At 37.2% G+C, this 72,089-nt stretch overlaps 1 protein-coding gene across 1 annotated transcript; it reads right to left on the bottom strand.

Moving 5' to 3' along the window:
• Positions 1–14,472: 14,472 nt before the first annotated feature.
• Lipi (lipase I) lies at positions 14,473–60,630 on the bottom strand. The gene is made up of 13 exons (XM_075953235.1): positions 60,334–60,630; positions 58,321–58,429; positions 55,966–56,067; positions 50,313–50,402; positions 49,184–49,351; positions 46,594–46,701; positions 44,985–45,096; positions 40,324–40,500; positions 31,267–31,334; positions 21,790–22,017; positions 19,938–20,126; positions 19,701–19,762; positions 14,473–14,703 (listed from the first exon to the last, which is right to left on the bottom strand). Exons 1-13 carry the CDS (start codon positions 60,628–60,630, stop codon positions 14,473–14,475), a joined length of 1,941 nt encoding a protein of 646 aa, XP_075809350.1.
• Between the last annotated feature and the right edge of the window lie 11,459 nt (positions 60,631–72,089).

A 72,089-nucleotide genomic window follows, 5' to 3' on the forward strand; every position in this document is an offset into this window, starting at 1 on the left:
TTATTTCATGCGCTAAAGAGATGGTTCAGCAGCTACGAGGCTGACATCTCTTGCAGAGGACCTTCCCAGAACCCATATTGGTGCCTCATAAGCACCTGTAATTCCAGCTCCAGGCTATCTGATGCTCTCTTCTGTTCTCCTCATGCACCTACACACCTACACACATACCAACATGTAGAAAAACATGTATATACATAATAAAAATGAATAATAATAAAACCGTTTTAAAATGATACTTCAGGAATCTTTTATTTTTAATTAAACATCTTTACATATTTTCATCCCACATCTCCTCTCTCCAAGCCATTTCATGACCTGTGATCCCACCTCTTCTCCCATTCAAATTCATGGCTTCTTTTCCTTATTTTTACATATGTGTATGGATGTATATTTAGAAACAGCTTGCGGTGTTCATTTAGTGTTGCTTATATGTATATGTTTTTACCTTCCAATCTCCCACAGAACAGCTCTTGAAGTTCTGAGCACTAAATGACTTTTCTAACCTAAAGTTCTTCTACAATCCTCCCTAAAACAATAGCCTCAGTTCTGCCACAGAAACTATCCACATCCCTTACACTACTTAGCTTCCTAATGCTGTGATAATACATCTCAGCCAAAGGAAGTTTGGGGAGGATTAAGTTTATTTCAGTTTATGCCGTGAAAGGAAGTCAGCAAAAGGGATCGAAGATATGAGCTCCACAGTAAGAAGTGAAGGAGGGGCCATAGAGAAAAGCCACTTAGTTGATTGCTTGCTTTGGCTTTGTGTGTTCTTCCTACACAATCCAGAGCCAATCACAGGGAGCGGGATCCTCCCATTTTTATATCAATCATGAATCAAGGAAGTGCCCCAAGGGATACCTAAAGGCCAGCCTGATGAAATAGTTGAAGTTCCTTCTTTACAAATGACTCTAGTTGTATCACGTTGACAAAAACAAAACAAACACTATCCAGACTATCTTCCCTTCTCCACTTTATACCAAGAATGTTCCCTCTATGTTGAAACATAGTTTGTTGAAGTATATGAGTGCTTTTCATGTTGTAAGGGCTCACAGTTAAATAGCTATATTCACATTTTGGAAATTATTGAAATTACTAGACTGGGAGCTCGTGAAATGGAATTCAGAACATTTTGCATCATAAGATGGCCATGGTGACAAGCAGTCAACAGAAAACCATCCTGGTGTAGAGACATAAACAACATAGGAGACAAAGACCTGTAAAGTTTTCACTCCAACATTGTCTACAACATCCTTCTGTATTTTCCATTAAGGGAACATTCATATGACCTAGCAACTAACTAAGAAGAGAGCAGCCTCAAGAATGATTTATGTGTTTGTTTTTGCTAACAATATAACCTGGATTAAAGGCCAGATAATCTCTATCTAAGAAAAGAAAGACTGTGGAAGAAGCCAGAAAATCTGTAGTTCCCCAATAACATTTATCTGAAGATGTCTGTGATGCTGAAATCTGAATCCTGCATTTCTCCAAAGAACAGGTGTCAATGTCAAAGAGGTAAGTTTGGTCGATCTTTGTGCATATCTGCTTCCAGATTCTCATCCTAAGTACTCTTGAAATAACCATTTACTAGGCCTTCCTTACATGCTCAGAATCAGTACAAGCCTCATTGTCAGGACATTGTGGCATATGCCATTTGTTTCTTCATTAAACATGGGATAGTCACACAACTTCAGGGTTCTGACCTATCCTGCTCTCTCTATAACTCTCAAAATTACATTCTTCCTATGTCATTCCTAGAAGACTTTTCAATGTACTACATTAATCTGACTCATGGGCTTATTTATACAATTAAAATCTACCACTATTTCCCCCACATTAAGTTGAAATTATTTATGTGAAGTCATGTTTGAAGGCTTTAGTCTTAATATCAGAGAGCTAACTGTTCCACATAGCTTATTCTTAAAAGCTATTTATATTAAATTCTGTCTAAACTTAGATGAAATTCCTTTTTTTTACTGTTAAAACTATTTAACAGATCTCATAATGTGCTGTAGGCTACAATCTGTCAAAATTTCTCATTGTCTTAACTTGAAATGTAGAATGTAGCTTTACTTTTCCTAATGTGGGGCCTATTTTTATGTCAACTTAACACAGACTAGAGGCATAGGAAAGGAGGGAACCTTGATTGAGAAAAATGCTTTTATATGATCCTAAGATCAGGCTATAATGAAACATTTAGGGAATTTTCTTAATTACTGATTGATGTAGGTTGGTCCAGCTTATGTGGATGTGGTCACCCCTGGGCTGGTGGTCCTGGGTTTTGTAAGAAAGCAGGCTGAGAAAACCAGAAGGAGCAAGTCACTAAGCAGCATACCTCCATGACCTCTGCATCACTTCCTGCCTCTAGGTTCCTTCCCTATTTGAGTTCCTGTCCTGACCTCCTTTAGTTATGAGTACTGACATGGAGGTGCAAGTCAAATAAACCATTTCCTTCCCAAGTTACTTTGATCATGGTGTTTCATCATAGCATTAAAAATCCTAAGACACCTAATTTGACAAAATTGTGGTTTATTGTGAAGGTGGGAAAGGGTATATTTATTTCAGCATTAGACTAGGAAATTTTAAGATGCATAGAATTTAATAAGTGACTGTGTACTTCAGGTATGGAAACTGTACTGTCTATAGGTGCGTTAACACTGTAGAGAAAATAAATGGATCATTTCTCCAGCATTGTTTCTGTGATGTGTGAAGGAAGGTAAGTGTGCTTGTGGTCTGACTTACAAATATTTGCTCTGGTATCAATAATGAAGACTCTCACAGAATGCTAACACAGTTATCCAGGACTTTTCTTATTGCCATAACATACTACCTGGTAAAAGCAATGCTTGTTCTGGCTCACAGTTCAAGGGTATAATCCATCAAGTTCAAGAAATCTTGGTACCAGGAGCTTGAAGCAGCTGTTTGCATTGTAATCAGTCAAAAAGCACAAAGCAATGATGCCTAAGTTCTGAGCTCACTTTCGTCTTTATATTAGTCTAGGAGCCCAGCCCATGAAATGGTGTTGTCAGGAATTAAGATGCATCTTTCCTCCCTAGTTAACCATATCTATATAATTCCTCACAGACATAGCCAAGTCTTATTTGCTTGATGATTCTAGCTAATTTGATTATCACTATCAAAATTCATATCTTATAAGCATAAACTGTCTGAAATGTTGAGATTTGAAGAAGTTCATTTGTTGTGTAGAAGTTTTGTGTTTTTCTTTTTCTTCTATCAAGTCTGTCCTGCGGATTGAACTCACAACATTAGACTTGGCAGCAAGTAGCAAGTATCTTTACTCACTTAGCCATCTTACTAGGTCTGGTATTTTTTAGTGGAATAAGGAATAACAGCCTTGCCATCTACAGATTCACAATCCTGCGTCAGCCTTTAATACAGGGTTATAGGTATCTGTTATCACACTGTGCTGAACACACTAGTTCTTTTTTTAAAAATTTATTTATTCATTAAAGATTTCTGTCTCTTTCCCGCCACCGCCTCCCATTTCCCTCCCCCTCCCCCAATCAAGTCCCCCTCCCTCCTCAGCCCGAAGAGCAATCAGGGTTCCCTGACCTGTGGAAAGCCCAAGGAACCCCCACCTTCATCCAGTTCTAGTAAGGTGAGCATCCAAAATGCCTAGACTCCTACAAAGCCAGTACGTGCAGTAGGATCAGAAACCCATTGCCATTGTTCTTGAGTTCTCAGTAGTCCTCATTGCAGAAGGAGACGGAGCACGAGCAAGGAACTCAGGACCACAAGGGGTGCACCCACACACTGAGACAATGGGGATGTTCTATTGGGAACTCACCAAGGCCAGCTGGCCTGGGTCTGAAAAAGCCTGGGATAAAACCGGACTCGCTGAACATAGCGGACAATGAGCACACTAGTTCTTTAATTCACTATTTCTCTGACCTTGGCTACCTCCTCTTCAGATCATGTGTTATAAATATGCTTTCAACTTACCCACTCAGAATCATTTCCCAGAGGGGTTCTCCACTTAACGTTGGATAAACCATAGCATGTTGTAAAGATGTGTCACAGATTCAGAGTATTTGACTGACTGTGCTAAGAAAATTGCATCAGTCAATGCCATTGTATAATGACTTCTATTATGTTTTGTTAAATTATAATGCAATCATGTCCTTTCTTACCCCTTCCTCCCTCCAAATTCTCCCATACACCCTCATGTTCTCTCTCAAATTTATATCCTCTTTTCTTTCATTGCTTTGTGTGTGGGGGGGGTGTGGTCAGAGTGTGTGTGTGTGTGTGTATTCCTAGACCTATAAGTATAACCTGCTTAGGTCATTTAATATTCTCTGTATGTATATGATGACAGATATGATTACTAATTTGGGATAGGTAATTGGGGCATTTTCCCTGGAGAAGACTATTCACCAGCTCTCAATAATACCCAGTTACATGTAGGTTTTTGTTTGTTTGTTTGCTGTTGTTTTTAAGATTGAGTTCCCACAAACCTTCCACCTTTCAGGTTAGCATGTCCATTGGTGTCTTCATTATTCAGATCTTGATTAGCCAGCTGTGTTGATGAGAATTCATGGGTGTGGCTTATCTGTCATTTCTAGGAACATAGTCTCAAAGCAAATTTTCTCTTTCCCCTTCTTTTATAATCTTTCTGGCCCCTCTTATTCAATGATCTTTAAGAAGTTTCTCTGAATAGGGGTGAGAACTACAGCTATCTGTGGGTATGAGGATAAATATTTAGAATGTAGTTAGGAATTACTATTAATGCAACTTTTAAAGCTTCTTGGATTACAAGATTACAGACCTTTTTGCTATAGATATTTTTAAATTAAGTTAAGGGGAGTTTATTGTACAGAGTCATAGTGTTGTGTCACTAACTGCCCTCTGAGAGCAAAGTCATAGCAGCAATGAATATAAATCCATGGTGTGGATTACTCAGCTATGAATTCCATCTCCTATTAGGCTTTAAGAAAGGTATAAACTTGAGAAATTTTTATATAGATTGCATTCCAGATAGCCTTCACAGAACATTTCCTAATATTCAAATGTCATAGTTATGAAACCATAAAAAATCAAAATAGGAACAGCCTCCATCAATTGAACCCTGTAAGCTACAAGGCCCACTCCACCCCCAAACCCACCAATCCTTTGCGACCTCAGAGGAACTCTGAGCCACAGGCTGCAGCTGCACTCAGTGAGCCAAGAGGTGAGTGATCAGCAAGCCAGCTGCACACCCCATTCTCGAGGCCCTCAGTACAGGGTAAAACCCTGGGCCCGTACCCCACCTGCCGTACCTTCTCTAGCCAACCAGCAAACTTCCTGCAGGTAGACTGCACCAACACCCCTCCCCATCGATCAGACCCTGTAAGCTCAAGGCCCACTCTGAAGCCAAGCCCACCCATCCCCTGAAACCACAGAGGAACTCTGAACCATAGGCTGCTACTGCACACAGCAGAACAAGAGCCTGCAGCTGCACACAGAGGATCAAGAGGCTGCAACTATACACAGTAGACCAAGAGAGCTGGCCAAGGGAGATCACAGCGGCTCCATGATACACAGAGAGTGACTGCACAGAGTAGACTAAGTGCAGTCCCTAAAACACTGACAGCAACCACAAGGATTGGGTCGGGAGGTAAAGGCCTGCAACAGTTAGAGGAAGAGATGGGGAGGCACCAATGCAAACGTTCATTCAATAACCTAAAAAGCAACATGGTAAGACCACAAACCAGTGGTCATACAACAGGAAGAACTGATCATGTTAGCCCAAAAGAAGCAGAGGAAAATGATCTTATATATAACTTTTAAAGATGATAGAGACCATTAAAGAGGAAATGAAAAGTTCCCTTAAAGAAATGGAAGAAAAGACAAACAAAAATATTGGAAGAAATCAAAAATCTCTTAAAGGAATTCAAGAAAACAAAGAAAAAGCAAAGAAACAGATCAAGAAAAGAGTTCAAGACTTGAAAACTGAAATAGATGCAATAAAGAAAACACAGACTGAGGGAATTTGGGAAAGGGAAAATCTGAGCAAACGAACAGGAACTACCGATGCAAGCATAACCAACAGAATACAAGAGATGGAAGAGAGAATCTCAGGGCTTGAAAGTCAGAGGGTCCTGGACAGATGTGCTGCAGACACTAAGAGACAGGCCATAGTCTGCACCTGCCACCCAAAAGGTGGTCAGTCATCTAACCTGTTGCTATCCCTAACAAAGATCAGAATATTGTTCTGCTCCTTTTTTTTAATTTGAAGGATGCCTGAAAAAAGATGCTAATCCATCCTACATGACAGAGCTGGCATACAGAGCAAGAAGACAAGATAGAGCATGCATAGGTAGATATGGATGTGACCACAACCATTCACCTGGAAACCTAGGAAACAGAATGTTAATAAATTTACCCTCGGGTTATGTTTTTGTATAAAGTTGTTTGGAGAATAAACACAGAGATAGTTTCAGGGTGTGAACTCAGGATTTCATGAGAGATCACTAAAAATCTCCCTCCCAGTAAAGCCATGTGAGTTGTCTCAATTTTTCCCATGCCTCCCCTCTGGTCCTGGAAAAATAATTTAGAGTCTGGGCTGGCACCAGACCATGATACTTTGTTACTGAGAATGAGATCAATTTTAGAAAAGGTTCCATGAAATGCTGAGAAGAAGGTATATTCTTTTGTGTTTGGGTGGAATTTTCTATAGATATCTGTTAACTCCATTACAGTCATGACATCTGTTAGTTCTCTTATTTCTCTGTTAAGTTTCTGTCTAGTTGACCTGTCCATTGGGGAGAGTGGTGTGTTAAAGTCTCCTACCATTAATGTGGGTGGGTTGATGGTGAATGGGGGTGACAAGAAGGTAGAGAGAATGGGAGGAGGGGAAGGAGTGGGAACTGAGAATTTTATGTAAAATAAAAAAGATAGTTTGTTTTCTTTCTTTAAAAAAAGAAAAAATGGAATAAAATACTATGGGTGTAGAAGTCATTAAAATAGAAAAGTTTGTGATTGTGACATTATGGAATAAGTAGCAAGTATGATTCTACCCAATAAAGTCAGAATTATCACACAGATAATAGAAGATATTGTTAAATCTCTGTACCAATAAAAACAAAGCATTTTTTTCTCTTATTGACAGAATTAATGCTTACTAAGGGAAGATGATGCATACGTCTGTAAGAATCTTCCTTCAAAATTTAAAAAACATATGTGATTAAAGAAGGTTAAATATCTTTGGTGAAGGAAGTGGAAAAGAAAATAAAAGATAAAACAGGATGAATATTAGATAATAATTAAATGGCTACATAAATTAACCTTATGTTAATAATGTATCAAGTTCATTTAACAGCATTCACGTACAGAACCAATAAACTATTAATAAAACCTTGATAGATTATTTGGATAACAATTTCATGCTTTAAGCTTTCATACCAGTTATTTCATCATACACATTACAACAAATTTTTTAACATATATGAACTGTATTGCTGTACAGAAAGGAAACAGAGTTGTATAGATAGTAGGGGACCCTGTTACCAAGATAAGTAGGGTTACAGTTGAGATTTGACATTTTAGTCTCGTAAATCAACGTAAATAACATCATGTAGAGAAACACTAAAATATTATTTGTAAAGGTTGTCCTTCGGGTAATGTCCTAGGTAACTTTAAGTGCCAAATTAAAACAGTATACAATCACCACCTGAGAATGAAATCTATATGGTTTTTCCAAGTCATATTACCCTATGGGCATGTCTGTGGGGGACTGTATTGATTGTTAATAGATGAGCCCTGCCCATTGTGAGAGTCACTATTACCTTGGCAGGTGGACATGAGTTATATAGGAAAAGTAACTAAGCACTGGCCTCTGAATTGTAAATGAGCAGCATTCTCCTTGGTTCCTCCTACACTTTTGCTTCATTGGTGTTGTAGCGAACAAGCCTGCTTTAAAATGCTGAGCTTCCTTCTCTCAATAATGAACATGTAAATGGAAATAAACCCTCCCATCTCCTAATTTTCTTTTTGTCAGAATATTTTATTATAACAACAGTGATTAAAACAGAAGAGGTAAATTATCTGTACTTACAACTAGCAGCTGTGTGATCTTGGGAAAGTTCAGTTGCTTCTATCTGTCTCAATTTGATCAAGTTTTGCCTCTCTTGGACTAGTGAGAATTCTACTAGCTTCTGCTTGTAGAAAACAAATACCCGACTCTTGTTCAAAATTGCCCATCATGTACCATTTTCTTCATCTTGACAAGCCTACAGCAAGATGGAAATCAATGTCAATATGGATAAATGCTCACAAGGCAATGGGAGGAAATATAAAACCATATAAACAACTTCATTTTACTGGAAAGGTATTTGAAAGCTATGTTAAATTGAGAAGGGGAAAGAAAGTCTCTAAGGGCATGGTGAATCAGTGACTGGAAGCCAACGAGGCTTGTCTGGAATATTATCTTGGAGACTCTGAGACTTAAGAAAAGTTTTGACCGTGGGATGAAGATGATTGAATACTGTTGTGGGAGAGACATTTTCTGAAGTCAGCAGAGACAAGAGAGACAAACGTGGTAAGGGAATATGGTATTAAGTAAAGACGATGATGTCTTTAAGTGGTTCCATGGGGGTTATACATGTGAGGTGTGTAAAATGTAAATCACCATGATGACTATGGCATCATTATTGCCTGACTGATGTGCATCTGTGAACTGACTATCAAGGTCAATTTTCCCAACCAGTGAATAGCATTAAACTCCAGTCAGTGGTATCACAAATGCCTGTCTACAGCTGGATAAGGATCTGTTGTTCTTGCATGATGTTGCCTATCTATTTAGGAACAATTATTTGTTTGTTTAATTTTTGCTTCGAATTACACAAACATGAAATGTTATATCTTAATCATTTAAGCATACTACTCAGTATTATTAAATATTCATAATATTTTACAACAACATCTGCCATTCATATCTATTATTATTTTTGTCGTTAAAACAATGGAACCATATCCCTTACATAATGACTTTCGGTCTTTCTCTTCCATACCTCCAGTCCTCATGACTAAGCATCTCTACTGGAATTATTCAGAGTTAAATGTAATGTTGAAGATGTTAAGTACTTAAATTATCATGAGCAGGTTGAGCATGTGAGCATTAACACACAAGCCTTTTTGAAATTCTCAGACCACTTTATGATGTAACTGTTTATGTCCACTTTATAGCACTCCACAGCTACTAGTACAAAAATCTTCTTTTTGAAAGAGTGAGATATCTAGCCTTGTTTATTTGACTCTATCTTTGTAGGGCAGCATCAGCTTTCCCACAATTCCATTTAAGCACATGTTCTCTTTACAACCTTCCCTTCTTCATGACAGTTTCCTATCTGCCTTAGGAGCATTGACTTTCGTTACTGGTCCCTGTCACCCACTATATTTCCAATGTTACCCTTTGATTTCATTAAGAGCTCCTTCGTGTTCAAGCATGTATAAGATCCATATGTTGTCCGACAACTACGTTCCGCAGGATTTTATATCCTGTGTCAGTTCTGCTTTCTTTGATTTTGCCTATAATTAAAATCTCATACCACTTTCTCCTCAATGTATCAAATTTTCATTTATTCAAATCCTTTAGGGAGCCCTCTGAGTTGCACTGCTACAATATCCATATGTCAGTAGGCCCTGTGTCAAATTTATGTACAGAAATTAAAGAAATGTGTCCTTGACCTTTAACAGGAACAAAGGTCCAGCCTAGGAGAGATAAGAGAATGATCTGCAGTGACGCATTTAATGGATCCAATGGAATTTAAGGAAAGATATTTTAAACATCTATATTTAGCATACTTGCCATACAATTTACACAATACCATGCCATGAACAATTTATACAATCTCATGACCAGTAGCTTAAATTACTGTAAAGTATATTGTTCGTGTTTTATAAAATTGAAAAAGCTATTTTATTTTAAATTATACTCTCTCTTTTAAAAAAGCTATAATTAAGGGATTTTTTTCTAGGGTATGCCACTAGGATGTTAGTTCTAATTTCACCATCTACCCTGTGAAAGCGTTTTAATTGTACACCCCAGTTACATTAATAGGTGGGAGTCTTGACAAAGATCCTGAGAATACAGCTCTAAGAAGTAGTACATAAATAAGAAAACTTAAAAATATCATTCATCAAGAAGTATGAGTTATTCTGGCCTACATATTCACTTGTACAGTCCAATTCATTCTACTTCTTGTAGATAATACACCACTTAATGATAAGCACTTATTTAACAGATTTGCAAGAACAATATAAGGTAAAACATGCTGAAAATGAAAACATGTGGACATTAATAATTGGAAATACCAGTTTGGAACAGGGTTTTGAACAATTTCATACTCTAAAAAGTTCCCAATATTATTTTTAGGAAGTCACTGGACCACAAGTACATTGTTTTACTACAAATACAAATAATTTATCCACTCTCAACTAATTTAAGTCCTTAAAAATTTTTTAAATTGCTTTTTTCCTTGCAATAATGTGCACACATCTGTAATCTTTCTTCCATGGCAGATTCAGAAATTGCTGCCTAGCAAAGCTGTTTAGAAGCTGACATTGGGAAATTTCCTTACAAAAGCATTTCTGCATAAGATCCTAATTCCGTGTGTTAGTTTGTTATTTGCATCTTCAGTCTCCATCTCATTTCCTGCCTGGGCATCACATGTCATGTCCTGCAGCATTGTGTATCTCTGGGAATCCTTCGCTATGAAGACATTTCTGCCAGATTCACTTCCTTCAGATATTTCTGTAAACCCATCTATTAGACAATTCTTAAAGGCTGTAGATGTTACTATTTTTAAGTCATCTTCTTTGAAAGCTATTTTAAACTTAATTATGCTAATGAGAGCATGTCACATTTCCACAAATACACCAGATATAATAACACATTGAGTCCAATCACACAGGACTGATCAGATAACATGTACTATAGCTATGATCTGGTCAGCAAGAGACTCCCTCCATGATAATGGGATGTAAGATGAGAAAAGAGCTAATATTTTCCTTTTGCCTAATGATATCACAGCCATCATAATTTTCTAGTAAAGTTGTTACATGACTGTGGCTTTTGTGTAAACAAGTATATCAAGAAGTGCTATAGGAAATTCAGTGTACATAATTATGAATAGTATAATAACTCGACAATGAGAATGAGTAAGCATATTTTCCTCGTGTATGCAGTTAGCATAGAAAGCTTCACTCTTTGTGTGTGTGCTCATTCCATACATGTTCTGAAAGCTCACTGCAAAACAGCCTCAGGCCACGCTCTCAGCATCCAGCATGCCTTAGGGGGTGGTGTCTTTGCTAATGCTGTTCCATTACAGTTGTTCCGGTGGCACTAAGTGGAGACAGAAGGGAGAATCTCTTGTTGTTGGTTGTGACTCTCTGTGGGCCTAGGCTTGTTGCGGGAGGTCCTTCCGCTCCTCCAGCCAATAGCCGCTGAGATACCAGCCCATTGGGGCGTGGTCTCTCTCCCTTTAAAAAAGCGGCTACTTCCCTTCTTGCTCTCTTTGCTTCCTGCTCTGGTTCTGGCGACTAGACTTCTTCCTGATTGCGCTGAGGGCTGTTGTCTGGGATGGTTATCTGTAAGTTTTTTAAATAAATACCACCCTATTAATCATAATTCCAAACTGGTGTGACATTGTGACTTACGCCTTCATAGGCTAACACCTGCTACGGCTTCATCTTTTAAAACATACAGTAAAAAGCTAATAGAATTAGATACAACAAAAATCTTTTCTACTATTAGTCAAAGCTTTTGCATCTTAGATTAAACGTTATTACAGGAGTCAAAAGTTGTAAATGATGGTCTATTCTTTATATGCTATGGTTGGAGTCTTAGAATAAATACTTTGAAAATATGCTTTATATAAAAATACGTTATTCTGACTTTTGGAACTTGGAGAAAGAAAACTACAAGGTTTTCATAATTAAGTCACAGTAGGTACCGAGGGCATGCTGTGCTGTATTTCATGTGTCTCAGCAATTGCCCACATGACATCCTGACACTCTTCTACTCAGTGAACTAGAGAAAAGCATTTGTAACAGTCATGAGTAAAATGATTAATTAGCCACGTTAAAAGCATTGGCTGCATTTTGATAGCTACAATACAGGATTTACAAGTCTGTATTGTCTTAATTATCAAAACATTAATTCTTACAAAAAAAAATAATCCAAACCTGCTAACATTCTAAACTCGAATTAGGTTTAAAGTCAAGACTGATTTTTATGGGATTTCTATTTTCTGTTTGGAGATATTATATTTTACACATTTTTAAACAAAGAACTCACATTATTTAAAATGTTACATAAATACAACAGAGCAATCCAAGATCAATATATTATTGAGGGAAAAAACTTTAGTTATAAATGTAATGCAGCCTAAGGAAACAACATTTATAAAATGTATAATCAGGGTCATAATATCATAGGTACATGATATTTATAAAGTCTATTCAGGGACAGTAATGTCCCCCTTTTTCCTCCTGTCTGACTCACCCAGAGAAACCTCTCCAGCCAGGTCTGTACTTGGTATGAACTCTGCAAGCATGTCATTTCCACGTCTAACAAGTTTTTCTTCTGTAGCATTTTTTTGTTGGAATATGATCAGGCACCTATCTGCCTGCTCTTTGTTAAGTAGTTAGCAACTATTTTCAGAAGGGGCGCTATCTGGGTTTCTAAGATAGAAGATAAGAAATACTACGCTAAGGTGTGCAGTACACTACACCGTGGGAGTTTGGGTAGCATCTGTGATGTTTGAACAAAGGCAAAATTGTCAAAAGCTGTTTCTCAGAACATGGCTTGTTATTAGGCAAAATAATACAAAATTTCAAAGCTGTTATGAAGAACCATATTCTTCATACATATAATACTTACTGTTTAGAAGACAATCTCCTCTATGATTGGTATAGGCACTTTAACTGTTCAGAAAGTATGCTACCCAAAGTCAAGCAGCCAGTAAATCGAGGTTTACTGTCCTCTGATTCAAACAGAATTAAAGCTTTCACTGCTAAATGATAGAGCCACATGCTACAATAGAAGAGGCAAACTTTATTAAGTCATTCAAGCATAGTAATTTCATTAGCCACTCAGGTCATCTATACACTTACCTTCATTAGTCCTTCTTTGAGGGTAAAATGAAATATTTGATTGAAATTGCAAATAAACAAATTAGTCTGAGTATTTATTGGAGGTACTTTGACCTCCCGAGAACTATTTGGAGATTCCATTAGCTATTTGGTTCTACAATATAGCTAATCATAGATGACAATAAAAAGGTCACTATAAAGTCTAAGCCAATGGCAGCATGATTAGGGATTTCTGTTAACCCAGAGTACATAGTTAGCTCACAAGGTGAAAGAGGAAACAAAAGCACTTTAGCAGTTAGTAAAAAACAAATTGAAGATAACTTTAAAACTATTGTTCTTCTTTTGCTATTAAAAATCAATGAAATCTGCAATTAGGAAACATTATGGAAAGGTTAAAAATGAGAACACATGCAGTCTATCTACAGGATACCTAAACCATTTAGGTTAATGAAATGCCAGCGAAGTCATATTAATTAGCAAGTTCCCAGGACTCCAGCCTTTATTTTATAAACGCCAGGGTATAGAGCACAGGGCTCCATGTGCTGCTGTGCCCCGTACAGATTGCCACATGGCACTTACCTCATTCATTCTTTTGTCCATTGTCTGAGCAGTGACCTGCATCTTATGGAATGGTATATATTTCTGAAAACCCTTCACAGGCAGAAGTGTCAACTAATCCATGGCATTAAGAATTCAGAGAAATAGTAGAACAGTGTATGGAAAAAGTAATTTTTGAATTTTCAAAATATTGGTATACAGCTTGCTACAGGATGGCAGATATATGTCCTCGTTTCTCTCTTTGTTGTCATTTTCTAGCCAAACATTTTTTCATAGAAGAGTGAGACTTTTGATCATTGAAATGTAATTTAAAGTGAATTTGAAAAAAGAAAAACATCGTGTATGACAGAGCATACTTGATATGGATAGGAATACAAGTGAAAATGAATGCAGTTTACATTTTTTAAAAATGATAAAACCAGGATAGCAATAATTTATACTGTGAACTTATCTGCCTACTCAGAGAAAAATACGAAAAACTGAAATTACCAACAAGACTTGGTTAATCTCTCATCCTGCAATCAGCTAAAATGGTATCCACCTACAGTATCTAGGTCAATTTCAATGTTTCAAATGAGTAGATACAGTTGACTAGCTGAGCGTAGGTTTCACGTGCATCCTGAGCTATGAGGATAATTAAGAATTCATTCCTTGGTCCTAAATTTTACAGACAGATCGAGAATTTGTAAAATGTCTCCAAATGTAAAGATATTTTTCTTAAGTTTATGAACATATTTTCACTCATAAACTGGAATAGTAGTTCAAATTCATTTATTTTAAATACCATAAAATCCACTATGAACTCATAAAAAGTAAAAATAATATTTAGTAGTAACTGCAAGTTGGGAAGCAGAAAAGTCGGTGTCTGAGGTGTGATGGAATATTTACTCCTTTAAAGAAAACTTCTTGAACAGGTTTCAGTTTGCCTGGTGTAGCTTTCACCTGATGACACTGCACAATGCACACCGCACACTTCACACTGGGTGAAATGAGAAGTCTCCCAATAGGCCAGAACTCCTTACAAAAGTCAGAGCTGACAGTGGACGGAACTAGAGTCTGAGGAATAAGACAGAATCCAACATGAGTGAACGTTACGAGGGGAATGACTCAGGGTGAAGAGCAAAGATCTGAAGGTAAGCTCCATCGGGAAATAAGTGAAGTCTCTAAAATGCCTCTGCATAAGAGGTTCCACATATCCAAGCAGGAATCAGGTCATTTGCTTCCGTGAGAACACTGCCACCATTCAAAACTGTCTTCTAGTCACAATCAGTTGATAGCTTTAAATGTACACTTTTTTTAACTTAATGTTGAGCTGCTTTCAAATATCTATAAAACTTTCATGCACTATGAACATATCTAATAAAAATCTTACTTTAGGGCAAGCAAGGTGGATCAGTGGGTAAGGGTATTGCTGTTAAATACTATGACATGAGTTCAAGCCCCACAGGGAGGGAGAGGAAACCAACTCCCACAAGTTGTCCTCTGACCTCTGCAATCACACACACACACACACACACACACACACACACATAGGTAAAGATTTCAAAATACTCATATTTGCTTATAATCAAAGCTATGTGTTATACTGGCTTGAATAAGCCAAAGACAGACTGTGTCTCCAGACTCCTGCACCTTGCAGTATGGCACCCTTCATTCCCAGGACGGTTTCTTTTTCTCGCTACTTTAAGAAACTTTCATGTTTACATATTCTTTAATTGTTGAAATAAATCCCGAGGAGCTCTCTTGGAGGAATTTTAAGTGGGAATTCCCTTCTCATTTGGCTTCCCCTAACCCACCCCTCCTACCCCACTGCTGAAGATGTATTCCTGTCAGACGAATTAGGTTAATGGTGAGCAGAGGCATGCAATCAGAGACCAGTCTGAGCCAAGGTTCTGGGGAATGCTTTTAGTTCTGTAGTTTATACTGTATCAGCTAAAAATTCAGAGTCAAGTTTCAGCAGAAGAGGTATGTAATCTCTAAATGCTAATGATAACGTGTCTCTCTTAGAGGCTCAAACCTCTAAGACATTGTGAAGACACAATGAACTAAGGGGGTCCTAATGAACACGTTACTGTATTTGATGTGAATAAAGAATTACCTTTGCAATGTGATGAGCTTTGTTAAATAAAATGATGATAAAAATATCCAAAATTAGATGTAATTATTCTATGTAACACAGACACTATCAGAGAAATGCTATGAATGTGTATACTTAGCTGATTTAAAAATAAACATTTTAAAATAAACTCAGGAGAGTCCAGGCAAGTTCCAAAACATTGTAGGCTATTAGCATTACCTTTGGTTGCCTTGCAGAATTTTAAAGTAAGTCCCTATCTTAGAAGATATCACACACTTCAGACATGGACTTGGAGGACTCTATTTGGACATGACCTGAAAGCCTCCTCTCTGAGAATTAGCTCTCATACAGAGTATTGGAAGTTGCTGTGCAAATTGCCAAGGGAGAGAAGCAATAAATAATCCTAACCAGCTATGCTGTCTACAAATCGCAGCAATGACCAGTGCAGCAAGATATTCTCAAGGGTGCAACGATGGCCATTGCATCTTGGTAGTAAGCAATGACTACCTAAGTGGACTGAAGGCCCACTGGGGGTGAGGTAATTAGTTCACACCTGTTACTCTAAACATAGCCAACTATTCATGACAGATGAGGCTGTAAAACCTAGAGGAGAACCCACTCTGTGAAACTAGTACAATTATTAACTGCATTTATAATATTTTTTTAAACCCACAGCTAAATGTGATCCTTCTTCTCATCATAGAAACTTCATTTTGCAGCAGATAGAGATTGTAGAAAGCCATGGCTGATCAAAATTCAGACAGCTGACTGCAGGGTGCCCAGACCCAACTGACATATTTATAACATAACTCCTACACATAAGACTCGGGTGAAATTGCAAAAGAGGGTGCAGATGTCTACAAGATATCCTCTCCTATATAAGACACAGAAGCTAAACTATAAAATCTATAACATGAACAATGACAGTAGTATTGGACATGCTAATGTAAGTGGGGAAATTGGTGTAAGAAGTTCTTATGTTTGTGTGTCGCTTTCATTGGTTGAATAAAAAGAGACTTCCTTGGCCTTTTGATATGGCAGAAACTTAGGTAGGTGGGAAAAAGAGAACTGAATGCTGGGAGGAAGAAAGCAGGGTCAGGGATTGCCGCCATGGAGCCAGCCACCAGGTCAGACATGTTGAATCTTTCCCGGTAAGCCACGACTTCGTGGTTCTACACAGATTATTAGAAATGGGTTGAAATGGACTGAATCAAGATGTGAGAGTTAGCCAATAAGAGGCTAGAGCTAATGGCCAGGCAGTGATTCAATTAATACAATTTCTGTGTGGTTATTTCGGGGATTAAGCTAGCCAGGCTGTGAGATACGGCCCGTGCTCCTCTTACTACAGGAAATCCTACAAGCCCTACATATTGTTATCTCATAGGCATAGTCACATTCAAGCTTCTGACCTTTCATTGTAAGTTCACAACAGAGAGAGTTGGGGTTTTAAAAGTTCACCTTTTTTTCAATATTGCACCCCACATTCAGTTTCTTCACTCTTAGTATTTTTCTATATGAAAGTCAATCTTGACTACAGACTTAACCCATAGTTACTATATGTACACAGATGCCAGTTTGACAAACCAACATTGATTGTGCTTTCCTGTAATAGAGTAGAACCAGAACAGTAGCAGTGGCCAACGTTCTACCAACTGAATAACATCTACAGCTGTCTTCCTCTTTATAAAGAGTACAAGGTGATGTTTACCCATCCAGGTATAAAAGGAAATGTAGTCCCAGCACTTTGGTTATATTATTCTACAAACTCCCAACTACTTTCATGGCTTAATACCAAATCTGGTGATGACAACACAGGGATAAGGATGCCTAGTCACAGATAAATGGCCCAGTTTTCAGATGAGTAGCACTCAATTGTTTGAAACTACGAATGGCTTTCAAAACTACTCAGTTCAGAAATACTTCTTTTAGAGGATGCTTTTTTTTAATTCTTCATCTACAATCTCAAAACTTTATGTAATTATTTTCAATCCTGAAATAATAGTTAGCAATACATAAATATATAAGAATATATATTATATGAACAGCTATTATTATGCCCTTAGGGCTCTAATCAATTCAATTTTCTAATTAGAATTCAGAATAGCCTACAGTGACCAGTCTTTAATTATTTCTTTCAGAACCATTTTCTGCTATCATGCTGACACACTATCCAAGTCTACTGCTAATTTATGCTTTAGCCTTCTTTCAGATCTTGCAGTGTGGAGGAATTTAATGGGGTTCTCCCTGGCATAATATCACTTAATGAAGCCCCCAAAAATACATGACAATGTTTATATTTTAGAATGGAAACGATCACGACTATGATTATTCATCTTCAGGAGGGAAAATGTGGGTTTTGCTCTCAATAGTTTAGTAAATTCAAATCTACCTTAGATGGAAATTAGCTATCTCTGTGATACCAGTCTCAACAGCAAAGAACACAATCTGCTAATTGTTTAGTTTTTGGTCAATGGCTCTGGTGTTTCATATCAGCAAGTAAACTGATAAAGGCAAGGCTTACTTCCCTCCTCTAGTTACAAGACTGAGAATCGTCATGAGGTGCCAACAATCAGACACCAAGTGTCGTCCGATTTGCTTTTTACTTCTGCCATAAACATCATCACCAAAAGCAGCTTCCATAGAAAGGGTTTATTACAACATACACCAAATGGCCCATCATGAAGGGAAATTAGGGAGGGAACTCAAGGGTAGGAACTGAAGCATAGGTTGTTGAGAAATGCACCTCTGGTTTGCTCTCCTGGCACACATTCAGTGGCCTTTTTTGTACCACCCCAGACCACCTGCCCAGAACCCAAACCATCCACAGTAGGCCTGTCCCTCCCACAGAAACCATCAATTAAGAAAGCACCCCAGCAGATTTTGCCCCCAGCCCAATCTGATGGTGGCATGATCTCAACTAAGGTTCTTCTCCAATTACCCAAGTTTGTGTCAAGTTGAAAATAAGTCAATAAAAAGATGAATATGGCCAATACATTTGCAAGACATATGCAATAGCCATTGGGTGGCAGAATGAAATTATCAATGCAGGCTCTTTCATCCTGTTTTCCAGCATTGATCCAAATTCCTGGAGCTAAAGACAGATAATTCAACACAGACATTAGTAATCAATGAGATGCAACAAGTTTTAACATCCAAGACAGACAAACTATTGTTTCTGATTATTAGTTTATACAAAGTGCAGTTATGGACCCCACAATCACGGGTTTCTTTGATTATACCAGATCAACAATATATCTAGATGGCTGCAGGTCCACAGGGCTATAATGATACCCATCTCTCAGTCTGGGACCACAAAGACTTTCGCTAGAATACTTGCATCAGGTCAATCATTTCTTCTTCACAAACTGGGATGGGAAACTTCACCCATAAAAACCTTGATTTTCACGTGCATTCTGCAAAACACTAGCTGGAAGATATGTGCTATTCCCCATACCCGGCATCCCTTGGGCTCACTGAGAAATAAGGACAGGCATTAACCCTCAGTTTCTATTTTGGTTGCTGCTCTATGGTATTATTTCCTCATCTACCACCTGAGAGAATCAAAGAAAGGGACAACTTTATTTGCACAGATTTCTAAAGTGAATTAATTTGATATAAGTTTTACAACTCTAATACCTTGGAAAATATTGGGTTTATTATTTGAAACTTAGATAACCAAAACCAGAAGAACGCAGGCATGCATCTCAGGCAATGAGCAGTGAGTTGAATGGAAATAGTCAGCTGCTCACCAGACTATCAGCTCAGAAATATGAAAATAGCCGGAGGAGGATGCTTCCTTACCAGAAGACCGAACTGATTTCGAAATTGAAAGTTTAGAGAAACGGATCATGTGTCTAGAAAAGGGTTAGGTCCAGGATTACAGATGGAATAAGTCTGTCAGAAAAGACAGAGGAGACCCTCCTAGATGCTTTCTGCCTAGCCCTGTGCGGCAACCCTAACTCTAATTAGTGATTACGGCAGTAGGAGGGTGAGGCAAGACGGCTACCATGAGACCAGGCTGCACTCCAGTGTGGGATCCTGTTGGAAACAAAACAGAGCAATCAAACAAAACCACTGCTGCCTTGCAATGGCAACACCTGGAGGCCCCTGGCGCTGTGAAATGCTGGGTACTAACTATGTAATTTCCAATTCAGAAAGTGCTGAAATTCATACCTGGACAAGGCCAGGTTCAGGCAATTACAATTAAAGTTGCCTCTGGACTTGAGGTTGACACCTGGCGTGCTATCTCTGCCCAGCCAGGGACAATCATCGGTAAGGAAGCAATCAGAAAGTTCTGGTCTGAGAGCACCCTGCAGGTCTCGGGGATCAAGACCGAGACAGACTGCTGTTCGCACCCTAAAAGCTTGTCTCAGGAGCACTGTGGCATGCGGTACCAGAAAGGCTGAAAACAAGAACTGTATTTCATGCGTTGTTCTGTAGTTTTGGCTTAGGTAGAATCTGAGGTAGAGGAGAGATAGATGGGTGCATTTATCTGAGCTCCCTGATTTGTGGGGTTTATTGAGTATGACTTTCTCCCTTGGCAGTTCAAAATACCGCGTGAAGAAAGGATGGAGAACTTTCATTTTTGGTTCAGGTTTTACCTCCATCATTGAGGTCAGCAGCAATATAAAGATACAACTTACAGAGGGTAAAGAAATTACTAATAACCTTGCATTACCACATCAGTATTTAGTTTTATATCTACTGCCTGGAGATTGCAAAGCACAAAACAAACAGCGACAACAAAAGCCTGTTCCAACCCTGTGGCTGTGAAGAAATTTCTGTTAAAAGGCTGCCCTCTTGTGGCAATGTGCTGTATTTTACTAGCCAAGAGCTGTTTTTCTCTTCAGACTCTTGCAGTAGCTTAACAAGAAATATCTTAGTGTAGTATTTTGTTTTGGGTTTTTTTTTCTAATACCTTGTCCTTTTTGTGATCCATTTTATTACTTAGCTAGTTTTATGTTTATATTTTGTAGAATATATAACTCCATCTTTAGAGAAATGAAGATAGCTTCATATAGAAATGTCAGCGGCACACTTCATAGGAAGCTATGGCTTATGTGACCTTAGATAGAAAGGTCACTACAGGACAGTTATTCGCACTCATCCACTGGCAGACAGTGCACAGCCTCTGACTTTACACGGTGTTTGGTTCAAGGCTCAGGTCACAACTGTAAACAAGGCAAAGATGCAGGTGTTATGACGCAAGTTGCATATCACACCGGAAAGCATGAAAGGGAGATTAGGAGAGGGTGGGTGAAGGACACCCACGTGCCCTCCGAGGCCAACTGACCTAGACAGGTAGAGGAAAACATAGGTTCACCCAAAACCTTGAGCACATAAATACATGGGGAGGGGGCAGAATGGTTGCCGTCCTGTGGAAAGAGGCAGATCTGAAGAAGATGCATTAGTGACGAATAGACTGATTGGGTAGTCTGCTTACCACCTGAGGCCACTGTGACATTCGGGCCTGAGCTGCTGCCCAAGTCCATGTCTGGGCCTGGCACAATGAGGTCTCTATTAATGTCCTTGGCCCCTGTTACCACGGAAGGCCACGAGGATGTCCAGGTTCTGAGAAGCCACCTGTGGCCATGTTGGGGTCAGATGGACATGCCACTGCCAGAGTCATGCTGATCTGAGTGGCCTACAGTGCTACCCAGGACCATGGCATCCTCCAGGCCTGAGCTGCTGCTGAGGGCCATGTCTGTGTCTCTGACAGCGGTCTGGGTCTTTGTTGTCTGTCATCTGTGATTCCACCCATAAAAACCATGCATGGAGCCATATATTGAAGTATGAGGTTCATGCTAAGGTGACCTCTGAGCTGACCTCACCACTCCTGATATAGGAACCCTGATGACGCCGGCACAGGAGAGCTGGTCCCACCACTCCTGGGAGTGCTTTTGACCTCCATGCGTGAGAAAGCTGGCCCCACCCCTCACCATGGATTTGGGAGACCTAGCTCCAGGCCTCACCTGAGAGGGGTAGTCCCAGGGCCAGGACGGACCAACTCAGTTACCACCTAGGCACACATCCGGGCCTTTAAGTAGGCGGTCCCCAATATCTACCCCATGTAAGATCTACTCGAGCACGTAAAAGTACTGGTCCTCTGGAACCATAGCGGCAGGATCTCCATGACTCTGGGCAATGAGAGAGCACACCCAAGAAGACTTCAGTGACGGTGCAGTACTGACGCCTTGAACGTGACCAACAGCACGTTACACAATGAACAGTTGCAAATAAAACAGTGTGGACCAAAGGGTCTACTGCATGATGCGTCACCGCTCCCAGTGCTGCTAAGATGAAAGAATAAGCAATGGAGAAGTGGGGAACGACAGAGGGGTGATGTGGGGCTGTGTTTGCTTGTTTGCTTTCTGTTTGTTTGCCTTTGCTTTGTTTTAATTATCATTCTTATTTGTGCTTTTATTATTTCTTCTTAAGCAGTCCTTTAGCGGAGGATGCTGCAAGGATGAAGGGCAAATACACGGGGACTGGGAAATGAGTGGGATTGGGCTGCATGATGTGGAATTCCCAAAAGCTCAATAAAAAGTTATGTCTTAAAAAAAATGAAGCCTGAAAGTGACAAGAAAGATGTAACATCGAAGTCCTCATTTAAATAGGCCTAGGAGAAAAGGGAAAAGGAAAGGCCAGCGACAGGTGGACAGGAAGTCCAGTTCCAGAGCCCCCTACCATGATCAGGTTCTGCTCAGTGGAATTAAAGTCAGCCATTAGATGTGTGCTTAGTGACTGAAACATCAGCCCCTAGACAAGGAATCTTACACCAAAAGAATGTCACCTCACAAGAGCCTATGCACAGAGACATCACATAGTCAGTATGGAAACAAAAAGGCAAAGTCCTGTGCTGGGAGGTGGTGGCTCATGTGTTTAATCCCAGCACTCAGGGAGGCAGAGGCAAGCAGAGGAGCAGATCTCTGTGAGTTCAAGGCCAGCCTGGTCTACAGTGTGAGTTCCCAGACAGCCGGAGATACAGAAAATCCTGTCTCAAAAAAAAAAAAAAAAAAAAAGGCACAATATCCTTGACTCAGTCTGAGAAGCTTTTTGTGTACTCATTGGAATTCCCAAGGAGAACTGGAGTGCAAACCTGGCTATAGTGAATTCAGACCTGAGATTCCAGCTATTAGCTGGCTGAAGAGTGAGGCAGGGGGGTTGCAAGTTAGATACAGCCTGGGTTACAAAATGGAACCATATATCAAAAATAAAACATATTAAAAATAAAATAATAAATATATAAATGGATGAATGAGAAATCCTCCTTGGGTAGGCTGAGGTCTTTCTGGTGATTTTAGGCAACTTCTTGCTCTCTGCAGTCCTCAGGCCTTTAATACAGAAATATCTCAAAATGAATCCTTAGAGTGGGATTCTGGAGAATGTGATGATAACATATATGTTTCTATAGTATAATCTGTAATTGGGCAAAGAAACACAAACATAGGTCCACTTTTATGCAAGGTCAAGAAGAAGAGGTTTAAAATAGAAATCCAGATGGTTTAAGGGGGCTTCTTAGATGAGAGATGCAATAATCTGTAGTTTTAAAGATATTAACTAACATAGGCAACAGTTTAGTAATATGAATATGTGACAGAATAATCACATTTATTTTTATCCCTGGACTTGTGACATAGTAGTCATGAGTTTGGAATACAGTAAGTAGTACTAGACCAGAGTTTTGTCTTGTTACACAGATCAAAATGCCAACAAAAAAAGTGATTGGTTATTCTTACACTATCAATGCCACTATTACACCAATGGGGAAACTAAACCAGACATTGCTGTGTTTCATATTGTTCCCAAATAGACAAGATTACTGAGCACTTTTCTCCCAAGATTGCATAAACAGAACTTTCTAGTACTAAGGAAGCTAGCCTGTAGGAATGAAGTTCCAAGTCAGTGATGGCATGATTTCTCCACATCCTATGAGTCAAGGCTTCTTCAGCAATAGGGTCTTAACATTAAGTACTGGAATGCAACCAAGAGCAATTAAAAATAGACCATAATATCTGGAGATCAATGAGACCCCATTGACCAACAAATTTAAATCTGTACCTAGCACTGACATTTTTATTTAATAGTCTGTGGTATCTGGGAAAGGCATTGTTTCCTGTTATAGAATAATTTAATTAAAACCCTGTCATGGATATGTAATGTATACATGTATATGTAAATATTTATATGTAAATGTTAGAAACTTTCTGTAGTAGTACATACCAAAAAGATGTTTCAAAGGTTGCTAATTGCTAATTATCACATCACATAATATATCTACTCTGCTCTTTCACCCTTCATCCCACTCAACTCTTTCTATACTATAATTCGCCTTTTCTCCTTCAAGCCAAATATACTATATTGCAGTTTTCTTGAAATCCACTCCTGTGGTCACTCACTAGTTTTCTTGCTTGAAGGCCGAGCATATTTTAGTTTAAACAAACTAAAGAGCAAAATAGCACCGCAAGAACCTAGTGGTCTATTACAAACAATGTTACTATGAACATAATTGAGCATATACTTTTGTTGTATGATAGGGCATCTCTTGGGGATATTCCCGAGTGGTGTTGCTGGGTCCAGGGGTAGGTTGATCCCGAATTTCCTGAGAAACTGCCACACTGCTTTCCAAAGTGGTTGCACAAAATTGCATTCCCACCAGCAATGGATGAGTGTACCCCTTTCTCCACAACCTCTCCAGCAAAGGCTATCATTGGTGTTTTTTATTTTAGCCATTCTGACAGGTGTAAGATGGTATCTTAAAGTTGTTTTGATTTGCATTTCCCTGATCGCTAAGGAAGTTGAGCATGACCTTAAGTGTCTTTTGGCCATTTGAAAAGCCAGAACCTGGAAACAACCTAGATGCCCTTCAATGGAAGAATGGATGAAGAAAGTATGGAATATATACATATTAGAGTACTTCTCAGCAATAAAAAACAATGACTTCTTAAATTTTTCATGCAAATGGACAGAAATAGAAAACAAAATCCTGAGTGAGGTAAGCCAGACCCAAAAAGAGGAACATGGGATGTACTCACTCATATTTGGTTTATAGCCATAAATAAAGGACATTGAGCCTATAATTCGTGATCCTAGAGAAGCTTAATAAGAAGGTGAACCCTCCAAAAAACATATAGGCATCCTCCTGAATATTAACCTTCATCAGGCAATGAAAGGAAACAGAGACAGAGACCCACATTGGAGTACCGGACAGAAATCTCAAGGTCCAAATCAGGAGCAGAAGGAGAGAGAGCACTAGCAAGGAACTCAGGACCGCAAGGGGTGCACCCACACACTGAGACAATGAGAATGTTCTATTGGGAACTCATCAAGGCCAGCTGGCCTGGGTCTGAAAAAGCCTGGGATAAAACCAGACTCGCTGAACATAGCAGACAATGAGGACTACTGAGAACTCAAGAACAATGGCAATGGGTTTTTGATCCTACTGCACGTACTGGCTTTGTTGGAGCCTAGGCAGTTTGGATGCTCACCTTACTAGACCTGGATGGAGGTGGGTGGTCCTTGGATTTCCCACAGGGCAGGAAACCCTGATTGCTTTTCAGGCTGACGAGGGAGGGGGAGTTAATTGCGGGAGGGGGAGGAAAATGGGAGGCGGTGGCGGGGAGGAGGCAGAAATCTTTAATAAATAAATAACAAAAAAAGTAAAAAAAGAAAGAAAAAAAAAAGAACCTAGTGGTCCTATAACAGGAAGACATGGACATCCCAGTGCAGTAGATGCAGGAGAAAAAGACGAGAAAAATTAATGTATGAAGATGATTGAAACCCTTAAAGAGGAAATAAAAATGTCTTAACAAAATTGAGGAAAATACAAGAAATCAATCTTTCTTAAAGAAACCCAAGAAAAAGCAATCAAAAAGGTAAAGGAAATAGTTCAAAATGTGAAAATTGAAATAGACACAATAAAGAAAACATAAACCTAGGGAATTCTGAAATTGGAAAACCTGGGTAAATGAACAGGATCTACAGATGCAAGCATAACCAACAGAATGCAAGAAATGGAAGAGAGAATCAGACATTGAAGATACAATAGAGGAAATGGATTCATTGATCAAAGAAGACATTAAAACCAACAAAGTCATAACGCAAACCATCCAGAAAATCTGTACAGCATGAAAAGAGCAAATTAAAGAATAACAAGGATAGAAGAAGAATATCATCTCCAATGCACAGAAAATATATTCAACAAAATTATAGAAGAAAACTTTACCAACCTAAAGAAGGAAATGCCTATGAAGATACAAGAAACTTACAGAACACCAAGTAGACTGGACCCCCAAAAAGTCCCCTTACAACATAAATATCAAAGCACAAAACAAACAGAATAAAGAAAGAATATTAAGAGCTTCAAAGGGAAAAGGTCAAGTTACATATAAAGGTATACCCATCAGAGTAATACCCGACTTCTCAATGGAGACTCTGAAAGCAGGAAGATCCTAGACAGAAGTTATATAGCCACTAAGAGACCACTGATGCCAACCCAGACTGCTATACCCAGTAAAACTTTCAATCACCGTAGAGAACAATACAAAGAATCAAAGAAGCAAAAAAAAAAAAAAAAAAAAAATTCAACAAAAAAAGTTTTCTTCCAGAAAATCAACAAGATAAGGAAACCTTTATCCAAACTAACCAAAAGGCAGAGAAAGAATAACCAAATTAACAAAATCAGAAACAAAAAGGGGGAGATAACAAGAGACACTGAGGAAATTCAGAGACTCATTAGGTCATACTTCAAAAACCTCTACTCCACAAAACTGGAAAATTTAAAAGAAATGGGCAATTTTCTGGATAGGGTCCATGTACCAAAATGAAATCAAGTCCAGATGAACAATTTAAGTAGACCCATAACCCATAGGAAAAATAGAAGCAGTCCTTAAAAGTCTCCCAACCAAAAAAAAAAAAAGGAAATAAGGTTTGAAATGAAATAACATTCATACATTTCTTTAAAATCTCCATGAAAAGCAGTCTTGAAACTAATGACACATTCGTCAGTGTAATGATTTTAGCATCTTCATTGTTGTGGATGCTGTTTGCTTGCCAGTCAAAGTTAGTTTTCCTAAAATGTTATTAAGGGAAGGCATAAAAATGATCATTATTTTATCTGTTCAGATACAATGAATGTACAATAAACTCATATAGTTAGGAGAATATTTTTAAATTAATTTTTAATTGAACTTATTACTCTATTTGTCTTGGCTAAAATTTTGTAATACTGAAGTCTTGTATTAGAAGAGTTTAAAGCCATGAGACTCTCAAATTATCTCTAAGAACTCTCTAATCTTCAAGCAGACCTTTTTGTTCCAGACAGTCTGAATAATAATTGCTGCCCACTTTTCTCCCACTTAAAAGATAGAAACTTCAAAGCATTACTGCTTCATTTATTTAATTTGGCATAGGTTGCTGAAAAATTGAAATAATCCAAGTATTTATTGAAATTTTGAAATAAAGATATATGCAAACACTTTTCATGATGGAAGACAAGTGTTCAGAGATATACAAGAGCCATGCTACTACACAAGACATGGGGCAGCATTTCTGGCTAACAGTGGAGACAATGCCAAAGGTGGGAGTGTGCTTGGAACAAATAAATTAACCGTGAGAACAGCCAAGCCAAGACCCAAGGGGGAAGTGGTAGGTGGGTGAATCTGATCTAAATACTGATTGCTGCTGATAAGGATAAAGGGAAGAAACCAGGAGGTGTATGTGTCTGTCTGGGTGAATGGTGCCTTTAAATTTAGTCTTCAAACACTTTCTGTAATCTTGTGCTCCACTTAAAAGCACTTTTAGCCTGCATGCAAAAACAATCTTCTATCTCCCTGTAAGACAAAATTCTACTCTGAGCCAAGAGGAGCCTAACATTCCAGAAATGTAAGCCCCAGTGTAGAAATCCAAATTCAATTCATCAACACCATCTGTATTACCAGCTGTTCACCTTCCAGATTTTCTTTCATTTTTCAAGTACCCCATGTTCACAAGACAATAAAATATTAGGGAAAATGCTCTTCATGTTCTGAAATCCTCCATCTCAAAATGACCCCCCTCCAATGTTCTTCATAGATGTTGTTTTTGCCACCTGAGGAATAAAATATATTTATTTGTCTTGGAGCTACTTAGTAATGTTTAGCAATCTCTTCATCGGGAAATCTAAAAGCTCACCCCAGAGAAACAGCATGTGTTTCTTTGAATTTGACAAGATGGTCACATTCAGTAAATTCTGTGTCGTTTGGCTCAATATTCCCCAGTCACATCACACTTTTGAGGTGCCAAGCTCCCCCTATTGGCCTGTGCTTCTGCAGAGGATTTGACTTCTGATTCATCCATTCATCCATTTACTCATTCACAGATTTACATAATGCTCACTGATTATTCATTATATAACATACCAAAAAAGTCTTTCTGATATTGCCCATCCTTCAACTTTTATTTCTTTGATTATTCAGCCAATCACTGAGGATATTAAAAAGATATGCTTATGGAGAATTTGGAGAGGTACATAAGATAGTATTGCAAGTAAAGATTTTAATGCATAGATTGACTCAATAGTGCTTTACTTCATCTTAAATGTCAGCTAAATGTAGGATTATAGGTGAAAGTTCCTAGTTGATGCTAGTATTGGGAAGTTATGGAATCCTAAGGAAATCGGACTTAATAGAAGGAAGATAGGTCCTTGGGGGGGGGGTCAATGTTGAAGATGCTATTGGAATACCAGCCCCCTCCTTTCCTCAGTTTGTTATTGGCAATTTTACTATATCAGCAAAAAACTTCACAAAAAATCACATGAATATTATGCCTGATAATGCTTTCAGTTGGATATACAATTTGGCCAGAAAATTAATCACTGTCTGGGGAAATGGCCCAGTCAAGAAAGAGCATCCCTGCTCCTGAGTCTAGTTACCAAAACCTATGTAAAAATAGATAGAAATACAGAAGATGAGTTGTCTCAACACTTAAGAGTAGTTACTGATCGTGCAGAGGACCTGAGTTCAGCTCCCGGTGCTGATGTCTGGGAAGCTCAAGACCACTTATAACTCTAGGTCCTGATGATCTGACACCCTCTTCTTAACTCTGCAGGCAACTATACTCATGCACAAATGTGCATGCAGACACGCATGCATACATGTAACTAACCTAAATAATCTTTCAAACAAAATGCCAAACATGGTGTTGCATGTTAATAGTCTCAGTTCTGGGCAGGCAAAGAAAGGAGGATTATAGGGGTCCCTGACTAGCCAGCCAAACTAACTTGTGAAACCCAGGCCAATGAGAATCCTTACTTCAAAGGAGGTAGCCAACACTCATGAAACTGACACTTCAGTCGGTCCTCCAGCTTCCAACACAAACAAGCACATTTGTGTGTGTGTGTGTTTGTGTGTGTGTGTGTGTGTGTGTGTGTGTGTGTGTGTGTGTTTGTGTGTACTGGCATGGACACTTGACATGCACAAGAAAATACGCACACACACAAAGTTTTAATTTTAAAATGAATTTAATTACATCCTACTTCAGAGATGTGATTATGTCCAAACAGGACACTGTGTGGGTCACACTCTAGTCTGGCTGGTCAACTGACACTACACTAAGCAGACATTTTGAAACAGAAAAGGACAGGTGGTGTTCACACACATAGTAGATCCTGTGAGTATATAACAAGAAGACAATCAACTGTAGACACTAAGACACTAATACAAAAAAAAAAAGAAAGAAAGAAAGAAAGAAAGAAAGAAAGAAAGAAAGAAAGAAAGAAAGGAAGGAAGGAAGGAAGAAAGGAAGAAAGAAAAGGAAACCACAACGAAGAGCATTGGTATGGACTCTACTTGGCATTCCCCTTCAGTAGCATATAATAACAAACTACAGAGGTACAGAGACTCAAGGAAGACATTTCTGTGGCAGGGAAGGGCCTTAAACAGGTGAGATGGAGAATGCCACAGAAATTTAGATTGCATTCCAAATTACAGTGGTATTTATCTCCTCACATTACTAAAAAGTTGATGAAGGATGTTAACAAGTTGATTGACATGTAACCAGATAGCTCTGATGGGACTTGAGTTACACATGAGTCTTCAGCATCTTCATGCTGGCGTCTCTTCATCAGTTATGTAAGACTAGTTTCAAGTGGTTTTACATAGTTAGACGGGTTAATATGCTCCAATGGCACAATGACCTATGCAACTGTTAGCTATAATCATCTTTATTTTTATCATCATAGTGTGATGTGGGAGTGTCATATATTAATCTGTTGATTTCATTGGTTAAGCAATAAAGAAACTGCTAGGCCCATTGGATAGGCCCACCCTTAGGTGGGTGGAGTAAACAGAACAGAACGCTGGGAGGAAGAGGAAGTGAGGTCAGACTCGACAGCTCTCCTCTCCGGAGCAGACGCCATGCTCCAGGCTCCTGGGCAGACACACGGGATGAAGCTCAGACCTAGAATCTTCCCGGTAAGACCGGTGTTCACAGATTATTAGAGATGGGTTGATTGGGATATCAGAATTAGCCAGTAAGGGCTAGAGCTAAGGGCCAAGCAGTGATTAAAAGAATACAGTGTCTGTGTAATTATTTCGGGGCATAAGCTAGCCGTGGGGGCGGCCAGGTGCTGGGGACGCAACCACGCCGCCCCTACTACTACAATAGTTAACAGATACTATTTGTAGTTTACTTGAGTAAATTTCATAAACATTTCTTAGAGAACTTAGAAATACAATGAATTAAATTAATCTACTTAAAGTCATTAAGTTATGGATTTAGGATTTCATCTTAAGCATCATAGCTTCATAAATTATTAATTTATTTGACACAGTAGCACAACATTGTTATTTGAAGCACATAAAAATATTCATCTTAACAAGGATCACATTAATCCAACTTATTTCACTAAACAATAAATTTTCAAATTAAAATTTTTTTACAATAGAGAGGTACAGTGATATTGATTTTCTTCCACTCTAAAGCACTAAACTTGCTATTTCTCTTTAGAAAATATGTTTTTAACATTTTCACTGATTAGGATAAGATATAAACACTCAATTTTAAAATGTATATAGGAAGCAGATAAGGGAAAACAAACAGCATTAGAATATATTCAGAATGCTTTTTATTATATGAATATTATATTTTCTTATCTTGAATCTCCAAAATGTGTTAAAATATATACACCTTTGGGTTCAGCCACTGGGTTTTGATCCTACTGCACGTACTGGCTTTGTGGGAGCCTAGCGTGTTTGGATGCTCACCTTACTAGATCTGGATGGAGGGGGGGAGGACCTTGGACTTCCCACAGGGCAGGGAACCCTGACTGCTCTTTGGACTGGAGAGGGAAGGGGAAGGGAGTAGGGTGTGGGGAGTGGGGGAGGGAGAGGAAAAGGGGAGGCAGGGAGGAGGTGGAAATTTTTAATAAATAAAAAAACATATATATACACCTGAATAACAGATTGAATAGTTCATTCTAAAACAATGCTGGTTACATTATTGCAGTGGACAAATCCTTTGGCCCATGATTTTGAAATGGATCACAGAAGGCGTTCACACCTTACATGTATCTGGTCGAAGTTCTGTTATTTTCCTTTCCGTAAGTACAAAATCATACTTACAAGCTGGTGGTCTTGGAAAGAGAAGAAAAGAGGGAAACAGCTATTAGTAAAGTAGCAAAATTTATTTCTGTTCATGCAAAATTAGAAAAGTCTAAATCTGAAATGAGCTGGTTTTCCAAAAGTACAGCGCTAGAAGGATCTCTTAGAACTGAATCCATTTGTCTCATCCGTGTTGGGATGACATAGAGATAGTGCTTGTGAGAAAGAAAATAATTCTCCCTTTCCACTTCTGTCTCTTTTGCATCACAGAACATTCACACGGCATAGCATGGACAGTGCTATTGGAATCAGCCCCTTCCTGAATTCAACATTAAAGTAACTAAATAGCTCTTCCATCATGACTGCCCCCAAGGACAGAGACTGACATATAAGACATCATTCATCTAAATTCTTTTCTTCCACCCCAGTTTACCATTCATTACAATTAAATTTGAAATAACACCATGTAACATAGTGTATATTTTAATAAGAACATGTATACAGCACTGGAGATCAAACCACTATAGTTAAGTCAGCATCTTGCCCAGTTGCTTATTTTCCTGTTAACGTTTGGAAAGACTTGAAAATAAAAAAATGGATGGAAAAATAAAACATGATATAAATAAACATTTTTTTAAATCAATGGTTATTAAATCAAGAGCAATCAGATCAAGCATACAGATTATCTTAGTTTTGGTGACTAAGTCCAGAGTTCCATGTCTCTCAACCTCCTTGTCTGGCGGAAACACTACTGGGTGGTGTTTGTTTTCCTTTGTCTTAGCCAGGTCTTGAAACACAACCTGAGTAGACCTTTAATTCACTTCAAACCTGCTCTGTCCTCTATTTTCAGGGACCGCAGGCATGAATCACTACAGCTCTCAATGTCGCAACATACTAAAGAGCAGATTTTGTTTGAATTTCTTGATTTTTAGAAGACATAAATTGTATGTTTGCATATAAAATATAAACACTGATCTTTATGGGAATGTTCCCATTTAAAATACTAAAGACTGCTCACAACTGCCATTTTCACATTGTGGCCCGGTAAATGTGAAATGATGCTGCTCAGAGACTCTAGAAATTTTCAGATGCCGGCAGCAGATCGTAATCTGAGCCTCTAGGGACTAGCCATGACTCAGCAGTAAAGGCACTTGTTGCTCTCCCAAAGGACCCTGGGGGTTCATTCCCAGCAACCACGTAACAGCTGTGGACAGTTCCAGATCATCCACGCCCTTGTCTAGCATTTGCAGGCACCACACATAAACAATGCAAGGTCACCTCATAGGTAAAACACAGATACAGGTGAAATAAAAGTAAAGCTTTTGAAAAATTAAACAAAAGTTAAGGAAAGGTTTTTCATCCCTCAAACACTTGCACCAATACCTGCTGTTTGGCTGTATTTATGTATGAATATACACCTTCGATATTTGATTTTCTTGTGCCTCATTTTCCCACTCTTTTCGTATTAAAAATGTGTCAGATCCACAAAGGAAAAAATTACCTCAGCCACTTAGTGCCTTCCCAGACTGCGTGTCTGAGATATACAAGCAAAGCAAGGATATCCTTTATTTTCTTCTTAAATAGAACCTACTCACAAGCTAATTACCATGGATTTGTATAGAGTATATGTTATACCACATAGCCCTCCCTCTCGAAAGCATGTGCAACATTATAAGAACAGTTTAAACAGATGTGTAAAGCCTGCCAACCTTAAGCTTCACCAATATTTATAAGTTTTATTTTCTTTCTCTTTACATTGTGAGTAGTCACATTTTCCTTCATAACTCTAATTTTGAAATAGTTTGTTTTATACAATTAATAGGTCCTTCATTCTTATGAAAATGCTGCTATTTCAAAAAGGTGTATTTGTTAAAAGTCCCAAGAGAAGGAAGAGTTTCACATATTTAATTTTAGCATGAGCTTTGAATGATGCATTTCTACTATTTTTCTTATTACAGATTAACACAAAGGACAATATTACAGTGATAAAAAAACTTAATAACAACAAAGGTAATTCAAAGATTTTATCTAAAGTTAAACCTAATCTAGTTTTAACTGCAATACATAATTAGAATAAAAATAAGAAATATATTTTTCTTCTTTTAAATATCTTTCTGAGATATTTGTGTGATATATCACATTATTTTTCTAACATTCTTTTGTAAAGTGACTTAAAGAAATACTTTTAAGCATCAATACAGAGACAGAAATATACCTGATCCTAACTGCCAGACAGGGATAAATTCATAGGTTCCATTTCCCTGGGTAGATAAGCTGTGCTTAACGGGTGAAAGTAAATACAGCTAGTTTAAATATTTCTCCAGGCCTTCTAAAGAGCATCTGCCCAAAAGTAGTTTTATTGCTTATTGAAATCCAGCCCCAAAGATATTTACAGAAATTTTGCATTCATAAAAATATTTGTAGAGCACAGAGCCGTCAATATGAAAAGACACACAATGTCTCGCATCTGATCCAAAAAGACCAGGCAGGATATGGAAAAAGCTCAGTGAGAGAGCATTAGCAGAGCAGGACCAGAGCTGGACCAGAGCCCAAGGTTTGAAGTTCAGGACCAAAAGAGGGTAAATAACTGAATAACAAAGTGCTTGTGGGCCTGGCTGTTGTCCTTTTGGCTTTGTAAGTAATTTTCTGGCAGGCAAAGAAGCAGAGGATGGAACCATATGAGGAAGAGACTTAAGCTATTAAAACAACCCACAACATTAGCACAAATGTGATAACAACACAAACACACTCATTAGTTATTATACCTTCATTTCATCTGCGCAAAAAAATTAACCACAGACATAAGCTGTAAAATACACATCATACTTCCAAATACAAAAACAGTATATAAACTGAAGAGTGTGCTACACAGAACTAACAACTGTTTGACAGTGTAGAAGCAAAGACCAGCAAACAGCAAAACATAGCAACCCAAACTCTCCAAAATTAGATCAGAAAGTGTAATCGGGAAAATTAAGAAAGCATTGGTGAGTTCTAGTACAACAACAAACTTTGAAATAGGTATACCTAAATAAGATAGAAAATGGAAAAAGCTATACAGAAACAAAAATAAATTCATCTAGGTGAAATTTTAGATAGAATCTTATTTTAAAAAGAAAAAGAGCAAATTATCAATCTGCAGGTCTGTGAGCAATAGACCGCAAAGACAAGAATTCTGTTATAAAATTCCTTCATAGAAGAAATGTTTTTCTGCCTGTTAGTCTTTAAAGCTACAATGTTATCATTAATCATTCATAATATTAATATAAGAAATGTGAATAAAATTACTAGGCATATTGTAATCTAACTGTTACAGCTCAGTAAAAAAAAAAAAATAGTGACTATCCAAGTAAAATAAGTTCCATAAGAAAATAAGTTGTTTATATATGCAAAGAAGGGATAGCAATAGATTTCTCGGGACAATCAATTCAACAGACAAAGAAACAACCTTTGAAAATATTGAACTTCTTCAGCTGCTCAGGGATTGAGGGGGATCCACTGAACCAGTGAACTAAGGACTTGACCTATCTGAAGGATAGCTCTTTCTGGGGCCAGCAAAAAAGGGAAACACACACACAATCTCCAACATGTCAAGATCACACCTAGGGTCCTAATAAATAGCAACCTTTCAGCAGGTCAGAGAAACTGACGAGGAGATGCAGAGCCTGCAAGCCCCTGGACAGGCTGTAAACAGATGCAGGAGGGAGCCTGTCCTGGAACTAGCTTTTGTAGACCAGGCTGGCCTCGAACTCACAGAGCTCCACCTGCCTCTGCCTCCCAAATGCTGGGATTAAAGGCGTGTGCCACCACCGCCTGTCTCGTTTTATTATTCTTTTTGTTGCTGGTTCTACTCTCTTCTTTTGGTCTGTTCTTCCGCCCTAATGTTTCCCTCCTCTGTCTCTTTCCAGATTAATTCCTTCTACACTGCTCCCTGATATCTTCCTTCTCACTTCCTTATTTTTTTTCTGACAGCTTATAGACCCCAGCAAAATCTTGTAAGCAATATAAAAATTAAAATGTAGTTACATTCTATTTTTAAGTGAATAATTAGAAGGAATATCAGTAAAAAAACAACAACATGTTTCCCATTTCTTTTACATGATTAAACATTGCACATATTACAGGTGAAAACAATTTATTCCCAAAACCCCACAAACATTCATGTCCAAGCAACTTGTTACAAATTAATAAAGCATAAGTAAACAAGGGATTTTTCTCAGTCAGTTCTTTTACTAGCAGGCTGCATTTTGCAGATACAAAGAATGGATCAATCACCTTATTATTTATCTCAAAAGGTAATTTTATCAAAAATTCTAAGAAAATCACAAATCTAAACGTCTATGTAGAAAAAAACAATCAGCAAGCTCTACTTTAAATCCTCAGGGTACATACCCATTCATAAAAATATTTTTATATCAGGAATATGAGGGCAGAAATGGATACAAGGAATTCATCATCACTTTTGGTCACCAACCCATCCTAGCAGGAAAGGCACATCAGCCAGCAATAGTCAGGTTGCCATTGTTTTGGTCCTTTGACCTCAATGGGTCCCTTGATCAACTATTAAAAGTGTTTCTTTCTAAATTTTAAATTGATTCCTAATATTTTCTACCTCAAATCACTAACAAAATCATCTTAACCTAACCTTAAGACATTATTTAAAACTTTATGTTAGCTATGATATACACTGAAACCCCTGAGCTCGTCTCCCAACATTAAGATTAAAAGAACTTGAGGTAGCCTAGCTTCTGGGGCTCAATTGTTTTCCTTAATCAGTAACCTAATCGGTAACCTAAACCACAGTCTATAGCACTTCTGAAGAAAAACTTGTAATGAAGGAAGGTCATTGGTTAAATAAAGAAACTGCCTTGGCCCTGATAGGACAGAAAATTAGATAGGTGGAGTAAACAGAACAGAATGCTGGGAGGAAGAGGAAGTGAGGTAAGATGCCTCAGACAGATGCCAGGCCACTGCTCTCCCAGGCAGATGTGATGAAGCTCCAACCCAGGATGGACATAGGCTAGAATTTTCCCTGTAAGCGCACCTTGGTGCGGTGCTACTCGCATTAATAGAAATGGGCCAGGCAGTGTTTAAATGAATACAGTTTGTGTGTTGTTAATTCGGGGTATAAGCTAGCCAGGCAGCTGGGAGCAGGGCGGCAGGAATGCAGCCCACAGCTCCTTTCTACAAACTTGGAAGTCCTAACTGACAATCTCTTGTTCCTGTTTTCTATTTTCTGCAGTTCCTGCTTTATCATGGGCAGGGATAACACTATAATCTATCTTTACCTATATTAATTTTCCCACTAAACTAACCACTATCATAATCCCTTATCACATTTGTTAAAAACCCTTAATTATCAAAATCATCACTACTATTGATTAGATCATTACTTCAATTAAACAGTACAGCTTAAGAGCAAATCATCTTCATAATAACCCACAGGTAAAAATGCCCAGTAGAACTGAATATTTACATGAGCTAATAATACTACATTAAAGACAGTGGGAATACTTCCACATCCATACACATCATGACAGATACCAGAGAAAAATGGCAGTGGCCACCATGTAAAGACACAGAAGTAGCAAGAGTTATTATGGAAGCGAAGCCCTCAGGGCCTTGCTTATCTGAGATTCTCCCATCAGAGCCTTGTATTCTAGTGGACTGAACTCAGGAAGCTGCCACCTGCTGCTCCTCTGACATGGTGAGAAATATTATCTTTCAGGATGAAGAAAGCATAAGGAATTTTCAAAAGGTCATATTGGACTTCACGAACAATGTAGGCACAGTAGAAGGAATGTTACGGAAACCACACTAGAAAGTAAGTTAAAGCAGATAAAAAGATGCCCCTAAAACCAATCTGGTTGTGGTGATTTAAATGAGTGCCTCCAGAGGTTTCAGGCACTTGAATTCTTAGTCTCCAGCTGGTGCTGGTTTGGCCAGGACTAGGAGGTGTGGCCAGAACTAAGAGGTGTGGCCTTGTTGGGGAAGGCTTGTTGCTTACCTTCTGCTGTGCTCTCTGCTATTAAGTTGATAGATGCCTTATCCCCTTGGAAGTGCAAGTCCCACTGAAATGTTTTTTTTTTCTTTAAGTGGCTTTAGTCATGGTGTTTATCACAGTAATATAAGGTAACTAAGACAATGGTAAAAGAACACTTGCCAGAAGAGCAATAAATATTTAATGCCAGCCAAAATGCAAAACATACTTACTTTGAAAAACACTTGGACTGCTTCTTATAAAATTTACAATGAAAGTCTATTCGTTCATAAGTTTCACTGATATAGGCAAGAGATAAGTGCAACATTACACACTTACAATGACCTACAAACTTGTGTATATAATAATCTAGAAAAATATGAGCCAGCAGCAGCAGGTGATGTCAGAGTTGAACTGATAATCAAAAAAGCAGAACCAATAAACTTCGGTGAATTCTAAATTTTTGCTTGTGATATTAAGTGCTATTCTTCTACCCAATACAATCTATGCAAATACACACCAACAGAAATATTTAATATTAAATTTTTAAATCAGTTTCAGTCAAGGAATTTTCTGGAAGTCATTGAAGGTCACACCTCTTCTGTGTATTTCTTTTGGTCCCTCAAAACAAAGAACTAATTTACTTGGAGTGGCTGGGAGGAGGTTCTGGAGATAACTACTTTTGGAGATAGAATTACTCATCAAGTGTGTGTAAAGTCAGGTGGATCACATCATTTGTTGCGCACCTCTCTAATAGCTGAAGAGTCCAAATTCTCACTGACTTTGTATTGTCTGTGTGGACATATCTAAAGAGGAATATGACTCGATGATTACAGTGGTTACCTAGCCAACTAAACAGAAAGGATGCTTTCATCCGGCCAGAAGATGATGCTGAGAGCATCCTTAAATACCCAAGGTATTTTAGATTTTCACTTCTCTGAGTCAAAAGAATTGCCTCCAAATTTTATAAATCTAGTAAATAATCATAATCCATCCATAGTATATGTTTTGGGAAAGAAAATCCCATACCCATGTGTTTTATGTACTGGAGCATATAGGAATGGCTTTGTCCTATTTCTTACTTATGACTGAGTTTTATGCAGCATATATCGGCATAAAAATGAAATGAGAAAATGTTGATGGAAAAGCAGAAAACATTAATAATTCTATTTTAGCAGAAACATTACATATGAAACAAATTTTCCAAATAGTCTACAATGAATAAATTTATTAGTTAATGGAAAATGTTTTTATTGTAAAAATAAATACCAAATCAAATGTAGTTGAAAACTTCAAACCTTGTCCTTCAAGATATGACATTCTGCTCCAACCATGTATTTGAAAGGCAAATGTTCTTGCTTAGATATCTACTGGTTTGATATTTTTTGCATACACTTCAGTCACAGGAATGGTAGAAACTGCCTTTTGTCTCTATAATAGCATTTTACTGACTTTTGATGTATGTATATTATCGTACTAGAAATCTGTAAAATTATTTGCATTTAAATTAGTTTCCAACACTCTTCTGTGGATGTAGAGCTGATCTAAATGCTTGTTCTCAGATTGGGAAGCAGTTTAGTCAGTCAGTAACACAAGTATGAGGAACTGCATCCCCAGCACTCACATAAAAAGGCTCGTACAGTGGCACTTTCTTACAATTTCAGCGCTGAAGAGGTGGACAGAGGGAGATTCCTAGTGATTATGACTGTGATGCCAGTGAGAGACCCTTTCTTCAACAAAATGTGAATGACACTTGAAGAATGATATCTAAGGCTGACCTCTTGCCTCAACACACACACACACACACACACACACACACGTACACACTCATACACACTTACACAGGCATTATATATCACTATACACACATATAATCATATATTGCTCTTGTTCTTACTTTCTATAAATACTAATCTTCCGTACTGCACTTTCATATAAGAGAGTTGAGATCCATATGTGTGTGTGTGTGTGTGTGTGTGTGTGTGTATAAAGTGGATTAAAGTAGAAACATTACAACCAACTAAAGAGATTACAATCAATCCACAAACCACTTCTTTTATTATGGGCATGTAGGTGGGATAAGCATGTATGTGTGGTGCATGTACTTATGCACGGGATATACATGGAAGCATGTGCATATGTGTGGTGCATGGTACACACACATATATGAAACTCAACTACATCCACAGAAGAGTGTTCGAAACTAATATTTTTTTTCGAGACAGGGTTTCTTTGTTGCTTTGGTACCTGTCCCGGAACTAGCTCTTGTAGACCAGGCTGGCCTCGAGCTCCCAGAGATCTGCCTGCCTCTGCCTCCCGAGTGGATTAAAGGCGAGCGCCACCACCACCCGGCTAGAAACTAATTTAAATGCAAATAATTTTACAGAGGCCTGAAGATGATGTTTCTCTATCATTTTCTACATTAATTCTTTGAGATATGATGTCTTACGGAACCTGGAGATTATTGTGGGGACTAGCCTAGCTGGTCAGCAAGTCCCATGATTCCCCTGTATCACTCACCCAACAGTGGAATGGCAGTTGTGTAAACAGTGCCTGACTTTTTCAATGGTGTTAAGAATCCATCCTGAAACCTTGTCCACCCTAACTTAAAGAACGGAGTTTGTTTGTCTCTCTACTTATTCTCTTCTCTGCCTCAGTCCTCGCTACAGCTGCTGAGATTTACAGCTTTCTTGTCCTATTCTTTTTCTCTTAAACTCTCATAAAATAAACTGTTTTTCAGCTGAAAATAAACAAGCAAAAAGGAAAATATTTATAAATCTTTTAGGACTATATTGTGTCAATTTCAACCTTACCGATACCTTTTGAAATTATTATATGTTTTTTGTTGCTTAGATAATGTAATTATGAACGACCATAAGTATCACTTAAGATAAAAAATACATTTTATGTCTTTTTTAAGCATTTGAGATCCTTTTATAATAAAATTAACCAACATTTGCATACATAAATTCTTAGTCAAAACATAAAAAGCAGTTTTAATATTAAGACAAAATATTGTAATAAAAATTTAGAGTTCCTACCTTTCTGGATTGGTAAGTGACTTTAACATGAGACTCTGGAATTTGTATTGGCATGTGGAACAGTAAGAATCTGAGGACGGCATGTATATGATATAAATGCATGAAATGTTCACAATATCTCTTTTGAACAGAGCAAGGATCTTGAATTCTTTAAGATTATCAAATGGTTTGCTCTTCCTAAGCAGGAAAAAAAATGATATTCTCAGTTTGTTAATAAACTTAAACATACTTTTCTAAAATAAGTGCAATGTTAATGAAACACAAGACAATTTTATAGAGCAGAGGTCAGACAAGACAGAATAAAATAACAGTGAGGATGTATGCATCTCCATATGAACATGTAGAAAAGCATATTTTCTTCAAGATTGTTTATCCTGTATTTGACTTTATAGATCATTCTTCAGCCACTGCAATTTCTTCAGTTGACTAGGACTTCAAATGAAAAATGTTATTCACCAACACATTTTAGAATATTTTCTTTAAAGAAAATATCAATAAAATACTGAGATTAAAAATGAAAAATACTATTTTATAAACATAATTTCATGATCACTCTCAATGTATCAAGGATAGTAACAAGGCTTAAACCACACACTTGAACTTTATTTAGCCAGTAACCTCCTTTTAATGATATTATAAAAATGGTCATATCAAGAAAAGTTAGGTTCAAATCATACAGATTGCTTTCTTGAAATCACAAAGCTATTAGTTAATCATTTGTGGTGTAAAACCATACTTTTAAACCCTCTTTATTACTCCTTTCCTCAATTCTTTATCTCTGTGTGGCAGAAATATGAGTCTATAACATAATTCCTGTCATTATAGTTTTGTCCAAATCCAAGAACCCTCTCTATAGTCATCTCTCAGAAGCTAAAATTAAGGGTCTAAGCAATTTGGACCAGAGAAACCACAAGATTTGGGTCAGAAGAAAGAAGCAAATGGGGAAAAGAAAACAGAAGGAATTAGATAAAAGGAAAGAGCGCGGAAATCCTCATTGAAGAAAAAAGTACGGCAAAATGTGGTCAAACAAAGGCAAGGATCTATGTAGAACAGAGAACAAAATTGCAGCTTTGGTGTGGAAGCCCTAACATTTCTGACCAAGCTTGAATTGTCTGTGCCCTGTTATCCCTTTTTTTTTTTCATCACAGAAGTTAGGTTATCCAAAGGATGTAACCATTCACTTCAAAGTTCATCTCTATTCTCACCCTGGCAGGGTACCCACTTTCCCCCAGAATATAACTTCATTTGGTATATCGCTTATGTATTTCAAAGAGCATATCCAGATTCTTCAGATTTCCCACAATAAACTCAGATAGCAATGCCACCTACAAATTCACATTGTCCCTAGGGTTTCCAACTGCCTGAACTCTTATTTTCTTAGTATCAAGGGCTTTTCTCTCTTCTGTTCTCTCCTCTCCTCTCCTCTCCTCTCCTCTCCTCCCCTCCCCTCCCCTCCCCTCCCCTTCTCTTCTCTTCTCTTCTCTTCTCTTCTCTTCTCTTCTCTTCTCTTCTCTTCTCTTCTCTTCTCCCCTCTCCTTTTTACTTTCCTTCTTCCCTTCTCTCTATCACACTCAGTCTCTAAATTCTTACTCTCCCCACTGTCTTCAGACAATTTCAGTGTAAACAATCCTTAAAGACTTTCTGAAGGAATGATAACTATCATAATTTGGTTTTACTTTTAATTTAAACTCTATCTGCTGTACTAATATATACATAGATACTACTGTGTATATATACTAGTGTATATATATACTACAATATATGCTTTATATATGCTTTAATTTAAAGTCGCTCTCTCTCTCTCTCTCTCTCTCTCTCTCTCTCTCTCTCTCTCTCTCTCTCTCTCTCTCCCTACCTACCTACCATGAGTGTGGGTGATATTGCTTAGTGGGTAAAGCCTACCACACCTAACAGTCTGAGTTTCATTCCTGGAACCCACATGATGGAAGCAGAGACTGAAAGCCCATGACATATCCACTGACCTCCATATACAAGCTGTAGCATTTGTACCCCCTCCCACCACACACACAAATATGCACAATCAATATACTAAAAATAAATAAATAAAATCCTAAATTTATAAAACCTTACACTTCAAACCATACTATAATAACCAAGTACTTTTAAGTGACTTTAAAAAAATAACCACACCACAGCAATCTGTACAAAAATCAGGAGCCAGTACATTTCCAGTGAAGTCCAATTTACTAATAAAATAATGAACCAAAAAAGAGTGTTTACAAATCCCGTAGAGAACAGGTGAGTAGGATGGGGAAGGGAGGAAGCGGAGGAGGAAAGGGACAGGAAGAAGGATCAGGAGGGGCAAGAAGAGGTAGAGGGAGTGTAATGCAAGCAGAAGTTCAGCATTCATATGTGCAATAGTCAAAGGTGATTTTAAGTGTTTTCTCTATAATCTTGGGCATTTTGCATAAAGAGCAAATATTCCCATTTCAGTTCTTGAATGGGAAATGCATGGTCTTTCAAGATTCTTTGATTCTTCTAGTGTTCAAAGAAAAGTTCATATGTCAAATAGCTCTAATAGAAAAACAATAGCCAAGCTTAGGCTGACATGTTGTCATAAATATACATGTCCTCATAATGTTATCCTTTTGTGGACTGAATCCATTATGAGCAAAATCCATCACTATTTCACAGTGTTTCACTGTTTGCAAAGTAAATCAGAACAAATTTCCTTACCTACTGGAAAAAATCGGAGCAACTGTATTAGGAGGTTGGTCTACGTGCTATTTATGAGTTTAGTCACTCTGTCTTCTCTGAGCCTTCCAAAAGCAACTTTTCCCAGTTTGCTTATGGGATTGGATTACTTTCAGATGTGTTTACTCCTTTTCTGCCTTCTGACAGCACATTAGGTGCTAATCTATCATGCAGCTCACCACACAGATTCAGTTATGCATTAGCCTTCACCAGTCTTTTGTGACTTTCTTCTGAACAATAACACGATTTCTGTTTAAGTGTGCAGATGTCCCTATAACACCTGGATATGTTTACTCATAAGTTATGTGCTGGATAAGTGAATTAATTTAAAAGCAAACAGTATATTTCTGGTAAGAATAAACAGTAGGCTATATATGTGTGTGTAATATATCCAAAAACTTTTTACAATTTAAGAGATCTGTATTAATGAACTATTTACTAAGCAGCAGTTGATATTATAATATACAATATATAATCAATGTCCATGCTTGGGCAAAATGTTCTCTTAATGAAACATGGACCTTGATAAAAGTAAAGAATTTAGAATAAAATTCTTATATATGTTCTATATTATTTTGAGTGACTGAAAAGAGGTGAAAATGGGAAGAAAAATTACTTTTACACTATCATTTCCATGTCGTCTGCAATGACTCTTATTAATTTAAAAGTTATAGTTATGTAATGAAATATTAAAATATTTATTTCAATTTTTACTTTCCTGTTGTTGACACAGTATTTCATTTTTGAGAATGATCATAGCAGCCATGACGGAAACTCTTAGCTTTACTTCATTATGAAGTTTTTCAGTTTTTTTTGTCAACTTGTACTTTTTTCTTTTGATCTTCTTCATAAATTCCAAGATTTTAAATTTTTCTGTGTTCTATATCACATCTACTATTTGATTTGGCTATGTACTATATTTTTTATGTCATTGCAGATTTTTAATTAAATGTTAATATCATTGTAACATTAACGAGGCTGTTACCATTGTTTGATAACTAAACTTGCTTCCAGTCAGGGAGGTTTTCCTCTCTCATAGATGACAACTGAATAAATCTGTATGTTACTATATGTCCAGATCCAAGACTCACCACACATTACATTTAGTTTACTGGCCAGTTCATGTTATTGTTACTTAAGCTGCAATGACAGTAAATTTTGGAGATAACAACTGTGACTCCTGAAAACCCAAAAGTCACCAATAACAGGAAAGATTGAAGCCAACTTATACCATATTAATAGCTAAAAAAAGTTTATTATTCATTTAATCAGCAAACATGAAAGCAGTTTCCCTTTCTAGATAGTTAAGCCAGTACATTGGAAGCAGTAATTTTAAACAAAACAACAACAACAAAAAATCCTTTATATCATTCTTTGGCTTAAGAGAAAAAAATTTTTAAGAATTTATCTAAGATTAAAAAGATATTCAGAAAACTTGAGCTGAAAATGAACTTGACGTTTAAGTAACATTAGAAACATGTACATACAGTCATATACATGTAAAAATTCATTTGGAATTGAGGAGAAAGATACTTCAACATATATTTGGAAGCTTTGTAGTGTGGAGTTTTATAAATGTTAAATTTGTGCCACTCTAGATGTCACTGTAGTTTTACAACACTGCGAAAATCATATTTCATAAAATCTGCAGGAAATAAGCAAGCAAGATCATGAGGATGAACATTGGAATTGAGGGTCAAATATGTAACAAAAATGGCTCCTCCTGTTCCTCTAACATTTGTGACCATGAGCTGTGAAACACAAGCTGCCTGTTACATATTCACTGTCTTCCCATAGAATGAAATACTAGAACATGATAGGTAAACATGATATGTAAGCCTGTGCATTTAGAAAATTAATTCTGCATTATCTACTGAACCATGTGTAGATCTGCAAATAAGCAAACACTTAATTTCTCAAAGAAGTAAGTAAAAAGTGGTACTTACTCATAAAGCCTCGGATATGAAAATTGGTCATGCTGGCTTAATACACTAAATGAAATTGAGCCATCCTTCACAGTTTTGTTATAAGAAATTATACTGAGAGAAAAATAATAGGCTACAAAATAAAAATGCAGAATATTATTCCTATTATATTACAACTTTATTTTGTTTTGTCACAAATGCAGGAAACGCACACAAGCACACATGATAGTCCCATATTTTATGCAAACAAAAATTTCAGAGAGAATAATTTTATCAATGGAAAATGCATTCTACTTCTCTTTGGGTTATTTCCAAAATATTTTTCCTAATTCTTCGAGAATTTCAGACACATTTATCCTCACCCCTAGCTTTTCCCACATCCACCACACCTACCCTAACTTCTGCAACACCAAACTTTGAGTTTTCTAATTTTTTCTCCCTATTGACTAGAGATTATTTTGCCCAACTATTCTTGGGAGTGGGATCTGCTCTGAACTGTGGTAAACATTCTATGAGTCACATCATTATAGAAAACATTTAAAAAGTCATATTTTGAAGAATAAAAACCTGCCAGTCAATCATCAGTCTTGAGTACAGTGATAATTTGGTTAAATTGACACTACATTATGACTTCCCTGCAAACATAAAATCAAATAGAAAAATAACATAAGACAACATTTTTTTCAAGGACATATTTAAATATTGTAAGTCTCTTAATGACATCATTAATAAATACAACTAAATTTGCTTGCCAACTTTAATCATCATCTCATTGCCTACTGAGCTGTTATACCTCAAGTAGATACATGCAGGGAAGTGCTATTCCAAAATAAAAGGGCTCACAGTGAACTAGAGAGATTTTGTTCAGTGATTAGGAGTCATACAGCTCTGGCAGAAGACAGGAGTTGGAATCTCAGCAGACATGTCAAATGATTCACCGATGCCTGTAATTCTAGCTCCAGGGAGATTAAATGCCTTTGGTCTCTATGAGCATCTGCATTCATGAGTGTGGACACACACACACAAACACACACACATGTGAACACACAAACATACACACAAAACGGCAAACAATGCTAAACTAAAGCTTTTAAAATAATTGGCCGAAATTACTACTGAAAAGTCATCAGTAGGTTTTATTTTAGAAATAAAGATATTAATAATGAAGAGTGAGAGATGGAGAAGTTAACATATATGTGGAGGAAACTGAAATTATGAACTATAAATAAAGTTTCGAGGCAAGAAGTAGTTGGAGAAGAAAAGATGAAGAAAGCAGCTGGAGAAGTAAGATAAAAGGCGAAGAACATCAAAAGGATGCAGATGTGAGTGCAGAAATCATGACCAACTAGGGCTTGAAACTAAATGGAGCTAGCCTGGGTTGATTCTAAAATGGCTTGGGAATGTTGACTGCATTGTCTTTCTATCTTTTTCCCCCATGATTGACATTGCCTATCTTATTACACTTCTCTAACTGGTGGGCTTGAAAGTAAGTAATTTGACCCTTCAATTTACAGGTTTAGAAAGCAAGACAAATCCATCCTTAAAGATTAATTATAAAGAAGGTTTCAGTTATCCCTAAATAACATATGCTTGAGCATAATGTTCATTTATGTAAATTCTAACCACTTACCACAGAATGGATTTTTGCTGCTAGTATCCAAAAATGCAATGGTCCTGAAAGGCCCTCCTTCCTTTTTTTCCTTCAAACCTTCTTTCCACCAAGGTTTAGCTTGGTTACCTAAGATTTAAGAAATAAGCACAGAAATTGAATTCCATCAAGTAGCACACAAATTCTCCAAATCACTAAAGTTCTTAAATGTCAATGGACAGCATCAAGTATAGATTAAAAGGTATGCTGGAAATATGTAAGATGCTTTACAATATTTTTTTAAAGTAGCTCACATTCAAGATTCACAAAAATCACTACATTCTCTGAAAGTTCTATCAGATCCTGACATATATTAGTATGACTGAGATACACTTGTATCATTTTTATACAATTATATATTCAGAAGTTTTTGCATAACTCTTTTTAGCAAATTCACCAGAATAAGTGAGTTGCATAAAATTTTAACATGCAGTTTAGTTCCATGAATGAAGACGCAAAACTATCCTACAGCTACAATATTGTATTATGCCATAATACATAAGCATATAAATAATATAAATACATATATAAATTCTATGTTTTCTCCCCTTCTCACTTTTCTCACCCCATTTCCACTTACCCCCATCCCACCCCACCCCCAAGTTTCCAGTTTTTGCGGGATAAAGAAAGGGTGGATATGGGAGCAGGGAAGTATATATCCTAATTAAGGGAGCCATCTTAGGGTTGGCAAGAGACTTGACTCTAGAGGGGCTCGCAGGTGTCCAGGGAGATGCCCCCAGCTAGTACTTTGGGCAACTGAGGAGAGGGAACCTGAAATGACCCTATCCTATAGCCATACTGATATATCTTGCATATCACCATAGAAACTTCATCTGGCGATGGATGGAGATAGAGACAGAGACCCACATTGGAGCACTGGACTGAGCTCCCAAGGTCCAAATGAGGAGCAGAAGGAGGGAGAACACAAGCAAGGAAGTCAGGACCGCGAGGGTTGCACCTACCCACTGTAACAATGAGGCTGATCTATTGGAAGCTCACCAAAGCCAGCTGTACTGGGACTGAAAAAGCATGGGATAAAACAGGACTCTCTGAACATAGCGGACAATGAGGGCTGATGAGAAGCCAAGGGCAATGGCACTGGGTTTTGATCCTACTGCATGAACTGGCTTTTTGGGAGCCTAGCCTGTTTGGATGCTCACCTTCTTGGGCCTGGATGGAGGAGGGAGGACCTTGGACTTCCCACAGGGCAGGGAATCCAGACTGCTCTTCAGACTCCAGAGGGAGGGGGAATGGGGTGTGGAGAGGGGAAGAGGAGTGGGGAGAAGGGGAGAGGAGTGGGGGGAGGGAGAGATGAGTGGGAGGAGGGGAAGTGAGATGGGAGGCGGGGAGGAGGCGGAGATTTTTTTTAATAAATAAATAAATAAAAATAAAAAAAATAAATCCTATGTTTTGAATGTATTTCTTATATTTGTGCATACTGAATACTAAATTAGTAACATATTAAATAATGCCAAATGCCTTTTTATATCTACCTCAAAACTTTTGAATGTTCATATAACAGAGAGAAAACTTAAATTTCAGAATTTTTAACTTCAGTTCAACCTTGTGCTCTTAAGCAATCTATATAGTTGCCTTGACTCACAGATGGAAAAATGATGCCACCAGAAAAGCAATCCCATCTAGAAGTATAAGTAAATTTCCCTAATTGGGAGAATTACATGAAATTTTTTACTTATAGGTCTTGTGGACAGAAGAAATGTATGGAAATGGGGATTTGACAAATCCTAGATGGATCATGCTTCATATAGCGATGCCCCATGAGCATTCAGTAAGGTTGAATAAAGCTTGATGCACTGGGTTCATTTCAGTCCCATGCCTAGAGATGCTTTGACCATGCAAACATTTCAGGAAAACCCTTCTATAATACTAACAATATATTGATATGTTTACACCATGCTGAGACCTAATATTTTCTTTGGGAAATACTGAACAGTGTCTGAAATTCTTTAAAGCTCTATTTTTTTTATTTTTACTTGAACACATTATTTACTTGTTTATTCATTCACATTTTATTTATATGTATAATAACTATAAATATATTTGATATATATTATATCATATATTGACATACCCTAATCCTCTTTACCTCTTCCTACTTAATCCTATCTTCTTGTGGAATCTATTGTTTTTCCGTATTTTCCATTGGCTGACTTTCATTTTCAAAAGATGCCAGTGTAAATATCCTTGCTATGTCTTACTGATATGGAAAGCATGAATCACATGCAATTTTTTACTATCTTCTGAGACCAAATGTAAAGCTAGCTATGATGCATATCTCTTCACTTGGGTCTAAGATTTCCTATTAAAAGAAAAAGATGTGGAATATAGAAATTTCTGCCTGTATGCCTAGGAAGAGGGGTTGACAAATTCCTTAGGAAAAATGGTAGGAAATATATAATCTAAATCTATTGCTATCCCCATTGATAATTTCCGCCAAACCATAATATATTAGCAGATTTTATGAATCACAGGTTAGCCTCCGGTCTAAAATACTACCCCAGGGATGTTACTCAAGTTCAAAAGGAATTTTAGTAAATAGAAGTTCCCTTACCAAGCCTAGGACAGGAGTCTTTGGGAAGGTTCCCACAGTCCACACATAAACCATTCTTGTAATCTTCGTAGGAGAGACAAGGAAATGAGACAAAACTGCAGTTTGTTTCAAAAGATGCAAGGAACAAGTAAACTGCTCTCTGATGGTCACATTTTATGTAATTAACTCCTTAAGGGTGAGAAGAACAAGCAAAACAACTATAAAATCAAGTTCAAGAGAATTAGAGAAATACTGACCATTAAGTTATATTAAATTCTGTGTTTCTTTTACATGCAAAGCATTGACCACAAAATAGTTACATATCAACCAATTAAAATCTTAAATTGGGCATGATTTTCTCATGAAATAAACAAGACATTTGCATAACGTAATAAATGTAAAGAATGGCTGTTTTAAATTTAACAGGCTACACAAGTACACTGCTACAATTATACTATTACTATTATAGAGTCTTTCCTTTCTAACTCTATACCCCTAAACATTTGATCTATTGTAAAACATGTCTCTGAAAACAAGTGATGTTACAGCTTGCTGATCTCACTTCCCTCTTCCAATCTTTCATACATGTTTCCATTAGTTTGAACTTTTCTAGCCATGGTGGCATTTGACCATGTGTTAACCTGCCGTGGTGCCAAAGTGAGCTAGATTCCACAGTCAGAGGCCATTCATTACTAATGTATGATACAACCAAGTGGTCACGGTTGAAAAATCCGTGTATATGTGGTAATGTGTTCATCATAAGTGCTAGATTGTGGGATCAAACTCAAATTCTAAGATATTTAGCTATATATGTGTTCTAGATGAATTTAAATTCCTGTTTGTGCTTAAAATGATGAACTAAAATTGTTAAAACCACACAAAAAGAGTCCTCATCCATTACTAAATGTAGTATATGTTAGTAACCTATGTGTATTAAATTGTATAAATTTAATTTATATCTTGTCAATAACTATTCTATGTCATTAGCAAAAAATATGATATGAAAATATTACCCACAGATTATGATAGCAAAATGTTAAGCTATTTTGTCATATCATTTTGAATCATGTATAACTGTACTCAGAATATATCATCTGAAAAAAGTCTATTTTCAATAAAAGAAAAAAGAATGAAAATACTTTTAATGTACCTGAAAAAAGGTTTGTAGGACAACCTGGCTGTTGTTTTCCTCCGTTTGGGTAAAAATCTATATGTCCCAATGGCTCTACAATGCCTAAACCTAGGGGGAAAAGCACCCATAAAATTAAAAAGCATAAAATGATGTTTGAGCAGTTGTATATAACAAAATCTGTTAACACCCAATAAAGTTACTCTTCAGAAATTTGTATCATTGACAAATGCAAGTTTTAACTTTATTAGTTTCTTCTACTTCCAGCAAATCTATCTTCTGCCTCTCTCCTCCTCCCTTCCCCTTCCTTCCTACTTCCCCTCCTAATTCTCCTCTTTCTTCTTTTTTTTTGAGATATGGATATAAGCAATATCCCAAACTTCCCTAGAACCGGCTATGTAACCTAACTCTGCCTCCCCGCCCCCCACTCTCTTTCTTTCAACTTAATAAATTCATCCATTCAATCAAAAAAGGCTCAGGGCATTTTCAATAATTTTTCTAATGAATTTATCCAATATTTTCTTACCAGTGTTACCAAGAGCGATATAAAGACAATTAAAATCAATAGAGAATTTATTCTCTCCTTATAGAAAAACAGTCCTTCTCTGTGGTTTTAAAGTTGTGCTCCAGTTGGTATACATCACAAGAAGAAAATGAATAGAAACATAAATAGCAGCATTGACTATTGTTGGCCGAGACTATTCATTTGTTCCCAGCAGCCCAGGCACCAAATAATCACCCAGAAACTATATTATTTGTAATACTTCTTGGCCAATACCTTAAGATTATTTCTAGCTAGCACTTACATCTTAAATGAATTTATTTCTATTATTTAATATTTTACCCCAAGACTCATGGTTTACCAGCAAGATTCTGGCATGTCTGTCTCCTGGAGCAACTACATAGTGTCTGTTTGACTCCATATATTTTCTCCCAGCATTCAACTTAGTTTTCCCACCTAGCTCTATTCTGCCCTGCTATAGGACTAAAGCAACTTTATTCATTAACCAATGATATTCACAGCATATAGATTGGAATCCCACATCCCCTCCCCTTTTTTGTCTAAATAAAAAGAAAAGTTTTAACTTTAACATAGCAAGATTACATACAACAAAACAAGTTTCAAGAAAAAATTAGAGTTCAAATATTTATATCTACTTTATCCTTTATCTTACCTAAGGAAAACTATAACTACCTATTCCTCAACTTCATCAAAGACCCCAGAAGTGCATTGTAAGCAACTTCCAAAACTCTAGAATTGATAGAGATACCTATCTTCTATAACATTGTTCTTCTGTAACATTGAGGCATCCATCTTTAGCCTACAGGCCCATAGTATCCAGCAGACTTTTCCATGAAGCAGGAAATTTGAAGATCTGTTCTGCCTTCTAATGGCAAAGTCCATCAGTTGCTTTCATTCATGCAGAATGTCTGGTAGTTTCCTCTGTGAAGTAGGTACACTGAAGGACCATCCTATCTTATGGAATGTTCAGCAGTAACTTTTCTGTGGGTTCTGCATGTCCAGTTCATACAGCATACATTTATGCAGTCCAGGCAATAGCAATTTCTTGCCAAAATGACTAGCAAAGTCTATAAGGAGATTCTTCAATTCCCAGTTTCCTCTTGAAGTAGACTGGTACTGCCAGGAACAGATGTGTCTCACTGTCGTGAAAAGTCCTAAGCTCTTAAAACATTTTAAATGCCATATTCTGCACATCTTTGAAAGATTTGGAGAATATTTACCCTTCTGGAATATATCTCTGTATATATAAATACCTAACTAACATGACTACAAGTTTGACTATTATAAATGACTATCTATTAATCTGTATTTTTAACTATAAATTACTTTTTTAAATGAATTGCACAAACACAATACTTTAATCAAGAGCAGAAATATATATATAACAAAGTTGACCTTAAATTTATCAATAGACCAAGATCCATATCAATGAAAAGTATTCATGTCTATAGCATATCCCCCTTATAAATGTAAACAAATGTTTATCAACAAGCATTTAGGGAATTTGGGTGTAGTTCTCTTCAAACTGTGTCCTGTTTTTAGTTGGGCAAAGTAATTTTGCAGGTTTACGCAGACCTTTCAGGGGGTCTTGTTTCATTGAACCACATTAGTCTGGAAGGAATCCACAGGTTCTCATCCTCTGTGGAAACAAAATCAGAACCTCTTTTCCAAAGCAACATATCCTTAGACCCAAATTTTGAAGTCAAGATACCTTTAATATATGTATGTATGTATGTATGTATGTATGTATGTATGTATGTATGTATGTTTAGCTTAGCAGCTCATTCCCAATCAAAAATTTCAAAGAAAGCTCAACAATATACATAATCCAAACTATCTGTGTATATTCCATCTTTACATGGCTTATTTTTCTTTACTCCTTTAATCTATGACTGTCTGTACTCTGTCTCTTTAAAGACTTTGTTTTATTTTTTGAAATTATTTACTTCTTTTTATAATTATACTCTTCTTCTCTCTCCCAAGTCTACATATATTTTTAAACACACTATGGCCTACTTATTTCTGTCTGAATCTGTCTTTATTGTGTATCTATAATCATTTTGACCAGGAACGCTTTAAAATGGTAAGCATTTTAGTCACAGAGACCCTGAATGCTGGCTCTGCCTCTCTCAGGCTTTCAGTAAGGCAGAGGAACCTTACCGCCCACTCTGGGACTGCTGGGTGTGAACCATGCTCACCACCTCAACTCTGGGTAGCACTGTGCAGCATATATGTAGGGCCCTGGTCTCCCTTATTCCTGGGGTGCATTCGCAGGTACAGTTTATGATCAGCTAACTAAGCTTCCTGTGTGTTTCTGTGCTCTCCCTGCCCCGCCTGGTGGTTAGCTGCAGGGCATTTACTCCATTGTTGATATGGTAATTTCCCACCTGCCTGGGCGGAGATCCTTGTGCTGCAGTTTGGTAGATAAGGACTCCCCCAATGCTGAATAAAGGGGCATTCGGCTGATCTCCTTTCGAATGACCCTGGTCTCTCTGTGTGATCTTTTCAATCTCCAGGCCCTTGCCCGACTCGCGTTCGGTACAGTGGCGCGCAAACTGCACTGAGGGTGTAACACAAAATCTGGTGTTACACATATAAACCCTTTTAATCTCTGTATAAGCTAAATCCCCCATGCAGTGCACTTCTCAGCCTGGGAATGACTCTGTGAATGGCCGTGGGAAGCCTCCATGCTCTCCTGCCTGTGCAGAAGACCCGAGCCCAGGCCAGGGTACTGAGTAGCATGCAAGCTCTCAGTTCCTTTCCTCCTAACCTGGAGCTAGCATACAAGCATCCAAAACCCCACTCAATTGCTTGGCCTCCTGAAAGTGCCAGACCTGTTCCTGTAACTAGCAGGAACCATGAAGCCTTCTTAAAAGAGCCACACAGTGTTTGTTGCTACCGCTGAGTCAGGAAGACCTCTCTTAAAGAATTCGCAGAGCCCCTACTCTCTGCCTGCAAACAAAGCCCAGCAGGAAAAAAAAAATGATGGCTACCAAGAAATCATTCTTAATTCTGTTCTTTTGTGTCTAGAATTTCTTTCCAAGTTTTTTTCAGGTTTTACATGGATGTAGTCAGCACATGTTGGACCACCAATTTGCTTAGTTTTTCCTCCTAGCTCTATTTTGCCCTGCTATAGGACCAAAGCAGGTTTATTCATTAAGCAATTGTAGTCACAGCGTATAGAGGGTAATCCCACATCAGACCAGGGCAAAAAATAATATCAAGTCAGTGACTGCCAATAAAATGAAGATGATTATTTTAAAATGAAATTTCAATTTATACAATGACATGACAATTCTTAAAACCTAAACACATAAGTTTTGATTGTAAGCCTACCCTTTAATGGTTGAGCCATATTTCCAGCCCAAAGGATTCATAGTCATACCACAAGAACAATTGCTCAACTGTGTTCATAGTAGCATAGTAGCCAGAACCTCAATGCACTTCAACCAAAGAATTTATAAAGACTATGTGGATATTTACACAATGGAGTTTTACTTAGTGGTAAAAACACAATGACATCTTAAAATTTGCAGGCAAATAGATGGAACTAAAAAAAAAATATCTTGAGTGAGGTAACTCAGACCCAGAAAGACAAACATGGTATGTAGTCACTCATAAGTGGATATTAGACACAAAGCAAAGGATAATCAGTCTGATGTGGAACTTCCCTCTGTATGCTGTGATTACCATTAATGAATAAAGAAACTGCTTTGGACCTATAGCAGGGTAGAACATAGGTAGGCAGGAAAAACTATATTGAATGCTGGTAAAAAGTAGACAGAGTCAGACAGAAACCATGTAGCCCTACCGGAAATTTAGCCAGTAAGCCACAGCCACATACCAATACACAGATTGATAGAAATGGGTTAAATTAATATCTAAGAGTTAGCCAATAAGAAGCTAGAGCTAATGGGCTAAGCAGTTATTTAATCGATACAGTTTCTGTGTGATTATTTCAGGGCTGAGCAGACAGGAAGCAACAAGAGGCCTCTCCTCCTACACCAGTCTATGGTCTACAACCCCAGAGAAGCCAGTAAATAAGGAGAATTCTAAAAGAGACATACATGGATACCCCCGTAGAGGGGGAATAGAATACATCTCCTTAGTAAATTGTGAGCTTGGAAGAGGAATGGTGAAGGGTCGAAGGAGAGTGAAGAGGGGATAAGGGGAGTGGGAAGGAGAGCATGAGGGATCCTGAAGGTCAGGTTGGGGGAAGGACAGAGAGGGAGAGCAAGGAAACAGATATCTTGATAGAGGGAGATATAGGATTATCAAGAAACCTGGCACTAGGGAAACTTCCAAGAATCCACAGAATGACCCTAAGCAATAGTAGAGGTAGTGCTTTAACTGCCTTTCCCAGTCAAAAGATAGATGACTATCTTAATTGTCATCATAGAACCATCACCTAGTAACTGATAGAAGCAGATGCAGAGATCCACAGCTAAGCACTGGACCACGCTCCTAGAGTCCAGTCATAAAAAAAGGAGGAGCTATAATATGAGCAAAAGGGTCAAGATTATAATGGGGAATCCCACAGAAACAACTGATCCTTGCTAGTGGGAGTTCAATAACTCTGGACTGACAGCTGGGAAACCTGCATAGGACCTAGCTAGGCCCTTCTAATGTGGATGACAGTTGTGAGGCTTGGGCAGTGTGTGGGACCACCAGCCATGCAACCAGTATTTATCCCTAGTAATAAACTGGCTTTATGGAAACCATGGAGGGATACCTTGCTCAGCTCAGATACAAGGGGGAGGGTCTCGGTCCTGCCCCAAGTGATTTGAGAGACTCTTTAAACCCCCTTGGGAGGCCTCAACCTCTCTGAGGAGTGGGGCTGGGGTTTGGGGGAAGGAAAAGAGGAGAGAGAAAGAGGAAGGGAAGGAGAGGAAACTGGGATTGGTATGTAAAATAAAAAGGTTGTTTTTAAAAAGAACATAAGAAAAAATAGTAATAATAAATAAACACAAGGCAAACAATACCAGAAACCATTGCAAAAACACAGACAAACAAACAACAACAAAACCCAAAACTCATTAAATCCCAAACATTTTATAAACAGTGCTTCCTTATTTTACAACATCTTCATCAGAAATCTATATTCCACACTTTGCTTTTAAACACAAAACTAATAAATACTTATTATTTTACCGTTGGAATCAGTATGGATGACATCCACAAACTTTGCATCAGTGTAATCTAACCTGCTATCTGCTGGTTTTCTAGAAAAATTTGGTCCAGCCGGGTCAAGACCTGAAATACAAAATAAGAAGTATCAGTCTAATAATGTCTTAGTACTTTGTTATGTTTTATACTTGCTGTATTGTCAATTATAAATACAAATATCTTCAGTTTTAGTTTAAACATGTCTAAGCCTATCTAAAGATATTAAATTTGACAAATGACAAGTGCCTCTTATTTAAATATTTATTGGCAACCTTTATAGTTAGTCTAAAAAAAGAATATTGTTAAGCTATTTTTAGCATTTTTATCTAAGAAGCAGATAGAGTAATTTATGAAACTTTATATTTAATAGTAACAGATATCCCTCCTAATTGAGGAAAAGAGCTAATGAATACCATCCGGACCTCTCTTGAATTATTTGCCTTACTGGCTTCATCCTGTGACTGCCTATAAGTCTAAAATACATTTTAGATATCAATGCTATTCAGGTTAATGAATGGAACAAATTTCCTATTTTCTTAGTAGTCCTCTCTCCTAAGAGTTTCCTATACATTCTTAAGTAAAAATGTTATAAATTCCATGAAATATGGATATTATTCTATAGGATTAATTCTAAACTAAAATTCACAGATCATGACTTTCTGATAGCAAAGGGGTGAAAATAGAATAAAATCCACTGAAGGATGAGACATCTAGTTTCCCAGACCCATGGAGCAGGAAGGAAAGAAAAACTTACTCTCTTAAGTTGTTCTTTTACCCACATTAATATACAAATTAATATTATTTTAACTATTATTCACTTCACACTCTTCTATTGTCCTATTTTATTTAGCCCAATTGACATAATGCCCCACCCTCTGTTTCTCTACATTTTTCTTATGTAAGAAGCCTATATTTTTGGTCTTTCAGACTTTTGCAATAGTGTGGTGGCAGAAGAATAGGCAAGTAAGCATATGCATCAATATGAGCAATTCTACCTCTCCTTTCTTTTATGAAATTTTATTAAGACAATGTTATCCTTCATTAATAATTGGGATTATAACATTTCAGTGATATGCATATGGATAATTGCTTAATAAACCTGATGTAGACAAATGATGGAAATCTCTGTAAGCATCATGTCATTGTTGCCTTTAACAACAGTTAAATTTACTGTGTGAATCTGAGTGAACATGAGAATGTTTCAAATTTGAATAGCAACTGCTGATTTGTCTAGTACTCCAGTGAATGTTTAAAAGAATTAAAATCCAACAGCGTGTATAAAAGTGAACTATATAACTAATACTTTTAGCTAATAAATAAATGATTTTTTGATGGATCAATTTTTCCCATGTAGCTTTTGACATTTAGATAAAGCTATAAAAACATAATGCTTGATTTTCATGTTTACCTTAATCACTAAGGAAGAATTAACAATCCAATAAAAAGTAATATTTGAATATATTTTGTAGCAGTGTGATATGGGATTCCCTTCTGTGTGCTGTGAATATATTTCATTGCCATTGGTTAATAAAGAAGCTGCTTTCAGTCAATGACTTAAAAGATTAAAGCCAGTCAAAAAATCTGAACAAAGATGTAGAGAGAGAGAGAGTAGGCATAGTTGAGGAGATGCCGTGTAGCTGCCGAATAAGAGAGATGCCCCAGAACCTTACCAGTAATGGGTTAATTGAAGATGCAAGAGTTAGTTAATAAGAAGCCTAAGTTAATAGGCCAAGTAGTGTTTTAATTAATATAGTTTCTTCGTAATTATTTCAGGTCTGGGTGGCCAGGAACGAACAAGCAGCTTCCTTCAAAAGCAGTGTCTTCAGGTGTTGTAATAGGAGCAGCGGGGCTGTGTCCCCAGCACCCCGCCACCTGGCTAGCTTATGCCCGAAATAACAACACACAAACTGTATTCATTTAAACACTGCTTGGCCCATTTCTATCTAGCCTCTTCTAGGCTAATTCTCACATATTAATTTAGCCCATTTCTAATCATCTGTGTTGCACCCCAAGTTGCACTTACGGGGAAGATTCTAGCCTACGTCCATCCTGAGTCGGAGCTTCATCATGTGTGTCTGCCCAGGAGCCGGGAGCATGGCGTCTCTCTGAGGCGTCTGCTCCCGAGAGGAGAGCTGTCAAGTCTGAGCTCACTTCCTCTTCCTCCCAGCATTCTGTTCTGTTTACTCCACCTACCTATGTTCTAACCAATAAAATGGGCCAAGGCAGTTCCTTTATTAGCCAATGACCTTCCTCCATCATTCAGGTTTTAAACAGAATAAACTCTAGGAGGAAAATGTGCTTACATGATAATTTTACAAAAAGAAAAAAAGATAGTTTTACCTGTGATTCTTCCAAGTTGACCGTGAAATAGTTTTCCTACAAAACCACTAATATGAGCCCCTAAGCTCATACCTATGAAATGAAAATTGTCAAGAGATGCTCCATGGTTCTGCAATTGAAAAATACAATGCAATGATTTTAATTTTGGCAAATCACAAATAATTCCTAATATACTGACACTCTGAAATTCATTCTGACTTCACGCATTTCTGGGATATAAGTAAGGAGCTAACAACTTTGAAAAGATGATAACTTTGTTCAGCTTGCATCCTGAAATGTCTTATTTCTCTCTTTTTTTTTCCCAGGAACATCATTCAAATTCAGCTGTGAATATAAGCTTTAGTTATCCATAATGTATGGTGAAATATTTAATACTTAATTATCAAGGCTTTGAATGATCAAATAGTAATAATAGGCATGACCAAATGTTTATTCTGTGGTAAGTACCTCAACATGTGTTTTATAAGTTTTTATTTAATATTACTGTTTGCCATTCGAGTTATTCATAACTATTCTGTTACTTAAAACTCTGCCTGTCACCTATCAAACACTAACTAAACAACATCCATGAACATCCATTTACTAAGGAAAGAGGTTCAGAAGTCAAAGACGTACAAAGCTACATATAAAGATGTATTTTAAGTCAGTGATGTTTGGATTTCTATGCCTCTGAAAATTAATATGCTAAAATCCTAACCTTTAATGTTATGTGTATGTAGCAGAGACTAGAAAAAGTGATACTATAAAATTTGAACACTCAAGAATGAGGCTAATATCCTGATAAGGGACATCCAAAGAAGCTTATTTGAGTCTCCCACAGCGTAAAAACACTGTGAAAAGACACCAACTATGAACCAGGAACTGAGCCTTACCAGCCCAGAATCCACCAATCCCTTGCTTTTAGGTCTCTTAGTCTGCAGGTATGTTTGCAGAGCCAGTTTACTGTGTTTTTTTATAGTGTCTCAAATGGAAAGATACGAGCCTGAATCAGTTTGATTGCAAAATATATGCTAGTATTCTTCTGTTTTTCCTTCAGAGTATATCAATGACCCCTAATAGAACTGGTAAAAGTATAAAAGCCACTCTTACTTTTGAAATGCTAAAATGAAGTGCTTGGATTTAAGGTGGGTTCCAGGATTACAGGCTACATAGAACAGAAAAACAATCTAAAGTCATTGTGTGAAGATCTATCTGTCTGCCTCAGGTAGTTAGCTTTGTGAGTTCACTGAGTGTGTGTATCTTCCAGCAGACTCCCAGGGAGCTAATAGGAGTTGGTTATGGTCCACACTATACAGTGATGTCTGAAGGCTCATAAAATGATGTTGAACTTTCACTACTCGTGGAGAGCTAGAGGGGGACTTGGCCAGCACAAAGCAATTTTGTTCTTCAAATTCCTCAAAGCAATGTCCGCAAAGCTGAAGGGGTATTTCTCCAAACCACAAAACTATGGCTACCTTCCTCCCAGCTCCTATAAATCCTCTGTAAGCAAAATACCATGACTTTTCCTTAAATTCTCTTCCTAACTTGCACTTTCTACATTATGAAGTTCCTGTTTATCAGTGAGAGACAGTTATAAATCAGGAAAAAGTCAATTTTTCAGTTTTATACACTGTCAATCTTCTTGTCAATTATTTTCTCCACTTTTCTCTTGGGTCACAATATTTTTAAAATTGGAAATACAAAACAATAATGTTCTTAGCAATGATGACTAAAAAATGTAATGAGATTACAGTAATGTCTACTCCCCACATAAGATCACTAATTTATACTGAATTCAGGATAGATAAGGCTTAAAAGAGTCTTAAATTTTTAATTGTTTAAAATAAAATGGTTTTTACATTAAAAATGTAAAATTAAAATATAAAATTATTTAGAGTAGACAAAATATGGCTACAAAAATCACTATGTCTAATATAAAGTCTCAAATGTTTATGGAAAAAGTTTTAATTTTGTGATGTCACATAGCAACCCATATATTGTGTAGCATGTATATTTTAAAATTTTCATACTTACCAAAAGATTTTGAATGGACACACTCAAACTCTCAGCCACCTTTCTGGTGTTTTTAACAGCTCTTCTGTAAATGAAAGTTGTGGCACCATGGTTCCAGTCTACAACAATGAGATTCACATCTTCCTGTTTCAAAACTGCCTCAGTAAACATGGGAAGCCAAACTGGGGCGGATCCCAGTGGTCTGAATCCATGAATAATCCAGACCGTTTTTTTTGACAAGTCGAAACGGGCATTAAGCGAGTTATTAGATCCAAACAATGGTTCTGCACAGGTTGAATTGTACCTTGTATACATCATCAGACTTATCTTTAGATTAGTGATAAACAAATCTTTTAGGGAATACATTGCATTTAATTTTGAGAATTCAAGACATTTTCTATTAGTCTCTGTAAAAAAAGAAAAGTCAGTATGAGTATTAGGTTAACATTGTAGTTTTATTGGTGTAATATTGTACAAGTGAACAGAATTCTATTTTATTGGCATTTTATTTAATTTTTTTAATTTATTTATTTATTAAAGATTTCTGTCTCTTCCCCGCCACCGCCTCCCATTTACCTCCCCCTCCCCCAAGCAAGTCCCCCTCCCTTGTCAGCCCAAAGAGCAGTCAGGGTTTCCTGCCCTGTGGGAAGTCCAAGGACCACCCACCTCCTTCCAGGTCTAGTAAGGTGAGCATCCAAACTGCCTAGGCTCCCACAAAGCCAGTACATGCTGTAGGATCAAAAACCCAGTGCCATTGTTCTTGAGTTCTCAGTAGTCCTCATTGTCTGCTATGTTTAGCGAGTCCGGTTTTATCCCAGGCTTTTTCAGATTTAGGCCAGCTGGCCTTGGTGAGTTCCCAATATTGGCACTTTAATGTGATCTACTGAGCAGCTACAATGCTAAAACTTACATTGGATCAAACAAAAAGCCTCCCTGAGCTAGAAGTTATAAAAATAACAACAAATATGAACAAATGTGATAGGTTAAAAATGACAAACACTCTTTTCAAATAAAATAGAAAGTGTCAGGCTAAAATCATTCCTTTTACTAATCACTGGAAACATCAGCAGTGAAGACAGATAAACTGATTGTGAATCCCCCCAAAAGCTTTACAGAAGGGTACTTATTAATTAGAAAAAACTTAAGCTTGCCAGTACCAATATTAACACAAATAAAAATAAAGTCTACCATTTTGCTTTTAAACTTAAAGTAGTGAAAAATTCTTTCTAAGGCATATAATGCCAACACTTGGAAACGTGAGGCAGAAGTATCTCCAGGACATGGTTAGCCGTGGTGACATAGCAAGAGCCTGAGAAGAAGAGGACGTGGAGAGGAAGAGAGGACAGAGAAAGTGAAGAGAATCATCCCAACAAAATGAATGCGTGTATATATACAAAATACATATAAGTGAACGCTGAGAGAATGCAATGATAAAATGTTGTTTTGGAGTTTTTTAGCATTAAAATTATGTATTTGATAAGATTTAAATTAATGAAGTAAACAACTGCATTAATTCTAAAGTTATCAGTCACAGGCTTTTGCACAGTGGCACAAAGAGTAAAAAAATTTATCTACCTATTATCATCTATCTTTCTATAACTATCTGTACATAATCTATCTATTCATCTACTCATCTGCTCATCCTAGAAAGAAATAAGCCAGAAAATGAAATAACTGAAATGTTCAATAGCAGTAATCATTGTAAGGCAGTGATATAATGGCTGCTTTATATTTAGCTTTTCATAGCTTTCCAGAATTGTGAATTATTGAATAAGCATAAGTATAAAATATTTTAATGAGGGCATAAGTTTGTACTACATCTAGAGCATTAATCTGGTAACTCTATTTAGGAAGTAAATTTTTTTAGTACTTGTCAAATACTTAAAAGGCATTAGTAAACTTCATCTCAGCAATTCAAAATTTAGAAATTGACCACAGGAAGAAAAGAACAAAAATACTATTTTAATATTGCGCATAAGATACAATACTTATAATAATTCTAATTTAGAGCATACAGATGCATTATTATCATAGTAATTTGGAGGAAAGAAGCCAGTCAAGGAGCTATAACACTTGCACAACTTTCCCAGGTTAACAATGGATATGTAATGAGAAGACCTTTGATCCTGCATACACAGGAAGTGCCAGAGATAAAGGAAGACATAAGGAGGAACATTTAGTTCTATGGTGGCTATGAACTTGCTGTGCTGAACAAATTGTGTGAGTTATACGTATCTGCCACTGGTGCAGGAGAATTGTCTGTATTCTGTCAATCATGTTATAAATAAAAGCTGATTGGCCAGGCAGGAAGTATAGGTGGGAAAACCAGACAGGAAGTATAGGTGGGAAAACCAGACAGGAAGAAGAAATGATGTAATGAGAACAGAAGAATTCTGGGAAGGAGGAAGCTGATTCCTCCTACTCCTGCCTAGACCACTGAAGCAGCAGGATGTGATCTGCTCCACTGAAAAAAGGTACTGAGCCACATGGCTAACATAGATCAAAATATGGGTTAATCAAGATGTGAGAGTTAGCCAATGAGAGGCTAGAGCTAATGGGCCAATCAGCTTATAATTTATGGAGACTTTTATGTGATTTTCTTTGTGGCTAAACAGTTGTGGTGTACCAGGTGAGACAGAAACCCCAACAACAAGCAGGGCCCCTTCACGTTACATGCCACATTTATCATAGAGTTTGGACAAGCGCAAAATATAATCTGATAATCCAAAGAGCTGCTTGGTAACAAACCCTGATAGACTTTGCCTCATCCTAGAAGGAGTAATGAGAAATTAACTAGAAAGAAAATTTTTATTTAAATAAGGGGAAAAGACTTCATCTAAATAGTCATCAGAAAAATATAGCATCTATTACCAGGTAGAGCATTAATTGCTAATTTTTAACGCATTCTTATTCAGAATAGAAGAAAACAATGTCATTTCAAAAGCAAGAGAAAGAAGCTATTGAGGCAAACTTTAGAAGTCATAAAACCAGGATCAGTTAAAGAAAAGTACAATTAAAACTCCAATTAAGGAAAAGTACAATTGTGTAATAAACATTCAAATTATAAAATCATATTAGATATGGAAATTTCTTTCTGCAGGAACACATAATAGATGAGAATGAAGACAAAGGGTGCAGAGAAATTTAAACAAATTTAAACGTGCTACTTCCTTGAGAAGAGTTACTTGGTGGGAGAAGACAGAAGGCCTGTTTCATTAACTAAGGACATAATTGTAAGGCATGGTTTGCAAACTCAACAAACTCCCCAAAACGTAGAGAAAAATCACTCAATAAAACTCACCAAGATTTTTATGCCGTCCATTGCCTTTCGATGGCAAATTTAAATATCCTAAAATATCAAGACAGAAAACTGAGGTTACAAAGAGAATAGTGATGAGATCAATCTTTCCTGTTAAAACAATGCATTAGACGGATAGAATTAAAGAGAATGAGAAGACTTTAAATGGGAATAATTGGGCACTAACAATCTTAGGCATTATTCTGAAAGTTACTACTCACAAGTGATTGTTACACTCATTGATACCATGTGTGTATGTACACATGGTGCGGGCACATAAATGTATTGGCACAGACCCCTGTGTGCATTTATGAGAAGACCATTGCAAAGCACCAGAAACCTTTCTTTTCCACACTCAATGTGTCTGTCTTGTGACAGGATAGCTCAAAAACCCACAAGCTAGTCATTTTACTAAATTACCAGTAAAGGGGAACTCTAAAGGTCCACTTGTCTCTGGCTCTTCATGCTGGTGCTATAGACACTCACAGGTATTCCCACCTGTTTTCATGGGCACTGGGGATTGATGGGGAAACTATCAATTGATAGTTTCAACCAATCACACCTAGTTAGGGTGTGGCCACCTAGAGCCCAGGTAGAAAAACCTAGGGATGCAGGTGCACTTTCGCGGTGACTGCCGGACCTATTGGATTTCGGAACTCCCATTCTTACAGTGTAAGTTTCCCCCCTCTTTAACCATTAAAGTCTTCCTGTTACTCTTGAGCTAGCCTGGTTTCTTATCATACCTACATAATTCGCGTCACTTGGCGCCCTGCAGTAATCTTTGAAGTTTCCAGGAAGAAGATGGGGGCCCCACAACAACACTCCACTTGGTTAATATGACGTCATGATGCTGTTAGCGCTACCACAAGACCTGTTTTTGGGTACCAGCTGCACAAGACGGTTCCAACTTGGTTAGCTGAAATGGTGCACATCTTTTACAATGTTCTGGCCTGACCTCCACAAAATTCTCAGAGACTATTTGCAGTTTTACTAGACCAAATATTAATCTTGGAAATTAACCATCATTTACTTTCACAGGATCCCCTAAGAAGAACGTGGCCCCCATAACAGCTGGATGCAATTTTAGAGGACGACATCCCCTCTCCCAGCAAAGTTTGCCCTCAGGTTTAGAGACATCATTTAGGAGTTGGTTATAACTGGTATATGGTTGAGGGATGGGGGAGACATTTATAGGCTTAGGGATCTTCTTGGGAAAAAAAGGGATAATTGGATGATGGGATAATAGATTGGTATTTGTGACATTGTTTTTAGACAATTATATTGGTATCAATTCTTGTATTTTGATACATAGTTAAATTATATTGAATATTCTATGCATGTTTGCTTCTACCTCTATTTGAAACATTGTTTATGTATTGACATATATATTTACCATATTGAAGTGTACACTACTACCTCTGATCAAGATACTTATACATTGTTTACATTTGAGGGTCATTGTTCTGATTTATTGCACAATTGTTTATTATCTTTGTCTTAAAGTTAGATAGGAATTGAGAATTATAGATCAATAGTCATCTATGTTTGTTATATTTATATTTAGGTTAATCAGGTTCTTCAGATACATAGATATTATATTCAGTATAGATAGATAGTCTTCAATCTCTTCAAAGAGCTGTAGGAAATGGCCTTTAATCTAACTTAGAGTTCGGTGGTAATAAGACACAATTGATCCTGACAACACCAATCTATTCCCGAGAGAATGCTGAGCACCAAAAACACTCCACCTAGAGCCTTTCTTCTTGGCAGAACTGGCCTTTGGGCAAAGAAATGCCCATACCTCAACCACTGACAGAGATACAGAGCATGCATCAATGGATAAAACAGGACTGTCATATCCTGCCAAGACAGGGTAAAATAGTTTTGAAAAGTTTCTTGCCTTTGAAAATGGTATGTCAGTTATGTTAGGCCTTAGCCAAAGTTGGTTGCTTCAACATTGCAAACGAGACTTTGGGTGATTGCTCAGGTAGTCAGTTGTCTCTGTCATTTGTTGTGCAATTTGAAAGTTTCTCAATTACACTTCCTGTTTACTCAAGTAATATTGTTTCCCTTCTTAGACCTTTGATGGTGTTAAAGATTAGATAATTGTAGTTACCTTCCTCATGATTTAGCCAAACTTAATTTCAATACATTATTTAGACTCCTTTGAAATAAAATGTTTAGTAAAACTTTTGTCATATATTCCTTGCTTAATATTGTTTACTGTTTGTAATTTTATATTTGGTATCTGTTCCTATTGTATATAGTTGTATTGGGTTTGGATCTATCTTTTTTAGACAAAGGGGGAGATGATGGGGAAACTATCAACTGATAGTTTCAACCAATCACATCTAGTTAGGGTGTGGCTACCTAGAGCCCAGGTAGAAAAACCTGCGGATGCATGTGTGGATTCTCTTCGCGGTGCCTGACAGACTTATAGGATTTCGGAACTCCCATTCTTACAGTGTAAGTTTCCCCTCTTTAACCATTAAAGTTTTCCTGTTACTCTTGAGCTAGCCTGGTTACTTATACCAACCTAATTCATGACAGGGGATTCTAACTCAGATCCTAATGCTTTCAAATTAAGAATCATTAGCCATTGAATTGTCTCCCCAGGCCTGATGTTGTCATTCTTCAGTAAAATGTTATTCATAGAGACATAATTCATAGAAATTTATTTAAAATACTGAGAGTGATTGTGAAAACAGATATTAATTTAATTTGGATATTATATGGCAGAATTTCATAGAAAGTTAACATCACAAGTCATTCTTGTACTCTTGGCCATCCAACTTGTTTACTCATAAAAATGTAAATGAGAAGTATAGAAAATTAGTCCTCAGTTGAAGGTATCACAAGATTTATGTTTGTAACTCCAAAAATTGAAAGTACCTTAAAATATGGGAGAAAAAGTACCTTAATAATTGGGAGAGAGAGAGAAAGGGCAGAGAGAGAGAGAGAGAGAGACAGAGAGAGACAGAGACAGACAGAGACAGAGAGAGACAGAGACAGAGAGAGAGACAGAGAGAGAGAGAGACTCAGAGGGGAGAGGGAGTTAGTATGTAAGACTAGGTAATGCTCCCAAATTTCAGTGGATGCAAGAGAGGGAGAAATTAAATTAGTTCTATGTAAATTTCCTCCCTGCTGGCTCAATTTCATAGTGACAGGCAGTGCTGTACAGTTGCTTGACAAGAAAAGGAGCCATTGACATTCTTTACCCCATTGTGAACCATCTGAACAACAAAACCAATCCACCAGGAAAAATATATTCACTTGGTGCAATCATAGCTTGACTGTTATGGGGGTAAAAGAGTGTTCTCTCTAACTGGATTGGAGGAAAGTTCAAAAGAAGAAATTAATGTCTAAAATATGAACACAGTCCAAAATCCACAGGCCCAATCCTTGGGCCCTAGACAAGATCTTACCACAGTTGTTTGCAAAAATTGACAGGGTGGTTTCCAAACATCTATATTTATATCTAAAAGCTAATGCTACTCCAAAACTCAATCAGAAGTACAGCTCACAGCACTTAGAATAAGTGATGGTTGAGTGCTTAACCATAAATAGATCATTTATCTCATCCCTTCACATGCAAGAAGCAGTAAGAAAAAGCATATGGGTTGAATAGAAGTCAAGAGGATAGTGAGAAAGGCTATGAAATACTGTTTTCAGGGCAAGGGACCCAAGGTAACCATGCTGTGACCACAGAGGATTCAGCATTCGAAAGCCTGCTCTAGACTCACCCATCAACAATCAAGCATGGGTTAGAGGATTTTACCACACCCTACTAAAAGATGTCTGGACAGAGGTAGACATTTCCTTCACTTATATACCCAAGGATGAACTCACCAGACTCTGATGGATAGCTACAAATACATGTTCAAAGAAAAGGAGAAAAATAAATTTATTTTACCTAATAAAACAGGATTGTTTTCTAAATCGCATTAACAAGAATATTAATATTCAGTATGTGTATACCTGAAAAGCATGTGTCTAAAAACTATATATAAATGTAAGAGTATGTGTGGACTATGCATATAAAAAGACAAAATAACAGTCTTGTTCAACTTGGCAAAAGAAATCCAATATAACGGCAAAGTATCCCAAGCAAAGATTCATCATTAGCCATCCAAAATATGGAAATTAAAAAATAAGCCATACACACACACTAAAATGGTAAGTGATAAAGACTAATGGCCAGAGAAATATTATTGAGAATATAAAGCTATTTAGACTGTAGAAGGAAGTGGGAAAATGATGCAATAATTTAGAAAACAAGTTGATAAAATTCTCACAGTGAAAATATGCACCTTATTGGACCTTGACTGTTCATATCTAGATGTTAACACTGACAACTGAAAACGTGTCCTCATAAAAGTATATCCAATTTGATAGTACCATGGTTTTCATAACAAACTACTTCTGAAAGAACCCACAAGCCAATCAAAAACACAAGAATAGCTGAGTTGTTGTAGTCTGTGTAATTCATTACTTCCCAAGCAATAAATAGTAGTGAAGTACTACAATATAGACAAGCATAGTAAAAAATTTTATGTCAAGAAGAAGATATAAAAGGCTAGAAAATGAAAGCAATCATTTATATGAAATTCTAAAAAAAAGACATCTAATGTGGAGTATCAGAAAAGAGGATTGGATCAAATGGAATCAGAGTAAAAAGAAAATCAATTGCAAAGGCCACAAGGCATTTGGGTTTAGGGAAATATTTTACATCACAATTGATATGATTTTTATGTGTCTTGTAAAATATGGTACACATATTTCTCAAAATGTATCAATATGTTCAGTTAAATCTGTACATTTTCTGCATTTAAATTACACTTTGATAAAGTAAATTTTCCACGAATACAAAAGATAAAGATTTTATGTATTTATTTAGAGCAGAGTCTCAATTATTTCCCTAGACCTAGAATGGTCTTGAATTTCTAGTCACAGGGGTCCTCCAACCTCAGCTTCACAAATTCTGAAATTACGGGCATATACTACTTTTTGAAGTCATCTTAAACTCTAAAATATCCCTAATATCAAACATACATATACATGCATAGACATAGCTACATACTCGGCCAATAACACAAATTCAAAATTGCGAATGATTTCCTGGCGAAATGTATACCATAACAAAAGACCTAGAGAGGATAATTTTAATTAACATTACTTTGCATTTAATTAATATTACTTCATATACTGGTTAATATACACACATACTTTAAATAGAAATGTGGCTTATTAAAATGATAAAATCCTAGCAGTGATTATCCCATTAAAAGTAAGAAGGCATAAAGACATCTACTGCCACAGTGTGAATTGTTCTTAACAACTGTAAAACTGTGAGTGTGACTTTCACTTCTAGCTTAAAAATATAGGAATAGAAACTAAAAAAAGTCAGTACATTTAGAATAATTGGTATAGGAAATAAATGGTCAGGATTACATAAGTAATAGATTTGTGAACTATGATTTTTAAAATACCCAAAAGCAAGCAAGTGAAAATTTCAATTAATATTTCCATAATTACATTGTCTATTGTAAGACAATCTTAATACCCAACTGGCCTTGGCCTAGGATTGGATCTCATGGAAGAACTTGTGTCTCAAGCTGACTTTTAGGAGTGAGTTACACACTCAGTGCCTTTAGTCTCTTGGGAGCTCAAGGGAAAAGGAATGCATCTAGTAATAAATTTTTAAAGTACTTAGATTCAGTGGCATTTGATACAGAACTTTAAGGGAATGGGTGTTCATGAATTATTTTAAGCTAGTTCAAAAAGGGTGCTGCTAACGAAAGGTCACTGGTTCTTTTCAAAATAGAGGAAAGCAGAATAGAAGAGGAAGGGTACAGAGGAAGAATTAGAGGGAGAGGAGACGACGACAAGAAAGAAAATAACAAAAGACTAGAATAAAGATAAGAAATAGAAATATATACTCACATAGTAAATACTTACATAAATAAATACTGAAGGGGAAAGGTATTTTACATAAAAATAGAGAAGATTTGATTGAACACTGAAATATATCATGGTCCAAATGTATACTTGATTGATTTTGCTGAAACTCCTACATGTACAATGCGATTCTAAGTTATGGCTTAGTGCTGTAAGGAGGAAGGGGAAATTTATGAAAAAGACAAATTAATGATTGCCATACTGCAGATAATGAGGCCTGCTTAAAATGCTTTCTGTGTTATACCTCACAAAGTCAAGCACGTGAAACTCAACACCTAAGATAAATAACACCTAAAATAAATGAAAAGAAGTGATGGATTGTAACAGTTCAATACATCTATGTTGTGTAAAGATCAAATCAGGGGAACCCATGTACACAACCTCTCATTTACCACATAGTTATTGTGACAACAATCAAGATCCTCTTGTTGTCTTGTACCACACAGTACATGTTTGTTGGGTACCGTTCACCTACTATTTAACAGATCAGACAGTTCACTCTTCCAACCCTGCTGTACTGTTGTACCTATTGGAAGACTTCCTCCACCCTCTCCCCTTATCCCTCAATGCTTTATGTAACCATCATTCCACTTTCATCCTCCTTGAGACAATTTTTTCTCGTTTATTTCACTTAACTGGGTGTTGTTTTTTCTCCCATTAAATGGAAGGAGGAGACAGAAGTGCTCTCTCATATGCTACTACAATCGTTGACTTCAAACTCATTCTCACTTGGCAATGGCTGAGAATGGATCACCTGCCTTCTGACTTTCAGGGTTGTATAAGCCGAGAACTCAGGAGGCCCATAACTGTGTAGCAGAAAAATCACTGAACAATGCACACATCTTAGGAATACCGCTGATCCTTCCCTCAAATTCTACTTATATTCTAAACGGTCTGAAAGGAAAAGGAAACCCTCTCTATTTATTTATTTATTTATTTATTTATTGATTGATTGATTGATTGATTATGTATACAACATTCTGCCTCCATGTATGCCTGCATGCCAGAAGCGGGCACCAGATCTCATTACAGATGGTTGTGTGCCACCATGTGGTTGCTGGGAATTGAACTCAGGACCTCTAGAAGAGCAGACAGTGCTTTTAACCACTGAGCCATCTCTCCAGCCCCCTCCCCCCTGTTTTTTGGTTAAGAAAATAAAATGGAATTTTATCATAACTACAATGTTAGCTATGACTCCTGATTCCTTGGCAATCACTGCATGTAAGCCCTGCCTTGTCTTTATTTAGCATTTACCCCTTCAGTGTTTAAGTAAAAAAAAAGTGAAGTACAAGATCAAATGTCTCAAGGTCACACATAAGGGACCATGGGAGGAATTGGAGCAGAGAGAGAGGTGAAGGTAATACAGATACAGTACCCATCTATAAATTGTCCCAAATAGGAAAGAGACACACATATGCATATATATGTATATATACATACATATGCGCAAATACATACATTTGTATTACATATATGAAAAAATTCATTGTGTTTAAACAATTTCATAATGTTTGGTTGTCAGTTAGTTACACATTGTAGCAATATCACAACTGAGTGTAGAGTTATAATGTCTCCAGGGGGAGGCTGTATGATTGAACTGTTCTGTACTTGGACAGAGAGATGTTAATCACATTATAAAGGAAACTCTTTCTGAAGTTATGCTTGAAGACATTTCTATTCATCCTGAAGGGGAGTGCTAAAGGTTTCCCTGGATCATTATTAAGATTCAGTTATCTCATGGAAAGATTGTGGCCTCTCGGTTTTTGTCATAATATTCCAATTAAAATTTACACAGTGCCTCTTGGGAGTGCAGGAATGAGATGGGTGCTGCATTCCCCTGCAGAACTGCAATGCTCATGCCTGAGCTGGTAGCTAGAAATGGAGGGATATACAAGGAGAGAAGGTGTGAACAAATTTAAATATAGCACTCATACATGTAATTTGAAAAAACTTAAATTAAAAAAAACAATTTGAATTTTAACCAAATTACTATTTAAACTATACAGAAGAGGACAAGGTCTATAATTTTAGAAAAAAAATGACTCTAAATCTCTGTTTCAATTTTCTTAGCTATGACATGGGAAAAGAGAGCTGAATTAATCTGTTTTCAACTTGTCTCCCACAGGACTAAAACTAATTCACAAACTATGTCAGGAAGAACAAATCTGGTCAGCAATCTAAGAATAGCTTCATATTTTTAAAGTAATGTATTTATTCGTATTTTATGTTCATTGATGTTTTACCTGCATGTATGTCTGTGTGATGGTGTCAGATTCCCTGGAACAGGAGTCACAAATCGTGAGTTGCCATGTGGATGTGGGATTTGAACTCAGTTCCTCGGGAAAACCAGCCAGTACTTTTAACCTCTGAGCCATCTTTCCAGCCTCAACTTTCATAATTTTAAATGAATAAAAAATATAAACTGGCCATATTTTGTGATATTTGAAAATTATAACTAATCCAATAGATTAAATAAAGATTTGTGAACAGAGCCACACTGGTTTATTTTTATTGAGTCTAA

This window comes from Microtus pennsylvanicus, chromosome 1, assembly GCF_037038515.1.
Source record: "Microtus pennsylvanicus isolate mMicPen1 chromosome 1, mMicPen1.hap1, whole genome shotgun sequence".
Lineage (NCBI taxonomy): Eukaryota > Metazoa > Chordata > Mammalia > Rodentia > Cricetidae > Microtus > Microtus pennsylvanicus.

Bases quoted from the DNA above. Each gene is read 5' to 3' on its own strand.
- Lipi (XM_075953235.1), bottom strand. From the start codon at position 60,630: ATGATGTATACAAGGTACAATTCAACCTGTGCAGAACCATTGTTTGGA. The intron at 56,068-58,320 runs GTAAAACTATCT...TTTGTATTTCAG, and splicing joins TCAACTTGGAAGAATCACAG to GTCTTGACCCGGCTGGACCA. The intron at 50,403-55,965 runs GTAAAATAATAA...TTTTCCCCCTAG, and splicing joins CATCCATACTGATTCCAACG to GTTTAGGCATTGTAGAGCCA.